Below are 72,089 nucleotides of genomic sequence, written 5' to 3' on the forward strand. Positions count from 1 at the left end.
AAAGCCAATTTCAAATCAAATTTAAAAAAAAATACAATAGGTTTAAAGGTCTTTACTCTGACCGCTGTGTGAAAGTAAAAGGATTGAACGATAGAATGATATCATTGTTATCTCATTTCACTCAGTTGCAAAACTACTGTGCTGAATTTGGAGTTGAAATGACCGTTTTCCATATATCAGGAGTTCAAAAAGAACTGACAAATAAAGGCAACAGTAGTATACCGCTGTTCAAAACTCATAAATCCATGGATTTTAATCCGACTGGAAATTATTACATATTGTGACATGTTTTAGATTTTCTTACATATTGTGAAAATGTTTTAGATTTTCTTTTTGGTCATAAAACTATAAATATAAAAGAGTGACGAAAGATACCAGAGGGACATTCAAACTCATAGATCGAAAACAAACAGACTGTTATACCACTGTCACAGGTTAGGAGGAGGGTTGGGATCCCGCTAACATGTTTAACCCCGCCACATTATTTATGTATGTGCCTGTCACAAGTCAAGTGCCTGTTATTCAGTGGTTGTCGTTTGTTATGTCATGTGTACTATTGTTTTTCTGTTTGTCTTTTTCATTTTTAGCCATGGCGTTGTCAGTTTGTTTTAGATTTATGAGTTTGACTGTCCCTTTGGTATCTTTCGTCCCTCTTTTATATGTTATTATAATCCTGGTACCTTTGATAACTATTTACATATTTTTGTTTTTCGTTCATTTTTTTATATAATTAAGGCCGTTAGTTTTCTCGTTTGAATTGTTTTACATTGTCATATCGGGGCCTTTTGTAGCTGACTGCGGAATGGGCTTTGCTCATTGTTGAAATCCGTACGGTGACCTATAGTTGTTAATGTCTGTGTCATTTTGGTCAAACTGGGGGTGATCTCAAGTGCTCCGGAAGGGCAAGCTGATCCTGCTCCACATGTGGCAACCGTCATTTTGCTCATGTTATAACAAACCCGGTTAATAGTCAATTCGGTAGGTCATATTCGTGAAAAGAAATCTAGATTATACATACGGAACATATTCGATATCATCTGTGGAACGGATATTCCGTAACGGTCAACCAACTCGTGATGGCTTCCGTAAAATCTACAAAGGGTTAATTTCAACTTCACCATTTGAAACCCTTGGTTTAATAGCTTCATTGTGAGCAGCAAGCCTGTATCAAGGAAACCATGACAGGAAATGTAAAGTTTGGTTTTCAACCGATCCCATCGTTAACTTCTAGATGCAAGTCAAGAGATGATGCAGACTTAACTGTATCTGTTGTATCCTTTATATCCAGTTCGATGGGATAGATGCGTTCAGTTCAACATAGTCACCAAAATGATTTAGTTATACCTTTGTTGATGTGCATTTAATCGGTGTTTTTCTATTTATTATTCAAGAAGTCGCACAGCAATAGAACTCTGTTTGTTCATAGCAACAACAAAAAAAATGTTATTTCATACATTCTTATAATAGTATAATTATTTCGTCCATTTAAAGAAAAACGAAATAAGCTAAATATATTTCTCATACAACGCCGTTATGGGTTGAAATGAATTCATTTTGGCTGTTTAGTATTCAATCTGTGTGTCTTTTTTAAAGTTGTATATGCTTTTTATAGAAATGAGGAGACATTGTGTGCCTCGTGACTTAAGTAAGATTTTTTTATTCTTTGCGTTTTTAATGAAAGTCAATACGATGTTCTCATAAACACTGTAAAATGCCAGTTGCTAACCAAAAATGCAAGGATTTGGTTTTAACATTTTCCTTTTCCTTGGTTTATTTACTTTGGTAGAAATGGGACTTTTGGTGACATTGCTTGAATTCTACAATGCCATTACCTCTTTGCTAGACCAAGAGAAACAGACTTCGAACAGCTCTTGCCTGTTGCATCTGTTAAAACCCACAGTTTTCTTTTAAACTTTAGACCCATACAGATTTGACTTCCATGAAACAGTGATATAGTTGTTACCTTTAAACTGTATTCGCTGGTAAACAATTTAGACAATAGTAGACTGAAGTACTAGGTGACCGGTACATGTAGACCTTTTTATGGCCTCTCAATAATTATAGTAAGTTTTTTCACTGGCTACTATTCTAAATCCTTTTTGCGAAATTGAAAATCCAGCGCACCTAAAAACATCTGTTTGTTGTTTAATACAATGTAATTAATGTTGCATGATACGCCCGACGTCTTGTGTGGAAGTTTTATGCAATAATCATAAATAGTTTCTGAGAAAGTTTTCAGCAATAACCATATATTGCTTTTGAGACACGGCGGGACATGTGAAACCCCCTACCCTGTTTTTTTTTCGAAAAACTAAATATCACTAAAATAAAATTTTGAATCAAAACCAAAAAGTATACAGATCTTTAGATTAATATAACAAAGAAGTGTGTAAAGTTTTAAGCAACAATCATAAATTATTTTTGAGATACGGCGCGACATGTAAAAAAAATCCTCCCCTGTTTAACAAAATACTCAATAACTCCAAAATAAAGTTTTGAATCATCAACAAAAAGTATACAGATCTTTAGATTAATATAAAAAAGAAGTGTGTAAAGTTTTAAGCAATAATCATAAATTGTTTTTGAGATACGGCACAACATGTAAAACCCTCCCCCTTTTTTTACAAAATACTCAATAATTCAAAATGAAATTTTGAATCATCACCAAAAAGTATACAGATCTTTAGATTAATTAAACAAAGACATGTGTAAAGTTTTAAGCAATAATCATAAATCGTTTATGAGATATGGTGCGACATGTAAAACAAACCCTCCCCCTTTTTTACAAAATACTCAATAGCTCAAAAATAAAATTTTGAATCATCACCAAAACGTATACAGATATTAAGATCAATATAACTAAGAGGTGTTTAAAGTTTTAAGCCATAATCAAGAATTGTTTTTGAGATACGGTGCGACATGTGAAAAAAACACACCCCTGTTTTAGTTACAAAGTGCCGTAACTCAAAAAGTTTTAATCTTATTTTCACCAAAAAGTATACAGATCATTTGATCATCATAAGAAACAACTATTTTAAGTTTCATGAAATTTGGATAAGTCGTTCTCAAGTTACGGTGCGACGCCGGACAGACAGACGGACAGATGGACAGACGGACGGACGGACAGACAGACGGACGGACGGACGGACACCGGACATTTGTATACCATAATACGTCCCGTCAAAATTTTGACGGGCGTATAAAAACTAATCATCCGTTACCAATTTACTTTAAAGTGAGAAAATGATTTATATATGGAATTCTTTTTGTGAAGAATCGTTCGAACATGTGTAATATTCATTACTACAGTTCATATTCTTTTGTACTGTCGCAGAGAACTAGAACAATAAGTCTATTTCAATATGGTATTCTATTTTCATTTGATTTATTCACTATAAAGGGAGTTAAAAGTGTGACGTCCGTTAGGTTGTGAGGAATGTCACAATATGTAATAATTTCCAGTCGGAATAAAGACGTTAAATCCGTAGCCTCGTGTAGCGAAACATGTACGCCACATTTTCAGCGCTTAAAAAAAAGCATCCTTGCAATAATTCTGATGTGGCCGTTGATGACATGTAGCTAGGTAGAATATCTAAGATGCATAACTACCCATATGCGACATATCCAATACATCTCCATTTCAAAGTTTATACACATGAAGTGTAGAAATTTTCAAACTCTATTCCGGTCTTGACAGTTTATAACTAATGTAAAGAGTGCTTTAACTGTATTTTTCATCATACCTTTCTATCATTTAATTTATATGTCGTTAATAGAATTAGAACACCGATAAATTATAAGTTTAAAGATGTAGAATTTCTGAAATCTCTCAACAGGCGTGATAGATTCCACTTACACAGTAAATACAGGCAACCGTAGTATTTACCGATGTTTCTATCTAAAAGATCGAAGTATCACACAAGTATAAAACAAAAAGACTGATTTGTGAACTTTTATATGATATACATACTTGAAATTCCAATATTATTATAGAGAATGCAAGTGGCAACTAAATTAATGATATGGACGGGGAGATAAATAGTATCATATTCTGATTTATATTATGAAAATGTGTACTTAAACTTACACTCATCTATCAAAAAAAAAAGTTAATTCACAAAAATACCGAACTCTGAGAAAAATTCGAAACAGACAGTCCCTTATCAAATGTCGAAATCAAATCAAAAGTTCAAACACATCAAACGAATGGATAGCAACTGTCATATTCCTGATTTGGTACAGGCTTTTCACGTGTAGACAATGGTGGATTAAACCTGGTTTTGTAGATAGTTAGACCTCTCACTTGTATGACAGTCGCATAAAATTACACTATTTTGACAAGGATGTTTGAACAAAACAAACAGACGTAATAGGTAATGTCCAAATAGGGATACAAAAGTCAGCATTGTGTTATAATAAACAGATATATCCATGTTAAGGAGGGGTATTTGCGAAAAATACCAGTCGAGAGAATGTTAAATTTTGCGAGCGGTAAGGCGAGGGAAATTCATTCTCAAGACTGGTATTTTTCGCAAATACTCCTCAAGAACATGCTATATCTGTTTAATAACACCGAATGTTACTGTTCAAAAACGCATTGATGATCGTGACGTTACAAGCGTCCAGTCGGATAGAGTATTTTTTGGCAAATACCACGGCAGAGAGGGTAAAAAAGGCATATCCTTTTTGCAAATACCCCGGCTGCTTTAAAAATGAACGATATTCATTTGAAAACAGTAAATTGGTGAAAAATACACTGGCTATCAACCAATCAAAACCCAGGATTCTTACATAAAGTGTAATTATTCACTATAAAAACAAACAAATATGTAACAAAGAAACAATATACAATAATATACAAAAGCACATAAGCAAACATGAAAGACTACATGTATAATACAAAAAATTACCATAGTACAATAACATAATGACGGGATGTACAAGTACAGAGAAACGTCACATGGATATCACAAAAATACACTAAACAGTAAAAATAATATTCAAAAAGACAAATAAAAGAATACTATAACATGTAATTAAGATGCCAAACAACGTCAGTACTCATAAACTATACTTCAATACCATCGTGGATTACTTTTGAAGTTGATACGGAATATTGATCAACAAGGTCTTGGTATACGTATCTTAATTCTACTTGATGGAATGCTTTACATTAAGTATTTGGTTAAAACAGCAAAGAGTGCAGTAAAGAATTTATAAATGTTAAAAAAACGAAGAAAATTGAACAAAGCTTTGTACTATATTAGCAGAATAATACATAACTAAGATATACATACCCTTATCCTGTAATTCGTTACATGAAAGGACTTTTGATAACAGATATGAACAGGTCGTTTGAAAAAATTGAAAATTTATATAAAAAAAAAGAAGTGTGTTAAAGTGGGTGTTTTATAACATAAATGTACTAATTTTGTAATAAAAATGAAACTCACCTTAGCTTCCTGTAATTCAGACCATTTTTAACTGATTGTTTGAATTTAAGGTTTTAAATGTATTGACTTTGATATACAGACTAATTTCAATGGAGATCATTGGGACTATTATACAGAAATGTAAATCTATACGATATATTACATATAAACTCATAAACTCCAGTTAACACCAGAAATTATATATCTTCATGCCTCATATCTTATGAATTTAAATTACAATTATAATAGATTTTCATCTCAAATTTTCTTCTCTCAAACCATTTAGAAAGTAAGCTTTAATGTGTTTAAAAAATGATAATATATTGGTTATTTGTTCAAAGAACAATTAGAAGGTCTTTACTTCGGGATCTCCAAAATATTTGATTACTAGTTACTTTTGTACATGAAGTTATAAAGTGATCTGTTGGGTTGAAAGTGTTACTGTGTGTGTTACATTTCTGTGTTGTGTCTCTGTTGTGTCGTAGTTCTCTTGTATTTGATACGTTTCCCTCAGTTTTAGTTTGTAACCCGGATTTGTTTTTTTTATATCGATTTCTGAATTTTGAACAGCGGTATACTACTGTTGTGTTTATTCATGCATTCTCTTCTGAACACAAATGGTTTTGGTTTTAAGATACTTTATGAATTGGCAGTAACCTGTTTTATTGAAAATGATATGATTTGAAAGACCATATGTTCCTCTGACAGTAAACATTTATGGGTTGTTAGGTACTTTAGTCAATTGTCTGTGTTTCGTTCTGTCGATGTAACAGACACGAATTGTACTTTGAACTAGTAACTTAACTTACATGTACTTAATTAGGACAAACCTATCATTATAGGCTTTGGTCCATTGAAGTAAGAACTATACTTCTACTTTAAACAATCATTGATTAAGATGTTTCATTTTTCTTAATCATGGTTCGGGCATCAACAACAATTATAATCATCTTCTTTTAAATGCTTCAAACTACGTTTAAGCATATCCATATGCTCAAGTCACAATCCAAAATTGGTGGAAATTGACTGAAATTTAGATTTTGAGTAAACCAATAGATACCATACGGACCGTTCACCCCTAGTATGAATTGAGTTTTTACCTAGCTATTATAGTTCTTGAGGTAATTGACACAAACTTGAAAATTTCTTCAAAATCTTATTAAAAGACTATAATAATTACTCAAAGTCATCGAATGGGTTTCAGTTAAATGAAATTTTTGGTAGATCGTGTATTGCTGATCATTGTTGCCTTAAACAGTTTATATATTTCTAATAGTTTTTGAGTTAATAGGCTCAATCATAAAAATGAGTCAAAAATCGTGATTTAATGGCAACAACTCTTTAAAGAGTCATCTGATAATTGTGATGCAAACCATTAGTAGTTAGTTACCATCATTCTTAAACAGTTTTGGCCAGCGAGATTTAATCTATCATAGTTTTCAAGATACGACATTCAATGAATTTAACCCTTATGTTATATTTCCATGGCTGTCATGTTTATTCACTGATTTATATAAAACAAAAACTCCATTGTAGATACACTGAAGATCATTTACACGACGGGTGCCACGTGTTGAGGAGGATCTTCTTACCCTTCCGGAGCACCTGAGATCATCCCCAGTTTTTGGGTGGGGTTCGTGTTGCTTATTCTTTAGTTTTCTATGTTGTGTCTTCTGTTCTATTTGTCTGTTCGTCTTTTTTTTTAGGCATGGCGTTGTGAGTTTATTTTCTATCTATGAGTTTGACTATCCCTCTGGTATTTTTCGTCTCTCTTTTGTCCCTAGTAAAGATGAAATTGACTGAGTAGTATCGGAGGGAAAAGTAAAATCACAAAAATACTGAACTCCAAGGAAAATTTAAAAAGAAAAGTCCCTGGCTAACCGAATGGCAAAATCAAAAGCTCAAACACATCAAACGAATGGATAACAACTGTCATATTCCTGGCCTTTTTTATGTAGAAAATGATGAATTGAACCTTGTTTTATAGCTAGCTTAAATTCTCACTTGTATGACAGTCGAATACAAATCCATTATATTGACAACGATGTATGAACCGACCGTACAAGTGCTGTATAGCCAGTCATGGTCGTTAAAAAATGTCATCGTCATTGTATGAACAAAACAAACAGACACAATAGGTAACAATGTCAAAAAGGGGTACACAAGTTAAAATTGTGTTATCATCTTGACGGGTTGCATAAATACAGTTTCACGTCAAATGGATATCACAAAAAAACAAAATTAAAAAAAGGTAAAAAGTCATCAAATTTTACAACCTCATTTTTCTTTTTTATTATCGAAAAGGCATAAGATGTATACGACGGAAATAAAAATTAGTTTTTTTTTAGTGATACGTTTACCTATATATTATAGTTTTGAAATGATTAGGCACTAAAATTATCATTTACGGATAATAAGTCCTTAATGGTTATTCAATGGTTTCGTCAAATATTCCTTTTTGTAGATCTTTTGTTTCTAATCATGCTTGACTTTCACAATTTCTACATATCCAATATAGGTTTTGAGTCAATAATCATGCTCACGCGCAAAGATGAGCAAGAAAACGTCATTAAAAGACATTGTGTTATCATCTTGACGGTATTCATAAATGCAGAGTCACGTCAAATGGATATAACAAACAAAATCCAGACTTAACAGTAAAAATAAAAAGGCATACATAAAATGCTAGGTGAGCTAATGATCAATTTTACAGAGATCGTGTAAAATTTATTCATTCTTGGAGTAATCATACAATGAGAAACATCAATGTCTCGCACCTTCTGTTGATGAGAATGGAAATATGTACTGACTAGTTTTTTTTTAAATATTTAATAGATATCAACATAGTAAACTCCTGCTAATACATGTATGTGCAAAAGAAACAAAATTATAATTCATCTCGCACACAGTATCTTCTTTTAATCAATATTGGAATATTGTATCCGGTTATTCTTAGCAGAACTAAATTAAACCAATATAGACACCATAATTGTTAAAGGGGCACTATAGCTACGAGATATATGAAAAACCTAAGATATTATTGTTTTGGGCTCAATCAGTAATGAAATACAAATAGTTAAATAATACTTCCCTTTTAGTAGCCAATAAGGTTCAATTTTGTCAAAATAAGCAAAAAAACATTGATTATGAATTATTCACTTGCAAGTGAATAATCCGACCTCATTGAATCCGTATTCATGTGAACTTTAATTTAACCCCTTAGCTTGAGATGGATAACACGTGAATTGTATGTGTAAAGCTATTTAAAGGAAGAGAATGTCCACATTAAAAGTGAAACAAAAGTAAATCATTTGATTGACTGATTCGATCCACAAATAAACATTCTATTACAGGTAAAAACGATGATAAACATTTATTTTTATCTGAAATATGAAATTAAATAGACCTAGAATAATTCAACAGCACGTGTTTGCTTAATCTATTTATATCTATATTTATGTTTACATCGCTTATATGGTCATCGTATGTTTATGCCTGTGCCTTGTTTATTGTTTTATTTAGACTTTTGAAAGTTTGGATAAATGTTTTACATTGTTATAAATCAAATATTAGAATTTGAATAGTATCGGTAAATGAATTTGACAGCTAGTGCCCCTTTAAAGCCGAACATTGGCCTATAATTGCTTACTGTGGTGGGTAATTGTCTCATTGACAATCATTAAATATCTCCTTAATTTTATATAATACATATGTATGAAATGTCTCTATAAATCTTTTTTTTATAGTGATCAGTAAGACAAACCACCGTATATATTGTTGTTTTTAATTTGTGCAGATAAATAAAAGCAACAATAGTATACCGCTGTTCGAAAGTCATAAATCGAATGAGAAGGTTTCAAACTAAAACCGAGGGAAACACATCAACTATTAGAGGGCGACAACAAAACAACAGAAACACTTAATTAGACCTACCGAATTAGACTATTTACCGGATTTGTAATCACATAAGCAACACGACGGGTGCCACATGTGGAGCAGGATCTGCTTACCCTTCCGGAGCACCTGAGATCACCCCTAGTTTTTGGTGGGGTTCGTGTTGTTTATTCTTTAGTTTTCTATGTTGTGTCATGTGTACTATTGTTTTTCTGTTTGTCTTTTTCAACTTTAGCCATGGCGTTGTCAGTTTGTTTTAGATTTATGAGTTTGACTGTCCCTTTGGTATCTTTCGTCCCTCTTTTAAGTGAACAAAAACAAACGACAACTCAACACACACAGAAACGAACTATCTTATAACAACTGCCATTTTCCTGACATTATAAGAAAAAATGGTGGGTTTAACCTGGCTAGCCAAACCTCGTACTTTTATGGCAATGTTAAATGTAACACTAAAATGACACCATTACATTACAGGAATACAGTACAAATAAATGCAAGAATTTTCAGGACAAAGAAAAACCCAAATAAACAATACAACAGTACATTTCAACATGATAACCAAAGAATGAAAACGAACACGTAAAACAAAATAGGACAGCACAACGGAACTGTCTATTACAAGACTGGGTCAACGCCACAAAAGTGACGGTACATGTAAATTAAAAGAAATTGATACTGTTCAAGATCAGGAGTCGGTTTCATAAAGAAACTTAGGACTAAGATCGGTCGTAAGTATACTGAATTGTTCATGACTTAAGATCAATCTTCGTCGTAAGTTTTTTTTGTGAAACCGACTCCAGGCATATAACTATGTCATTTGATGTTATTTATAACAATTACAAGAATATTAATATAGGATTGTGTTAGTAATTAGATAATTAATTGTATTATCTAGGTATGTCGGTATATTTTCGAAATCAAACTGTGAAACAAATAAATGTGTACATACAGTTGCTTTAAACTAGAATCCAATTCTTGAATATGCCGATGTCGTTTGTGACTCTCAAAATCAGAATTTGATTGCTAAACTTGAAAATATTCAGCTTGACGCAGTGCGTATCGTCACGGGGGGGGGGGGGGGGGGGGGGTACTAAACTTACCAGTATAAACCATTAATATGTTGAAACTCGATGGGAAAAATTATCTGAAAGACGACGCAATCATAGACTAATTCATTATCACAAAATTTTGAATAATAAAAACTCCAGAGTATTTCAGAGACTTATTGCCTGATTCAGTGGGAAGTAGGCATGATCATAATACAATACAAAGAAATAATATTACACAAGTCAACACACGGACCCGTTTATATTCTGAATATTTCATCCCTGCAAAACAACAAAACTATGGAACATTGTTAACTTAAACATACGAAAATGTGAATCTCTATCATTATTCAAAAAACAAATTAGTACCCAAAATAGTAAGGTCCCAGCGTATTATTATATAGGACATCGTTTTGGTCAAATTCTTCATGCTCGCTTAAGGATGGATTAAAGTTCATTGGATTCTCACCTTTTCGTTCGTAATTTAGTAGACTCTCCAAATTGTCGTTGTGGTGATGTAGAAACAAATTCTCACTTCCTGTTATCTTGTCCTATATACACTAATTTGAGACATGAACTATTAGATTCTGTTTCATTTCTTCCTGTCAAATATAACACAAAAATTTTGCTTTTTGGATCAACGGTACTCTCAGATGAGCAAAATAGTCTTTTATTTAGTTTTGTGCAGAAATATATTATTAAATTGATGTTAATGCTTCATCACTCAATAGGAACCCAAGCATTTCACACTGTATACATTACAATAATTCATGTTTATTTATTATTATTTTTATTTTATTTTTTCTGATTAAAATTTTTTTTCTTTCTTTCGCCTTTTTCATATTCATATATTTATTACAGAGCATACAAGTGTGGACACAGATGAGTGTGGATAGTATGTATGGATGTTTGACAGTGTCTTATGACAAAATGAGTTCTATGTTTTTTCTATATGGTGTTATTAACTATGTTGCATGATGACAACCAAATCTGAGCATTATGAGTGTTATTTATTAAATTTTTTATGCCCCCACCTACAATAGTAGATAGGCATTATGTTTTCTGGTCTGTGGGTCCGTTCGTTCGTTTGTCCCGCTTTAGGTTAAATTTTTTGGTCAAGGTAGTTTTTGATGAAGCTGAAGTCCAATCAACTCGAAACTTAGTACACATGTTCATTATGATATGATCTTTCTAATTTTAAAGCCAAATTAGACTTTTGACCCCAATTTCATGGTCCATTGAACATAGAAAATGGAAGTGGGAGTTTCAGGTTAAAGTTTTTGGTCAAAGTAGTTTTTGATGAAGCTGAATTCCAATCAACTTGAAACTTACTACACTTGTTGCATATGATATGATCTTTCTAATTTCAAAACTCATAACTGCTCCAAAAGTAATCTGATAGAATTTCAAGCATTTTAAGCCAATATTATCAACATCTACTAATGAGTCTTAATATGTCTACATATCTAAAAAGTCATAGTATTCAAAAGGTAATGCAAAATTATTCCTTTTCATTTTTTTTGTTATATGGATACACATTTGAGTGATACATGTACCAATACAATATTTGTTGTGGTATGAAAGTGCAGTAATTAGCATTTACTGTAACTATGTTAATTCACACAAATTGAAAAATAAACAAATGAATGGACCAGATGCTCCGCAGAGCCCAGCTTTATACGACTGCAGAGGTCGAAGCCTGAACAGTTGGGGCTAGTATTGACACAACATTCAAGCTGGAAACAGCTCTGAGTTTGAATTGTGATTAAATAGATGACACAGCTTAGGTTTCTGACACAGAATGAATGTGGTCTAATGAACTTAAATATTTGTTTTGCTTTTGTGTTAGGAGCAATTCACTATGCTGCTGAATATTAATCCTTTCAAACAAAAATATCTAAAGAAATTTTCTTTTTAATTTCTGAAATGAGAAACATTTAGAGGAGACAAACTTCAGTTAAGAGATCAGAAACTAAAAAAATGTATAATTTTTCCATTTGTAAAAGGGCATACCCTAGAAAGTGCTTGCAATCACTGAATGGTTATTAATGACTGCTTTAATTTATCAGTTGGTAATAAAAGTGAATATTGCATTGTATATTGTATAATTGATTTAAGTTGACTGAACAAAGAAAGATAACTCCAATTTTCAAAGAAGATTTCATAAAGCATTGGTATTAGGTAATTCAAGAACCATTCTGGACAAACTCCAATTAAGGGTCTTGAATTTACAAAAATGTTTGTTTTTGGTCCGTAATTATAAGACTGTTTGTCCCATAACCCACACAATATATCCGAACCTTCTACTTATGGTATTAAACATTGTGGTACAATTTCAGAACAATTGAAATACTTATACACAACTTTTTAAACCGACACTAGATTAAAGCTTGTTTTGGGCACCTTTGTACCCCTTATTCCTAAACCTTAGGGACCATAACCCCCAAAATCAATCCCAAGCTTCCTTTTGTGGTTATAATTTTGTTGTTTTCTGTTGACTTATAATAAAGTTATTATCCAGAAACCATCTTTCGGACAGGATACCAATTTACGACCCCAAATTTTTTGTGGTTGTATAAAAATGTTGAACATGTGCAATGAAGTATAGTTTTAGAAATCAATTAGGGAGCTACCATTTGATTTTTATGGGGGGGGGGGGGGGGGGGGGGGGGCTAGGATGAAAAATTTTGTCCTGCCTTTTTTTTTAGTTGTAATCTCTTTCTTGCCTTTTTATTTTTCAGTCTATTCGGTCCTGCCTCTTTTTTTCTTAGCTTATCCTGACTTTTTTACAACAATTGTCATCCTGCCTTTTTTTTTTTTGCCAAGTTACTCATCCTGCCTTTTTTTTTTACTCAAAATCCTGTCCTGCCTTTTTTTTCAAATTTCATCCTAGCTCCCCCCATAAAAATCAAATGGTAGCTCCCTTAGACTGGATAGGCCTTATAATTTTTTCCCCTCCTAATTGAAGGACCGTTTACACTCAGGGCCGAGTCATCAGCAGGCAATACAGATGTATTAAAACAACCTAGCATCATATTGCTAGTAGTGGGAGTAGCATTGTCCGGTAAATTTGTTCCCACTTTTTTTTATAAAATGTATGGTTCAAATCAAAATAGAATGCTTTTATCTCCTGAATACTTACATTGTACATAGAGATGATACTACTTTGACAAATCCTTGTCCATTAGAGTTGTCTGTCAAATCTTAATTTCACAAAGAATGAATTGCATAACAATGAACTGAGCTCAAAGCAAAGTACTTTAATAATACACTTAGACAAAGAGCTAAATCCAGTGATATACTTTGTACTACAGGTCCTTCATGACCATCCATCCACCCAAACCATATCTCAATAACATTCCATACTACATGATTGGATTCAGAAGTCCTGAAAAAGACATGACTTTTTTTATCTTGTTTTAAGTATATATGCACAGGTTAAACCTTTATTGTGGATATAATCATTCAGTATCTAGCAACTATCAATTTGCTTCATGCACATATTGATATAGGTTGATTGCTCCTCTGTTGGAAATTAGAACACACCTCCATCTAATTTTAGTCAACTGACGAAGAAAAATTCAAAACTATATAAAATGTTATCTAAGACTTGTCAGTGTCTATTTCCTTTGCCACTGAATAAGATTCCATATTTACAACCAATGAAAATCAAATATCCCTCTAATAGACTTAGCATTGAAATCGTTTTCTAAAATGGTAGTTATGTGGAACCTAGAACTAAAAAAATTGAAACAATATATCTTAAATATTTCAAATGCATGTACATTTAATAATTCTCCAATATTCACTTTATTTTTCCTTTTTTGGTTTTCTGTTGGAGACTGTATATTGACCTCTATGTAGCCTTTTCAACTTATAAAAGGGGGGATACATTTCCATAGAATTAAACTTTTCTGAAAGAATTGATTCCATTTATTTTCAATAAACAATAAATATTGAAGTCTATAACAGGCATCTAGGAACAGGCTCAACATTATTTCTAAACATGTATTAATATATACCAAAATGTGGACAAACCTACATTAAATATTCTACTTCAACGACTTTAATTAGTGGAGTAGATCAAATTAAAAAGTCGCAATGGTTAAAAACTCCAATGGCAGTCTTTCCTGCTAAAATCTTGATGTGTAGAATGTGATATACCATTTTTGGGTCTATATACTGTCCTTTAAATTTAGGTCATTTTGACACGGCAAAATATGAAAAAAAATGTAAACTATGGTCTGGAAAGCACACAGTTTGTGATATTTTAAGGTATCTTTACTAAGAAAACCTGCAAATCTCAGTGGCAGATCCAGAACTTTTCAAAAAGGTGTGGGGGCTCTGATGGACCAGAGGGTTGCCCACTCCCATCAAGCTTCAATGATTTCTTACATATATGTCATAAGCTAAATTTCCCCCACCCCCTTGGTCTGTCTATGCATCTGTTTATCGTTCTGCGAAATAGTACTAATACTTATTTTTCCCCTCCCTTACCTGGCCCTAGACAGTTGCTTACCTTTGTAAACATTTTATAATTATAGTCAGGTATATATTGATTGAGAGTAACTTACATAGTAGTTAATGGGACTCTTTTTCACACGGTTCTGTGAAATATAATACGGCAAATATATACCAGTACATACTATCCGCATAACACAGAAATCTGATAGATTTTCACTCCTCTGGGAAAAATCAACCTGTGAAATGAAATACCATGCCTGGAAAAAAATTACCGGGACAAATTATCCTCAGGATAAAATATCACAGAGGACGAAATAAACCGTTACATTACATGAGAAGCCGGTTTGGTTACAAATAATTATGTCACGTGAAGGCGCACTGACGTCACAATTTGCATTAATTTTGCAATACACTACAGTTCACTCATACAGAACCCATTATCATGCAAACATGCAACGTGAATGTGATTGGTTATCAAATAATACAGAATTTATGCACGTATAGTTAATATAGAAGAAATTAGTTCATCAAATGTGAGTTCGTGATCTTGTGGTTAAGACCGATGGCTACAGTGCTGAAAGTCCTGAGTTAGAATCTCACTTGGGGTGCTAAAAATATCAGTACATCAGAAGGGTAATTTTCACCCTCTCACACACATCTTTGTTAATGTTCCGGGATTGTTGAAAACTTGCATATTCATCAATATTTGATTTTGTGGTTTTAACAATCCAGACAGACAAATAGCAATAAGGTGTTTAGGAAAACATGACCTAAAACCTCCTTCATATATGACAAAAATACATGGGAACTCATATTGAATGGTCAAATGTGTTCAATATGAAAATTGAAATTAAGATGGTAAAATCAAAAATTAGCCGTTACTGTAAATGGACTTAAAGTATGACTTTTCAGCAAATTTAAAGGGAAATGACACGGAAGGGGCCAAATAGTGTTCAAGGGGAGCAAATGCTATTTAAATTAGTATGCAGGTTTTAAATATAGAGGGAAGTTGAGTCATCTTTTTGGGTGAAGTTAAATACTGACTAGTGTGTGGTTCTCATTGGGTCTAAGTGTGACCAATATTGACAATTTTTCGCAAGCGTGAAACGTGAAAGTCAAATTATTGTGTCATGAAAATGGGAAATGAGGTCTGTCGTGAAAACGGGAAATGGGGTTCTGCAGGACCCCGGAAATGACAAAAAAATGAAAATTGCTCATGTACATAGTGTAAGCGGGATATGGGAATCTGACAAAACAGTAAGTGGGATCTGGGATCAGAACACCACCCCCCCCCCCCCAATGAGACCCCCTTATGTAGATTTACCTTCTAATTCTATATAAAAAAAACACAACTAAGAACTACGTTTAATTCACTTTGACTACTGATATGCAAACCTAGAAATATTTCATAAAATAGTGATTGAAAGATTCATAACACTTTGAAAGGATAATTCAGACACGTGTTACGCGGGGAGCATGTTTTAAATTTGTTTACAAATAATAATGTCACGTGATCGCGCACTGGACCTCAAGTTGCATCGCCCTTACAATTCACTAATACATGACCATTTTCATGCAAACATGCAACGTGAATGTGATTGGTTATCATATAATACAGAAATAATGCATGCACAGTTTAAGAAGAAATTAGTTCAATAAATCGATGCGATTTTCACTTTTGACACGAATAGGTCGGGTTGACATTACTGTCATCGGAGATAATATTGAGATAAATGGGATAAAACGGACCGTCAAAAAGGTCTAGAGGAGCACATCAGTAGAACCTTAACATTAATAAGTAATACTTACCAAAATTTCTCTAATTAAAGAACTATATAACTGAAATTTCACAAAGATAACGGTAAACATTTTGTTGATGGTGATGATGCTATTATCGATCCGTTGAATTCAGGGTCAACGGAATTTTTTGCGTTGCGTTTAAATCATTGAGGCCATCTATTTTTATTGCGGGTTCCACATATATAAATCGGAATTAAAGAAAAAATGGAATGTTGTTAGCAGAATCAAAACAGAAATGATGAACATTGCAACATTTTCAGCAAAATATAAATAGGATGGAGGATCTGTGTATTCACATTATTTGTAAAACTCTCCTTATTCATGTGAAGCGTGTGCTTTACATCGAGGCTTTCTATGCTTATCATTGACGCCACAGTACTTCAACCAATCAGACAATGTTTATTTTGGGCATTTGACTTTTTTTAACTCAGATTTTGGAATATTTTAATCGAAATTATAGAAAAATGGAATGTTGTTAGTACATATAAAATAGAAAATGATGAATACTTTTAGCTAAAGATAATTTGGATGGGGGTTCTGTGTATTCACATTATTTGCACAACTCTCCTTACTGATGCCATATTTTGGAATTTCCGTGACCTAAATGGTTCGCGAAAATTAATATTTTTATATATAGTATAGTAACCAGTATTTATATTTATGTATTGTTCAATAAGTGTATTATTTTTGTAAAAGGGGACAGATTTGTAAAAGAAAATTACTTGTTTCTGAATCCTTAATATTATTTCATTTGTATAATATCGTTTAATGTTGATTTATCTGAATACATATTGTTTAAACTAAACTAAAATCTTAGAAATGAACTGGGTGGTATTCAAGATATTAACCAAAAACTGCAAAATTTCCTTAAAATAACCAATTCAGTGGCATTGTTAGGTTGTTAGATTCATCTGAAAATTTCAGAGCTGATTGAACCTGACCTTATACACACTTTTATACCTGGTCAGATTTGCTCTAAATGCTTTGGTCTTTTATATATAAGTCAAAAACTGCATTATAGCCCTATTTCATATTTTAGCCACGGCCGCCATGTTTTTCTGACAAAAAAGAAAATATAACACAAACTTTATGCTATATACCATTATGATCATTCAGTTTAAGTTTTGTTGCAATTGGTTCAGTAGTTTCCGAGGAGGAGATGTTCTAAATAGTTTACACCAGACGGTCTACAGACGACGATGAATGCCAAGCACAGTTCATTCGGAACGGTTAGCTAAAAAGGTAGAATTACAACTACAAACGATAAGACATTCAACAATATCCGATTAGAATTACAAATACATCATAACTAAATACATGAATGTTGGATAACAAATACCGTGACACGTCTTTTAGCAATGCCAATTCACACTCAGCATAACAGTCATGTTCGGTACTTAAAAGACCAAACGACGTAAATGGTAAATCACAATCTAAGACGTGGTAAAAATGTCCATAGTTAGTTTAGACACAGACATATCGTATGGATCAACCAATTCGTGATGGTGTCCATAATGTCATTTTTAATCTTTCCTCATCATAACTTTGTTGGAGCAGTTAAATGTTGTATGGGGTAATAATTAAAATATACAGCAGAGCTATGCTTGTGAGATGCACTCGTCACTTTATTTTATATTACGAAGTATCGTTACTTGCAAAGAGCAAATATAGGACAAACAAAAATATTCGTAGGATAACTTGAAAGAAAACACGCACAGGCCACTAGAATTATCTATTACACCTCTGATGTAGTTTTGCTTTTCAAAATGCAAGGCGAGTAAGCTATTATTTGTCTTTTCGATCCATCCTGAGGCTACTACATTGTATAACAGAGATTGGTCACTCGCGATTTCGTAATACAAGTGTCTACTGGTAAATTTAGTATTTGACCATAGAAGAAAACACATAAAATCACTGTTCTCGATTCCATGCTGATCAGTATCGGGTATTTTTGTGTTAAAGTAGCTATAGTCTCATATCATAAAATTGAGAAAGGAAATGGTGAATATGTCAAAGCGACAACCACCCGACCATAGAGCAAACAACAGCCGAAGGCAACCAATGGGTCTTCAATGTAGCGAGAATTCCCGCACCCGTAGGTGTCCTTCAGCTGGCCCCTAAAATATGCATAATAGTACAGTGATAATGGACGTCATACTAAACTCCGAATTATACACAAGAAACTAAAATTTTAATATATAAGCATGTAGAATGTGGGACCAGGAGCTATCAACTTATTCTAAAATTTGAATTCTTTTAAGCGTCGGGGTTGCCTTCATTTTGCAGTTTGGTCAAGGACGTATATTCGTATATACATGTATATGCTAATTATACGTCGTTGGTTTGGTAAATTTAAAAGAAAGCTTAAATTTGTATTTAGCACAAAATTGTAAATAAGAGTTTTGAGTTACCTTCCTTTGTTCAGTATTGTGCTTTTGTAGTTGACCCCATTTTTATTCTAGATTCATATGCCATGTAACTTTTAACAACCAGGTGATCCGCAGGGCGCAGCTTTATACATGTACGACCCTGAACAATTCGGGCAAGTAAGGACACACCATTCAAGCTTGATACAGCTCTGAATTTGGATTGTGATAAAAAAATTGATATTTATATGAGTTTCTGACAGAAAACAAATATCAAAATCTTAAAAACCTATTGCGTACTATTGTGCAATTAAAGATTTCTTCTCCATACTTTTCAAAGATTTGGAATTTGAGATATTTGGAAAAGAAAATTGAAAACTACTACCACACCCTTTTTGCAATTAGTCCAAAACCTGACATCCCTTTATACATAATTTACAAGAAGTGTAAGGGAGGTATATCTGAACATTTCCAACTTAGTATGTTAAATGTATTGAATTACCTTCCTTACACTGCTTTTAAATTGTCTTTAATTGTCCATTGACCAGAAAAACCTAAATTTTCCCTCTTTTTTGCCCCTAATTCCAAAACATTTTGAGCCCTAACCCCCAAAAGTCAATACTAACCATCCCTTCATGGTATGGAAACTTGTGGAATAATTTCAAAGAGATTCATACACTCAAACTCAAGTTATTGTTTGAAAACTGTCAAAATTCTCATTTTGGGCCCCTTTTTGGCCCCTAATTACTTAACTTTTGGGACCATAACCCCCAACCTTCCTTAGGCTGTATTGAACCTTCTGCTAAAAATTAAAAGAGATCCAATCACTAAAACTAAGATTAATGTCTGGAAACTAAATGCGTCTTCAGACGACCATGACGACGACATGATAGCATTATACGACGCAAAAAATTGTTTTGCGGTCGTATAAAAAGTATGGCATTTCAAATACATATCATACTGTAACTTGATTATCTAAGTGTAATATATCATTAAGAATAAACTTATCATAGATACCAGGATTGAAATTTTGTATTTGCGCTAGACGCATGTTTCTACTACAAAAGACTCAATAAAACAATAAGAAATTGCAAAGCATTGGATAGCATTGCTGGGATAGGATCTAATGGGTGGTCACTTCACTCAGAGACATATATACACATGTCTCTGCTTCACTGCACTGTTTTGTTAGAACTATCAAAAGTAGTAATAACCAGATGCTCCGCAGAGCGTAGCTTCATACGAACCCAGAGGTCAAACCCGGAATGGTTGGGGCAAGTATGGACACAACATTCAAGCTGGATACAGCTCTGAATTTGGATTGTGATTAAATAGTTGACACAGCATAGGTTTCTGACACAGAATGAATGTGGTCTAATGAACTTAATAAAAAAAAATTTGCTTTTGAGCAATTAACTATGCTGTTGAATATTAATCCTCTCAAAAAAAATGTCACCTCCCCCTTTCCCTTATTCCAAAAATGATCTTAATTCAAATTTTTAATGGAGTTTGCAACAATAACTACTCATTTAAATACAACATAAAATATTAAAATATAAAATGTCATACAGTCATGGTTAAAGTCATATGAATTTCAAATTAAAAAAAAATATGCATATGTTTTTTAAAACTAAATGGATAGTTTTCATTACACAACTCATGTACATATACTTTTTTCTGAGGAAAATTCTTTAATTTGTCCACATTTAGAAGAAGTTTACTTATTTTTAATTGCTTGCTGCCAGGAAGCAATTCTCCGACATATCTTCCGTATGCATAGTGACCTACTATATATAAATCGTGACCCTCCTCGTAAAAATCCGGTGGTCGCAATACGCATGACTCTGTCATTAAAATAAACAATTACCTGATTGTATATGTTAAACACGATATATTTGAGTAAAAAATGATAAAATCGTGCACAGAGGACTAAGTTTATGATATATACATGCATTGGTTCAAAAATTGGATGAACATTATTTTTCACCAGTCACTCGTTTCTTACGACTTTAAAATTAATATTGATTAATAGTTACTTCTAAAAAAATAAATAGGGAATGTGTCCAAAGGGACACAGATGATACCCCCGCTAGCATATAACATTATAAAGGGACATAACTCAAGAACTGTAAAAGTGAAGCTGCCAAAAATTGAACTTATATTAAGTTTAGAGGTAATAAGCATTTTCTGATTATATACACATTTCATTAAATTTAGTTGAGACAAACTTAAGTTAAGAGAACAGAAACTAAATAATTCTTCAATTTTTCCACTTGTAAAGAATGGTAATCAAAGTGCTTGTAATCACTGAATGGTAAAGATTGCTTTAATTTATTAGTTGGTAGTAAAGTGAATACTACTATTCTGGACAAAGAAAGATAACTTCAATTTTCAAAGAAAATGTCATAAAGCATTGGTTTTAGGTGATTCAACAACCATTCTGTAGAAAGAAAGATAACTCCAATTTATTGACTTGAAACTACAAAAATGCTTGTTTTTAGCCCCTTTTTGGCCCTTCATTCCTAGACTGTTTGCCCCATAACCCTTAAAATATATCCCAACCTTCTACTTATGGTATTAAACATTGTGATACTATGTCAGAACAATTGAAATACTTATACACAACTTATTGTCCTGACACTAGATAAATGCTTGTGTTGGGCCCCTTTGGACCCACAATTCCTAAACCTTAGGGACCATAACCCCCAAAACCAATCCCAAGCATCCCTTTGTGGTTATAAACATTGTGTTAAAATTTTATTGATTTCTTTATACTTATACTCAAGTTATTATCCAGAAACCATCCGTTTTCGGACGATGATGACGACAACGACAACGTGATACCAATTTTTGCGGTCGTATAAAAAACCTTGCAAGATAAAGGCATCACGTCAGTACCAAAAGGTGTTTTGCTCACTCATTGTATTTAATATAATGGAATTCTTCAAAACCAGATCAAATCCACCACTTTCTACATACAGAAATGCCTGTACCAAGTCAGGAATATGACAACTGTTTTAATTTGTTTGATGTGTTTGATCTTTTTATTTCTTGAATTTTCCTAGGAGTTCAATATTTTTTCAGGAACGATCACACCCAAATTTAAAAAAAAATAATATTTGCAAAATCATCTCTCAAGTCCTTATTCACTCCAATTCAATTGTCAAATATCAACACTTTTTTTAAATAGTTTTTGCATTTTAATTATCAATTTTGTTAAAAATAAAATTTCTCTTTTTGTATTCATATACAAAATTTCTTTATGTTCATATGTTCATAAGAATTATCGTTAAAGGAAAATAACAATAATTGATCATCGAAAATGTTCCTAGATTATTATTTGACCTGGACTTTCCACAGCATTTCCCCCTAAACAACTGTTGCTTTGTGTTGCGGCTTATACCTTCATTGGAGCATAAGAGTATCTAGACGATTTAGAAATTCATCAGCAATTACCATCACAGGTCAATTCATAGGAACTGCTCTGAACTAATAATTTTAACTGTCACTCCTGTATCAAGTTAGGAGTGTGACACTTGTTTTCCATTCGTTGGATGTGTTAAAGCATTTGATTTTGCCATTTTTTAATGACTTTCTGTCTTGAATTTCCCTTATAGTTCTGAATTTTGTTATTTTTCTTTCAGAGACTTAAATGTTCTTTTTTTTAATTCTGATTTGTAGAAATTGACATTGATTCGATATATTCTGCAAGAGGACATAAAAAAGAACTGGAATGCAAACAGTAATTTTGATCAATTGGTAACCATTCACTTATAGAAGATGCAGAATACCAGAAAACAACATATATATACTATATCTATATCACTTTTGTTTATCTATATACATACATTACATATGTAATTGTCTAGTAAAATGGTTTATTGCAGGATAGACGTAAGTAATGAAATATAATTTTACAATTACATATACATGAATATGCTGATAAATGGTAGCATAAAATACATTAATATACCCCCACCATAATGGCACCACAAAAAGTAAAATTACATATACCTCCACCAATACAGCACCAGAATGGGATAAGTATAAAATCATAATATTTTAGTATCTTTTAAAGATTTTTTTACAAAAAACAACAAAACAAATTTCAGAATAAACACAGAAAACAACAAAAACTCCCCTATTACATATGTAAAGATATATATATAAAATAATTTTGAGCTATTTTATGTAAATTTATTTGTAGTTTCGACAATGAATCTGGTGAAGAGAAGCAAATAGTTTTAATATATTATTGACACAGTGATATGTCTTGCATTTATGTTATTATGATATTAAAATGCAAGTGTTGAACTTAAAACAGCAATGCTAGTAAAGAATGCTAAAAATTCAAAGCCAATGAACCATGACTAAATGACAAGACCAAATATCCTCCAGGAAATGAGATATGCCAATGCTAATACAACTGCATACCAAATACCACTTAATACCATGTGTTTCATCTTGCACTTACATAACCAAAACTTTAACATGTAATCTAAGAAAGCCTATAGACCATTACTGAGAGGTTGGACGAAATAATCTCCCTGCAAAGGAGATGTGTCAATTCTTATACAAGCCTTAGTCTTGCTTCTTTGGTTTTGTCAAGGCAAGAAAAGTTAAATGATACTGGTACATAATCAAAGCCTAAGTGGACAGAAAAACTTTTAAACTTTTAAACAGACTGACAATCTACTGAAGCAATAATTCATATCCAAACAAATTGGTAAGAAAAAAATACTTTTTAGTAATAACATTAGCTTCTTTATTCTGTTTTTTTTTTTTTTAATTTGATAAAAACATTGAAATATACTTAAGCAATTGAAAACAAATATTTGGGCATTAAAATAGTTTAAAGTCGAAAGAAAATAGGTAAATACCCTTTTTAATATACTTAGTTTCAGTTTTTCAAAAATGAAGTAGGAGTTTGTCAAAACGGTTTCCGAAACCATCAAAAATATTCAGATAATTTTAAGATCCTAGGTGTAAGCTGAGCTTGAACAAAACATCAGAAAAAGTCCTTTGTCACCATAGATATCAATATATACCAAAGTGAATAGACTTTTTGTGTGTGTGGATCAGTTTTTGTATTCCTTTTAATATATTTTTGTACAAAAAGGCTATAACTATTTCATGTGTTTCTAATACAAATACAAAATATGCACAGTTCAAGCCTAAACTATTTATTAATTTAATGTTTTAATCACTTTGAAAATTTATATTCATTGATATATTCCCTTTCTTTTCAACACTCAAATAATATTTGCAACATGGTTGCACTTCTTTTTTTTTTTTAGAATAAGCTGAAAGCATTATGCCATATATGATTTCCTTATAAAATTCTCTCTAATTGAATTCATGAATATATAGAGCAGTCATGAAATACAAATAATTACTAGAAAACATTAGGTATCAAATATAAAAGGTAAAGTATAATATTTATTAGGATTTTGTTGTTAAATGCGGAAAGAAAGTATCCCTAATGTGATGATTTTCTGGATTTTCTAAAACACTTTGTAAAAAACTGCTGGAATCCTTTTTAAGATTGTCCATTTCAGTTTGTAATTGTTTATTCTTTTTCAGCAAGTCAGCAGTTTTCATTGTAATGTCCATTAAACCTGACATTTTGAGTGCCTCTGCTGTTTTGTTATATCTTTTTGCTTTCAACCCACCAGGTGGAGACTTTATGTCTATCCCAGAGTACTTGTCCATATTGTCCTCAGACATCTTGCGAATTTTTTCTGGAGTTGTAGTATCAAAATTGTCAATTTGTTGGAAGGAATGTTTTCTTGAAGCACTCTGGATGCTTATAATTGGATCATTAGTATAGTAGTTAGTATTGGTAACACTAGCAACACAAGAACTACTTATTGGTGATGAAACTCCTTGCTGGTCCATTGTAGGATAGAAGCCATTAGAACTTAAACTACTTCTCCAAGGTTTTGATATAAGCTGAGATTGAACAACACTATGATCTGCTGAGGATGATTTCTAAAATAAAATAAAATATATTCTAATTGACATTGTATTCTAATTAAAAATGGTCTTTTTCTTTTAAAGATTTAAGTCTTATAGCGAAAGAATCTTAGAAAAAAACATTACAATTACCGGTATACAAATTACACTATGTTATGAAATTTTAAATTGTTCATTATCCTATGATGTACGTATCATTCAAAGGTTAAAATAAGTTATATAACTTCTGTGCAGTTTATTCTGGAAGGTGTGCGTTCTTAATTAAGCAAGAAACCAATAACAAGCTGAAGGGATCAAAATATTATTTTGAAAATAAATACCAACAAGGAACAAGATATAAAATTGATAAGAAAACAAGGTTTACTGTATTTTGAATGCATTTTCAGTCTTGTGTGTCTCTGCAACATTACATTCAATATATCAAGAACCACAACTACAACCACAAATATGAAAATAATCAATATTAAACTTGACCACCATAATCTGTCATCAGTAACACCAATTTAATATTTAAAGAACATTGGTTGATTGGTTCATAAGAAATTGTATAGAATTAAGAAACGATATAAAGTGTCATTTTCCAATCTATTAACAGCAGGAATGAAAATCATCAATATCCAAATTGACCGACATTTTGCTATCAGTAAGAACATTTTCAAATGTTATAAGCATTGGTTTAACATGGTTATTGCATTTAGTGTCATTTTTTCAGTATAACAAGGACCATAAACTCCTGAACAGTACTAGTGAAATTATTTTATATAAATTTTGTCATCAGTAAGAACATATTAAAATTTGAAAAGCATTGATGGAAAGGTTCATAAGTCTTGTTTAGTTGATTATATAGGGAATCACTTGAATATGTCTGGAGTAGGCCCTCTCTAAAGGCAGGTAGTGGGCCCCCACCTATGAAAATTTCTGAATCTGCCACTGATGAAGTTATAGTAAGCATATAGGTTATGTTAGTTATTCAGTGTACACCACATTTTTGATGTTATTTCTTCATAGACAGAAAATATATTACAGTCATTCCTTATAATTCAATTAAAAAATCCAATTTAAACCAGAGTAAAATATGAAAAAACATTGATGTCGTGGAGCTGACAGACAAAACTCTTTCAGCCAATCAGAAGACGTGTTACATCCAAAATTAAATTATCATTATATATAATTAAAAGAGAGACTGGAGATACAACTGTGAAATATATTCTAATAAGTCAAAACAAATGAACAAGTTAAGGCTATGGGGAAAAAATGAAAAATAAAAGACCACAAGACAAACAACAGTCTATAAACAACAACATAGAAAACTTAAGGTTTTATAATCAGTAACAACAGTCTATAAACAACAACATAGAAAACTTAAGGTTGTAATCAGTAACAACAGTCTATAAACAACAACATAGAAAACTTAAGGTTGTAATCAGTAACAACAGTCTATAAACAACAACATAGAAAACTTAAGGTTGTATAATCAGTAACAACAGTCTATAAACAACAACATAGAAAACTTAAGGTTGTAATCAGTAACAACAGTTTATAAACAACAACATAGAAAACTTAAGGTTTTATAATCAGTAACAACAGTCTATAAACAACAACATAGAAAACTTAAGGTTGTAATCAGTAACAACAGTTTATAAACAACAACATAGAAAACTTAAGGTTGTAATCAGTAACAACAGTCTATAAACAACAACATAGAAAACTTAAGGTTGTAATCAGTAACAAGTCTATAAACAACAACATAGAAAACTTAAGGTTGTAATCAGTAACAACAGTCTATAAACAACAACATAGAAAACTTAAGGTTGTATAATCAAACAACAACATAGAAAACTTAAGGTTGTAATCAGTAACAACAGTCTATAAACAACAACATAGAAAACTTTAAGGTTGTACTCAGTAACAACAGTCTATAAACAACAACATAAAAAACTTAAGGTTTTATAATCAGTAACAACAGTCTATAAACAACAACATAGAAAACTTAAGGTTGTAATCAGTAACAACAGTTTAAACTAAAGTACCCCGCTCTGATAGAAGTTCTGCTATACAATAAACGGGTTATTGTGATGCATATTGTTTGTCTCTTGGATAATTTATGAAGTGTATTATTAGATAAATGGCACTAAATAAGCTCATGTCATAAATGCCTTTTAGCCTGAATTCTGGACAAATTTCCTGTTCTGCTTTTCAAATCAAGAACAGAAGTTTTACCTTACATAGATTTATAATAAACCTATGGGTTTGAGATGTTGAATTGAAGTATGTCATTTCATCATGTCCATAGCTAAATAATGATTCTAACTAAATAAAGGTCGTACTTTGAATTTTGCACAGATTTGGATTTTGCAGTTATAAACTTTATTCCACACTTATTTCAAATTTCTATGCAAATGTATTCAAAGCTGATTTAAAAATTATAGTAAACTATTACCTGAATATAAGTAACATTGGTATTGGTTTAAATACATGTTGTACATGCATTTAAAAAACAATTTAGCAGTCATGTATCAAATCAAAATATTCTTTTTAATAATAGTCAAGTCATCATATAAGGATCTAAATAAATTATCTGGAATTTGGACATATTAGAAACTGTTGACACAGAGATATCTCTATCATGAGGCATAAAAATTTAAAAAAAATCTGATGGACAGCAACATTCAATATTTGTTCAGTCTGTGGACCATGATCAGGGTTTGAAAATGGTCGACAAACTGAGATGTTTAAACAGTAATGTAACTTTACAGAAATTATTGTTAACAGCAAAAACAAAATGACATAGAAAATTGCTACTTAATTCATAGCCACTGCATGAATACTGATCTAGGGAGCATGGCCTAAAAACGGTCACCTTATTCAGTTACTGATTGTATTAATGCAACTCTATGCAAAATAGTATGATCCTATCAAACTGTCTTAAGCAGAAAGCTTTACATGTCCTAGGAGGAATACAAATGAACAACAAACTGAGATGTTCAAGGTGCTCAAACAGTAATGAACTAAAATAGAAAATAGTGTTGTTTATTGTAAGTAGATCCTATCAATATATAGTTTATTAAAGCAGAAAATTATAAAACATTAAAAATTGCTACTTTTAATATTCAAAGTAAATGAACCACTGCCTAGGGTTGTCTGTAAACTGAAATGTGCTGATAGTAATGCAACTTTTTACAAAATATCATTATTATTATCATACTGACTTAAGCAGAAACACATAACATTGAAAATTGCTAATTAATTCATAGTTACTAAACCACCTAGGGTACAGGGCCTCAAAATAGTCATCACAATGATATGAATTGATAGAAATGCAACTTTATACAAAATATCATTGGTCTACACAAGTAAATCCTACCAAACTAACTTAAGCAGAAAACTTTACATTGAAAATTGCTTAATTATTCTGCCACTTGACCATGTCCAAGGGGGGCAGGGCCTCGAAATATTTTGTTATATCAATTATGTAATTCACATCATATTTACTTTTAGTTGTATGTAGTAAGAAGAGAAATTCATGGTAAAAAAAAATGACAAGTTGATAGATATGTTCTCATGTGAATCTGCAAAAAAAAGTGTTCTGTTTTTATTTAGCAGTGGTATTTCTAATTTTTAATCTCCTAACCATGGAAACTGTAATCCATAAGAAGCGATATTTGTAGAGGTTATTGATTTCCCAGTTGATAATCTTGGATTTTCTTAGAAAAGACTGGAAATTTCATCAATATTTATAGAATTGGTTAAAGTGTTTTATTCATTTTAAAGATGTAAAACAATTTTTTTTAATCTATTTTTGTCTGAATTATAATTGTTCTTGTTTTTCATGTGAACTGCTCCAAATTTAAGATGGTACTGACAACAGCCATGCACGATAAGTAAAGCAAACTAAAACAGATTCTATATACAGTTTAACCTGCCTAAAACAGATTCTATATACAGTGTAACCTGCCTAAAACAGATTCTATATACAGTGTAACCTGCCTAAAACAGAGTCTATATACAGTGTAACCTGCCTTAAACAGATTCTATATACAATGTAACCTGCCTAAAACAGATTCTATATACAGTGTAACCTGCCTAAAACAGATTCTATATACAGTGTAACCTGCCTAAAACAGATTCTATATACAGTGTAACCTGCCTAAAACAGATTCTATATACAGTGTAACCTGCCTAAAACAGATTCTATATACAGTGTAACCTGCCTAAAACAGATTTTATAATACAGTGTAACCTGCCTAAAACAGATTCTATATACAGTGTAACCTGCCTAAAACAGATTCATCCTAGCCCCCCCCCCCCCCCCCCCCCCCCCCATAAAATCAAATGGTAGCTCCCTAAATTTATACATTTTGTAATCTCATCTTAAGATTGGAATTTATCAAGTTCTACTCTAGACACAAAAGGCCAAAATCAAGTACAGTGTCAAATATATGTATACATATAGATTTTTTATGAATCTTAATGTGTGAAAAAAAAAATAACTGTGAAAGCATGTTTAATTCAGCTTTAAAGTCAAGTGTTATTATAATTAGTGCCTTTAAAAGGCACTGACGTAAGATTAAGTGAAGCCATTATCTCAGTTTAAATAGCATAGCAAATTAAGCATGAATCTATGAGGGTTTGGATGGGGTTAAATGATTAAAGAATAATGCCCTTAAAAAATGAAGATTAGAGAATAAAGGGCAACAAAAATAAAGATTAGAGAAAAAAGGGGTTATTTTTTTTAAAGATTAGAGAAAAAAGGGGTGAAAATTAAATGTTTACAGAATAACAGACCCCCCCCCCCCCCCCCCCCCCCCCATCCAGACCCTCATCTATCATTTCAAGATTGCCAAATATGTACTATCAGTTTGCGTACCAGTGATTGGGTAATGATAATCTGTAATTATAATCTATTGCAATCCAAAACTTTTTTTCATGTTATCATATTTTTATGTAATCAACTAATCTTTAACCAACAAACTCAGCAAAAATTCAGATATACTTATTGGTTACTTTTAGATGTCACATCAATTACTTTAGAAATATAGTTTGATTAAATATAACACAGTTAAAATAAAAACAACAACATGTATTCATCAGTTTATAATACGGATGAAATTGAAAGTAGAAATATGACTTGAGACTTATATCAAATAATTATTCAAATCTGTTGTCTGACCAGCTAATTTATACATTAAAAATCTGAGTTTTCAATTAATTGATTACAAATTTTTTTTTCAAGTTATTCATTATTAATCAGTTACATTTGTCAGTTTTAAAGTACAAATATAAACTCTTCATGAACCATCTCCCTTTTAATTTAAATTTATATTTATTACAAATCAATTATGAAAAATATAGGTCACTATAATTAATTTTGAGAAATATTTGCAGTAGAATAAATTAAAATGTTTCTAAGATATTTTCCCAAAAAATATTATAATTTATAAAAATTTTAATGCAAATTTATTCATATAATAAAAATGAAATGTTAATATTCTTACTAATATTCTTTTATGATTATTTACCCAAAAAGTAGAGAGTTTTCATTGAGCTAAAATATTGTGTTCTATACTTTCTTGTTAAAGACTTATAAAACTTCAAATTTAAAAAAAAGTTGAATATGTTATATATATTTGAAAGACTTATTAGTTTTAGTACTTTTACTATGAAACTTGTCTACATGGACTTGCAGTTAAAAGAAAAATCCTTCATCCTCTCCAAATCTTAAAAAACATCAGCTATTGAATTAAATTTAACATGTACATGTACCCTTAATGACTTTAACCATGATCCCACAGTGCAAGTACTAGGGAAAAACAGTGATAAATGAAAAGGTAAACAAAGGTGGAAGCTAGGAATAAATTATTTGATCCTAAAAGAAACATTTTAATACACCAAACCAGGTAACAACATTTATGACAAAGTTTAATTTACAATGAGAATGCATGGGAAATATTAACAAATAAACAACGCTCTATTCATGCTATCATCTCACTTATTTTTCTAAAGTTCCATAAATCTGTTTTGATTGTTTATGAAGGTGGCCAGCAGTAACTTCGTCATCAGAACCTGAGGGTTAATTAACAGCTAAAATTTTCTTTTAACAATTAACAAATGAAATATTTTTTGAGATTATACATTATGGATTTGTAATAAATACATAGTTCAGTGTTTTATGCATGCGTTGGTTCACTTATAATTCACATGACAAAATGCAAGAATTTTGTTTCATATGACTTTAAAGTTTGCATTGCACTATAGACATGATAGAGAGGGTAATGGAATTAAAACAGTACAATATTTCTCGTTATCAGCTACTACTTTTATAACCTATAATACTCCCAGTTTTGTTTGAAGGTATTCATAATGAACAAAATAAACTACCCCAAATTACATTTGTATATAAACCTCCATGTATGCTTATTAATTGTGTCAACCCTACTTCCATGCATGTCTCTGATACAGAAAAAAAGATGCGAGTGGCTATTCAAAATGAGCTTCAAATAGCTAGTAGATTTATGTTTCAATATAAAATTAAGTAAAAATCCCTACTAATGAAAATAAATAATCAAGATACTACTACATGTACATAATAACACATTTATATGTTTGTGGCATAACATCGTGGCCACAAGTTACTTGTTTTCTGTTTAGTATTAAATTTATATTAAGATCCATTTTGTTACATCTTGTGATCAATTTTATTTGGCAATCGCCAATGGCAGTATGCATCAGGGTTAAAGAACATCAGTTGTTCGACCTGCTAGTCAAATGCGTTTTGTTTAAATATACTTTTTTGGTCTTTTGGAAAATGTTGTTTGTGCTGTATTTATTTAGACACTTATACAACGAAATTTGTTTTAATCCAACGCAATCATAGGTTTATATGTAGCTTTTTAATTTAGACTCGTTCATATATAAATATACAGGGGCGTAGCCGCCGGTACGGCAGGTACGGCAGCAGCTGTACCAATAATTTTTGTTGGTAGGGCATGCCGTACCAATAATTTGCATAAAAAGTTTTTTTAAAACCCAAGGTTTTTGCATGGAAATAAAGAAAACAAGGTATTAAAGGAAATAAAAAAGATAGAAAATCCATTTATGAGTCATAAGTAATTTACCATATACATTCATTAATACCGGTACAATAGAAATAAGAAGATGGAGTATATTGTATGTACTTCGAGATTCCGCCAGTTGAGACGCACAGTGACCTTGATTAACTGCAAGGGTACAGCAGATCCATGTCACTCCCTAAGGATTAATGGAAATGTGTCCTTTACAATATTATCCCATCACCAGAACAATCCCCAGCCAACACCGCCCAAGGGATTGTGTAGGACACCAGGAAGTCTATTATTATGGTGGAGGAAGCCGAAGTACTCGGAATGAACCACCGGACTTCTCGACAGGAACAAACAACCCGAAGAGATTTTAGAAGATTGATCTCCAGGTTAACCTGGGAACAACTTTGACCTACCGAGGCCCCAAAGAATCCAATCTAGTTTTAAACTCCGGTCTTGATACCAGAGATGTGTGTGGGAGGGTGAAAATCGTACTCAGGACCTTCAGTACTGTAGCCATCGGTCTTAACCACTAGACCCCGAACCCACATTTTTTAAGTTTCAGTTTGAGCGTCAATGAGACAACTCTCAATCCAAGTCACAATGTGTTAAAAAGAAAACAATTATAGGTAAAATTACGGTCTTCAATACGGAGCCTTAGCTCTGCCACATCGAACAGCAAGCAAAACAGAACCCCATTATAATTGACTAAAGTAAAACAATTCAAAAAGACAAACGACAAAAGAGAAAATGCCAGTTTCCAAATTGTGAACTTTCCATTTCTTTGTAGCAATATTACAGCATTGCCTGCGTACGGAGTATATATCTCCCAATCAATACGATATTCCCTGGGTTGTATTTCCTATAATGATTTCCTTGATAGAGGGTTGCTGCTTAAAAGGAAGCAATAAAACCAAGAGTTCCAAATGGTAAAGTTAAAATCATCCCTTCTTAAATTTTACGGATGCTATCACGAGTTGGTTGAACGTAACGGACTTTCCGTTTCACATATGAAATTGGATATGTTACTTATTTCTTAACTACAATCCAGTTCCCTTTTCACGATTGTGACCTACCGAATTAGGCTATTTACTGGGTTCGTAAAACCTGATCAACACAACGGGTGCCATATTGGGACTGAGCATGATCTGCTTACCCTTCCGGAGCACCTAAGTTTACATCCAGTTTTTTTGAGGGGTTGTGTTGTTTCGTCTTTAGTTTTATATGTGTCTTGTGTACTATTGGTTGTCTTTTTTTTCGGCCATGCCAGCGTTGTCATTTAATTTTCGATCTACAAGTTTGAATGTCCCTCTGGAAACTTTCGCCCCCTCTTTCTACAATTATCCTGGCGTAAACATTTCATAACAACACAACACTTGCATGACTTTTTTGTATGAATACTATGCCTCAGTGGCATGGAAGAACTAAAGTTATTAAGTACTCGGCTTCCCAACTTCACTGTTTAAAGAGTTTCTGCAGAGAAAGTTATCGAGCAAAACATACGAAAAACAAAAAGCAAGTTAAATTTCTCTTGTAATTTAACTCTTTCCTTGTAATATAACTCTTTTTTATTGAAAATATACGGATTTTACGTCATTAAACAAAAGGTGTGAAACTGAAGGCAGATTATTTTTTTTTAAATACCAAAGAGGCAAAAGTTCAGTGAAGCAAAAGATTGAATAATATTGCCGTAATCTCGGAGTTTCACCATCTACAAAATTACAATCTACTGTGTGATATTGAAAAAAAATGCTGAAAGTAAGCATTCCATGACGCTAAAACATGTAACCATGCGTTACGAGTATAATGACACCCTGGATATAAGTCCAGCAGTCACATTTACATGTAGTCGTCGATTTGATCCCTACGCCTTGTCCTTAGAATGGTACATTAAATGATAGACATCATTAACACATTTTTTTAATTTATTCTTTTTAGTCATGATCACTGTCACTGACAGAAAAAAATATACAAGAATGTGTTCATAGTACTCGGATGCCCAACTCGCACTATCATTTTCTATGTTCAGTTGATCATTGATTGGGATTAAAACTTTGATTTCAAAATATATAGATAAGAAAACTATTACCTTTGGGAGCATGTGAACAAAGTTTCAAGGTGGTTGGAATTCAACTTCATCAACTTCATCAAAAACTACCCTGACCAAATACTTAACCTGAAGCGGCCACTATCATTTTTTCATTCAGTGGACCGTAAAATTGGGATTAAATCTCTAATTCGGCATGATGATTAAAAATATCATATCAAAAGGAACATACGTGCAGTTTCAAGTTGATTTGATTTCAACTTCATTAAAAACTACCTTAATTGACAAAACCTTTAACCTGAAGCGGGACAGACGACCAGACGAACGGACACACAGACCAAAAACATAATGCCTCTAGGATTGGCATATAAATAAAGAAAAAAAAGAATGATCGCTGAAGCCGTGGTATTTCTTATGCCAGTTACAAACCAGTTTATTAACATTTAATAAAGGAACATGTTATTTCATTACTAGTATATTCTCAAAACACATCCAACTCTTTGCATTTCTTTCCCAAAACCAACTTTCCCCTCTGAAATCGGGTTTTATATCTAATAAAAAAAAAATGATAATGAAACATTAGCCTGCGATTTACAATATGTTTGTGCAGCTGAACTTTATGTGAATGTATTTTTTAACCCTATAATCACTGTCTTTAGAAACGATGATGAACAAAAATGTTCTACCGTCGTTTGTTCTATGTTTAGAGGAGGACATCACGAGACTCAATTCTATGTTATTTGTACATTTTTATAATTTCAAAGCAGCATGCCAAGACCCCTTCTGCCCTAGCCAGGAGTCCAACACAAATTGAAAGTATTAGTTTTAGCTAAGAAATTCCGTTTTTCCTATCTTGTTGGATTGTGAACTTTTTTGACACATATATCATGCACGGTTGAATTATTATTTTTTTTTTTTAATATTTTGAAGTTTATAACTTAAAAAATGGAATTTTCAGGAGCGAAATTTCAGTGTCAGAAAAGGGTCAGACTGCAGGATTTTGCACCAATTATCCAAAAAATTCTCTGGGCCTTGAGCGGCCCCAAACCCCTGCCGAGTAACTGCCTCTATGAGGCGGGATGACTCGCTTCGCGACTCATAAAATTTTCTGCCGTACCAATATAAATTTGGGTGCTACGCCTCTGTATATGTACATAATAATCACCTACATGTTAATAGATTTTCATGAGGAATTATATAAAACAACATGTGTCAACATATTTTCACACATTGTATGATTTATACTATAGTACACAACATACACATGTAAAATATGTTTCATGTCACTTTTAGTGTACGGTATACATGTAATAAAATAATCATAAAAATTATATTTTTTGAAGATAAAAATGAATTTAAAAATCAATTAATACTGTTAAAAGTCATACATAGAGGATGAAAAAAAACACAATAAAATACCTTTACTAACGGTCCATTATTAAATCCAATATTTACCTTTTTAGTTGTTAAGCTAGCACATGTCAAAACATCTGCCTGATCTACAAGATAAAACGTAGTAACCTCATTATAACTCTTCACAAGATGGATCAATCAATACACATACATTTTTTACTGTTTCAGCTCCACAACTATATGAGAAATGATTTTTATGAAGGCATTAGCTGTGAATATTATAATCTAAGTTTGACAATGTTAATTAATTAAAAATCACTACTTCAATATGACAAGTGTCAGGTAGAATCAGAACCAAGCAACAAACCAAATAGCATATTAAAATGATATTTACTCAGAAGTGTCATCAACAAGGGATTGAAATTATCTATATCAATACAATGACAGTCAAATGTTCAAAGATAAATGTGACAGGCTTAAATTGTGAGCAAAATATATACAATGTATTCTTCTTCTCTGATAAAATAAAAGATTGAACAGTAGTAAAAATTGATATACATTTATTTCAAACTCAATATTAAAATGTACAAAGTAAAAACAAAGAGGCTCAAAAAGCCTGTGTCACTCACCTGAAATATTTTGCTTTTAAATCTTTCATCAATGATTATTTATATTAATGAGTGGCTTAAAAATTCCATTTAAATGTTCTTTGTATCTGTCATATTTTCTTAAAAAGCTAAAAAATGTATTTTACCCCTATATTCCATTTTAGCCTTAGTGGCTATGTTTCTCCACGTACAAGGAAATAAAATACAAAAATTTATACAAGTTACTCTGAAACTCATTCAGCCCAAGTTCAGATGAAATTGATTCAGCAGTTTCATTAAGTAGAGGAGGTTTTAAAGTAAGCAAACTGGATGAACAAGTTGTGAAAAATTGTCTTTAAAGGGTAATAACTCCTTAAAAGAGGTCAATTGACAATTTGGGTCATGGAAAGTTTATATTTGTAGATCTTATTTCGCTGAACAATTTTGCTTTTTACAGCTTATCTCTATCATTTCAAATATTCAAGATATTAACCAACCAGATGCTTCCCCGGGGTGCAGCTTTATACGACCGCAGAGGTTGAACCCTCAACATTTGGGGCAAGTATGGACACAACATTCAAGCTTGATACAGCTCTGAATTTGGATTGTGATTTTAAAAATAGTTGATACAGCATAGGTTTCTGACACATAATGAATGTGGTCTAATGAACCTTAAAAAAATTAAATTTACCTATTATGGTGTGCCTGGTTGAAATGGAGGAATTTAACATAGAAAGTAATGGGACCATGAATTAGTGGTGTACTTCCTATTACAGAGAAGTTGTACCTATTCCAATGAAAATAAGTCAAATTTGATGTTAGTAATCATGTTCAGTCATCTTTATTTGGTTAACAATTTTGTTTAAAGGAAATTTCAACTCTTGAATTGGCATACTAAGGTAGTTTAGCCTTTTATGGTCATACAACATGCATGCAGTTAAGACTTGACTCCAAGTTCATATTTATGCATTATTTGTGATTGAAATCAATAAAACATGTATACTATGACTTGTGTATGGTACAAAAAGGCTCTTTGTCAAATAATCCGTAGATTTTTTTAAAGTTTTAATGTTTTTCTTATGGTAGCCTTTTACAATCTAGGCAAATGGTATATACTCATATAAGAATTCCAAAATCTTACTGTACATGCAATTTTGAACCAGTTTAGCAAGTTATCTGGCTGCGGGATATATAAATTGCTCTAAAAAATCTATGTTTAACCACAGAAGTATGGTTTATACAAAAAAAAATGCCCTTTTCCAATTTGAAGAAAAAAGGGGGGACAATATTCTCAATTATGTCTGAACTTTGGACTAATATATTTTTATTTAACGAAGAACCTCTGATAAAAATATGACTATTGGTAAGCACATAGCATTCCTAAAAGATATTAATATATTAAACAATGATATTGAGAATAAAAAAGTATATTGACCAAAATATAATATCCATATGCAGTTTTCTTTGAATAACCCATATATTACTACCAGTCCAATTTGAGCTTAAAATTAGTAAAATAGTATTTGGACTAAAGCTTTATATGTTTTTTATTGCTTGAAATAGGTCATAGAATGAAATCAAGTAATGCTCAAGTCAATATAGCAAGTTTGGTTCTGTTATAGGTGTAACACCACTAATTCGAGCCCGGCCAGAAAGCACATACCAGAAAGTAGTACATATTTAACGCAAAATAGTTCCTACGCATGAGTGTAACTTTCAAAATATGTAGGATATTTAGGTATTTTTGGCATCAAATGAAAGCTAAAGGACTGGTGATCATTGTAGAACACTTTTGGACTTTTCATTTTAAATATTAACAAGAATTTGTCCTCAGTACACAAATGCCCCACTCGCACTATCATTTTCCATGTTCAGTGGACCGTGAAATTGGGGTAAAAACTCTAATTTGGCATTAAAATAAGAAAGATCATATCATAGGGAACATGTGTACAAAGTTTGAAGTCGATTGGACTTCAACTTCATCAAAAACTACCTTGACCAAAAACTTTAACTTGGAGCGGAACAGACGGACAGACGGACGGACGGACGAACGAACGAACGGACGAACGAACGAACGGACGCACAGACCAGAAAACATAATGCCCCTCTACTATCGTAGGTGGGGCATAAAAAAACTGCACCAAACTTTAAAAAGAGGGTACATTTAGTCTGTTTGTCAGATCTGAAGTACCTCTTTTGGTACATCCAAAGTTCCTGGAACCAGTTCTTTCTTATATGCCATGTAAGGTATGTTGATTTTTTCAGTAGAAGACACCATAAAGTGTTGCTTTGAAATGCAATGATTGCCACTTTATTTGAACTTAAAATGAAAGAGGTGTGCCTGGTTGAAATGGAGGAATTTAACATAGAAAGTAATGGGACCATGAATTAGTGGTGTACTTCCTTATGGTCCAATATCCAAAATCTTAATAAATATATAGCCATGGATTGATTTAGCTAAATATCAAAGATTCAAAAAATTCAATTTTTGATGAAATCAAACAAAGTTAAATTTTGGACCCCAATTTTGACCAACTTAAAACAAGAGTGCACACGCTGAAATGTCTCGCCTTCTATACTAATCATTGATATTATGTTGAGAGTCCTCACCGTAACAATGTAAGTATAAAGCTAAGCTTTGATACAACTGTCACATAAACTTAACATTAACCAAGATAACTAAACAAAGACCAATGAACCTTGAAAATGAGGTCAAGGTCAGATGAACCATGCCAGGCAGACATGAACAGCTAACAATGCTTCTATACAACATATATAGTTGAAATATTACTTATAGTTTAAGAAGAATAGACCAAAACACAAAAACTTAACACTGCAATGAACCGTGAAAATGAGGTCACGGTCAAATAAAACCTGCGCGACTGACATAAAGATCATAAAATATTTCCATACACCAAATATAGATGACCTATGGCATATAGTATTAGATAAAAAGACCAAAACTCAAAAACTTAACTTTGACCACTGAACCATGAAAATGAGGTCAAGGTCACATGACATCTGCCCGCTAGATAGGTACACCTAACAGTCCTTCCATACACCGAATATACTAGCCCTATTGCTTGTAGTATCTGAGATATGGACTTGACCACCAAAACTTAACCTTGTTCACTGATCCATGAAATGAGGTCAAGGTCAAGTGAAAACTGTCTGACAGACATGAGGACCTTTCAAGGTACGCACATATCAAATATAGTTATCCTATTACTTATAATAAGAGAGAATTCAACATTACAAAAAATCTGAACTTTTTTTTCAAGTGGTCACTGAACCATGAAAATGAGGTCAAGGACATTGGACATGTGACTGACGGAAACTTCGTAACATGAGGCATCTATATACAAAGTATGAAGCATCCAGGTCTTCCACCTTCTAAAATATAAAGCTTTTAAGAAGTTAGCTAACACCACCGCCGCCACTGGAACACTATCCCTATGTCGAGCTTTCTGCAACAAAAGTTGCAGGCTCGACAAAAAATGGCGGATACCTAATCAAAAATCTAAATACACGTTTAGATTTAGCATATCAATGAACCCCATGTTTTCAATTTTTGTTAAAATTAAACAAAATTTAATTTTTGACCCTTTCGACCTTAATGTAGACCAATTTGAAAACGGGACCAAAAACTAACAAGAGTGCACACGCTGAAATGTCTCGCCTTCTATACTAATCATTGATATTATGTTGATAGTCCTAAGTATAAAGCTAAGCTTTATTACAACTGTCACATAAACTTAACATTAACCAAGATAACTAAACAAAGACCAATGAACCTTGAAAAAGAGGTCCAGGTCAGATGAACCATGCCAGGCAGACAGGTACAGCTAACAATGCTTCTATACAACATATATAGTTGACACATTACTTATAGTTTAAGAAAAATAGACCAAAACACAAAAACTTAACACTGTGCAATGAACCGTGAAAATGAGGTCATGGTTAAATAAAACCTGCTCGACTGACATAAAGATCATAAAATATTTCCATACACCAAATATAGTTGACCTATGGAATATAGCATTAGATAAAAAGACCAAAACTCAAAAACTTAACTTTGACCACTGAACCATGAAAATGAGGTCAAGGTCACATGACATCTGCCCGCTAGACATGTACACTTAACAATCATTCCATACAACAAATATAGTAGACCTATTGCATATGGTATGAGAAAAACAGCCCAATACACAAAAATTTAACTATAACCACTGAACCATGAAAATGAGGTCAAGGTCAGATGACACCTGCCAGTTGGACATGTACACCTTACAGTCCTTCCATACACCGAATATACTAGCCCTATTGCTTGTAGTATCTGAGATATGGACTTGACCACCAAAACTTAACCTTGTTCACTGATCCATGAAATGAGGTCAAGGTCAAGTGAAAACTGTCTGACAGACATGAGGACCTTTCAAGGTACGCACATATCAAATATAGTTATCCTATTACTTATAATAAGAGAGAATTCAACATTACAAAAAATCTGAACTTTTTTTTCAAGTGGTCACTGAACCATGAAAATGAGGTCAAGGACATTGGACATGTGACTGCTGGAAACTTCGTAACATGAAGCATCTATATACAAAGTATGAAGCATCCAGGTCTTCCACCTTCTAAAATATAAAGCTTTTAAGAAGTGAGCTAACGCCGCCGCCGTAGCCGCCGGATCACTATCCCTATGTCGAGCTTTCTGCAACAAAAGTTGCAGGCTCGACAAAAATCTAAAAACACAGTAAGATTCAGCATAACAAACAACCCCAATAATTCAATTCTTGATGAATCAAACAAAGTTTTATTTTGAACCCTTTTGACCTCAATTAGATGTAGACAAATTTGATAACAGGGCCCCAAAAACCAAAAATCTAAATACATGTTTGGATTTATCATATTAAAGAACCTCAATAATTCAATTTTTGATGAAACCAACCAAAGTTTAAATTTGGACCCTTTGGATCTCATGTGCACCAATTTAAAAACGGGGACCAAATTCCAAAAACTTAATACACAGTTAGATTCAGCATATTTCAGAACCCCAAGAATTCAAGAATTTAAATTGGTCAAGAAATAAGCAATTTATACAAAGTATTAGAAAAGTATTGATTTTGGTCCCCTTTTGGCCCCTAATTCCTAAACAAATTAGCCCATACCCCCAAAATCAATCCCAACCTTCCTTTTTTGGAATGGAACCTTGTGGTTCAATTTCCGAAAGATCCATACACTTACACACAAGTTATTGTCTGGAAACTAGAAAAATACTTATTTTGACCCCTTTTGGGTCCCTTGTTCCTAAACTGATGGAACCATAACCCCCAAAATCAATCCAAACATACCTTTTGTGGTTTCAAACCTTGTGTTTAAATTTCATAGAGATCCATTTACTTTTAAACTAAAGTTATTGTCCAGAAACTAAGTGTCTTCGGACGACGCTGACAACGACGACATGATACCAATATATGAACTCAAAATATTTTAGAGGTCGTGTAAAAACTGCAAAATTTCCTTAAAATTATCGATTTAGTGGCAGCAACTCAACAATGGGTTGTTAAGATTTATTTGAAAATTTCATGGCTGATAGAACTTGACCTAACGAACATTTTTACTCCAGTCAGATTTGCTCTAAATGCTTTAGTGTTTGAGATATAAGCCAAAAACTGCATCATACCCCTATGTTCTATTTTTAGCAATCATTGGCTGTCAGGTTTTTTGACGAAACAGAAAATAAAACACAAACTTTATTTTAGATACCCTAAGGATCTTTCAGCTTAAGTTTGGTTTGCATTGGTTGAGTAGAGTCAGAGGAGAAGATTTTTTTTAAGTTAGAAAACATGATAAACAAATTGAGTAAAATTGTCCTTAAGGGCAATATCTCCTTGAGGGGTCAATTGGCATTGGTCATATAAACTTATTTAAAGATATTTCTTTGCTGAACAATTTTGATGTTTATGTTTTATCTTTATCATTTAAAATATTCAAGATAATTACCAAATAGAGACTGTCAATGTGACACCAGAATACCCTGAAGAGGTCAAACACTGCACAGTTGAGCAAGAATGGACACAACATTTATGCTAATAACAGCTCTGAATTTGGATTGTGATTAAAAATTTGACCCAGCATAGGTTTGTGACACAAAATGAATGTGGTAAAAGAACTGAAATATTTGAAATTAGACATTTACCTAGCTATATTATGGTCCAATACTCAAAATCTAAGTATATTGTAAGAATTACCATATCAAGAATTAAATTTTTCATAAAATACTCATTTCTGTTTAAAGGGAAATAACTCAAAATTTATATAATAACCCAAATTCATGAATCAATAATCATAATAAATAACATGTGATGACTAAATACTCTTAAATTTTTGATGAAATTAAACAAAAGTTTAATTTAGGACCTTTTGGACCGCAATGTGATATTATCTAATTAATAATGAAAATAAATACAGTTTTAGATTCAGCATTTCAAAGAACCCTATATATTTAATTTATGTTGAAATCAAACACAGTTTAATTTTTGACCCCATTTTGACCAATTTGAAAACTGGGCCCAAAATCAGAAATCTAAAAGACAATATACATATATAAGTTTTTAAAGGAGTTCATTTCATCAAATTTTTTTTATAGAAAGCATTCACAAAAATTAGTTTTTACATAATAACTACAGACACTTGTCTCAGATTTTTTTATATTAAGGTATTTATAAAAAAAAATCTAGGGTTATACTCATTTACAAATGGAGAATGTTGTTTTTCGTTTCTGTTCTCTAACTTAAGTATGTCTTAACTAAATGTTATGACATGTATATATAATGCTTATAACCACAAAACTCAGTTTTAGTTCAAATTTTGGTAGCTCACTTTTACTGTTTTTTGAGTTATGTCCCTTTATAATTTTATATGTTAGTGGGGCCATCACTTGTGTCCCTATGGACATTTATTTTTCTTTTTTTTGGTAAATTGCTTGAAGAATTTTGTGGTAGGTTTGTGAGAATAAATAACAATCCTACCACAAAATTCTTCTAGCAATTTACAAAAGAAAAAAATCTATATATACAACATTCAGAAGTTGGTTTTTACATAATAACAAACAAACCTACCACAAAATTCTTCAAGCAATTTACCAAAGAAAAGAAAAATAAATGTCCATAGGGACACAGGTGATGGCCCCACTAACATATAAAATTATAAAGGGACATAACTCAAAAAACAGTAAAAGTGAGCTACCAAAATTTGAACTAAAACTGAGTTTTGTGGTTATAAGCATTATATATACATGTCATAACATTTAGTTAAGACATACTTAAGTTAGAGAACAGAAACGAAAAAAAAACATTCTCCATTTGTAAATGGGTATAACCCTAGAACAGTTAAAAAGATGCCACCAAAATTGATACCTGATATGTGTTTTGCGGTAATAAGCATTGTGTATTAGTTTTATAACATTTAGAGGAAGCAAACTAAATTTATGTGCAAACAGACAACAGACAAAAGTAAAACTTAATGCATCCACTGCTACGGGGTTAGAAAAAGTATAAAATTGACAAAATAACCTTCTGAAAATTGGTTGAATAATTGGTTGGTGTTTAAATGTCACTGTTGTCTTTTTTCGTTGTGGTATTATTTTTGGTGGAGTAAGCTGGAGTGCATTGAGAGAACTGTCAACAGTCAGTAGGAAAAACTGACAATCTTTGTCAATTAAGATTGGAGTCGAGTGCACCTGTTCCATGAGGGAGTTAACAGGCTAGCAATATAGATATTTGACTACTAAGACCACTCAGATACAGAGCCCACACCTACTGAAGAATTCAGTTTTTCAATTGATTCGTAGATCTTATCTTGCTGAACCTTTTTGCATTAAAAGGTTCTCCTATCATGCATATCTATAGCAGTTTTTCAGATAATAGGTAAAATTGAAAAACTAATTGGTAAAATTAGTCATATAAGGGCAATTATTCCTAGAAGTCATAAATATAATGGTTTTGAAGTAAATGGACGGTTAGTAGATCTCAACATTTTTGCCCTATTGGATTTCTCTATATAGGTTTTAGAGATAAACTCTACCCTGTATGTTCTATATTTAGCCATGTCAGAAATGATGGTTGGAAGGCAAGATCATGATCATATGACAAAATTTTTAAACAAGATAACCAAATGATGATTGGGGAAAAGTTTGGTTGCAATTGGCCCAGCAGTTTCAGAGAAGATTATTGTTAAAGTTAACATATGATGGTGGAAACCAAGTGATAAGAATACACAGCTTACTTGACCTTTAAATTCAGGTGAGATAAAAACAGAATATTTAGAAGGTTTTAATCAGAAGTCAGAAAATTGAACATTTTAATGAAAAATAACAAAGTTCCCAAGTCAGGAAATATTATTTCTCTGACAGATTATAGACTTCGTTTATTCTACAGGTTTAAGAGAAGACTTAACAACCAAATGATGACAGCAGCTCTTCCTGTCTGAGGACAAGTTCAGCCAAATGATTGGACTGACAGAAATGATATAAGGTCATTTAAAGATCAATTACCTGTCTGGATGTTTGCCTTGTCTGCCCTTTGTTCCTTCTTTGTTGAAAAATCAGATGGACCACTGGAACTGTTCTTTAACAACTTTACCAACGTTGATGTTTCTGTTACTGGAAAAAGAAGATGTACATTTATAATATCAAAAAACAAGTGCACCTATGCATTGATAAAAATCACAAATGTTTGAAAGTTGAAACTTTTATCTGTAAAAAACCTACGTTTGAAAGTCTTTAGGTTTTATGAAAAAAAAAGACAATAATTCACCTTTCTCAAAAGTACTTTTGAATAGAAAAAATGCTTATATTCATTATCTATATATATTTATAACTTTTTTTTGTGTCATTTTTAATGTTAAACATGTTAAATGTGAGCCTAAATCTAATCCTGATACTCCCTTCTGCTAGACTGTATTTTTTGTCTTTCCATTATTATGATTATAGTTTTCAAGATATTAAGCAAAAATAAATAAACAGCTGGGCCATGAGAGCACATAATACACCCTTCGCTTTTTCAATGAATAAAGTTCTCAATAACTTCTCAATGTAATATATGAAATTCATGAAAAACTAAAGGGAGGTTATCTTGATATATATAAATTAGTCACCAAAGTTTTATGATAATTGCTCAAAGCGTTGTACGAAAACTGGAAAATCCCCCCTTTTTTTATGAATAAAATCACATAACTATAAAACATAAAATGTAAAATTTATAAAAATCCATTGAGAGCTTAATTCAAAGTTTCTTGTAAATTGGTGAAAGTGTTTTTAAGTTATTGTACGAAAACTGGTAAATCTCTTTTTCTAATGAATAAAACCCTATAACTCGGAAAAAAAATTAAAATCAAAATTGAGCTCATCACAATTGATATAAACAATTCACCAACATTTCTTGTAAATTGGTGAAAGTATTATTAAGTGTCGAAAACTGGAAAATCCACCTTTTTTTAATAAATAATTCGGAAACGTAAAATTTCAAATTTATTAAAAACAAAAGGGAGCTTACGTCAATAGATATAAACAAGTCACCAAAGTTTCAATAAACTTTCATGCAAATTGTTAAAAGCGTTTTTTCAGTTATTGTCCAACATGTTGACGACAGACAAAACGGATGGACAGACAGACAATGGTACACCAAAATACAATACAATACAAATACAATATTTTTATTGTCAATCAAAGATGCCCTAAGAGAGCAGTATAATTACAAACAATTTATTACAATGATTATTATCAATTCTTAATGATATATAATGACAAAATATAGAATAGAGAAAATAAACACAAAAGAAAAATTAAAACCCAATGTCCTGTAAAAACAGGCTTATAAGAATAGATACTGTAAATTCAGAAATTATTGCAAGTTTATATTAATGAGAATAATGGAACTTGGTGAAAATTGTAATAATTAGAACTCCCGTTATGATAACTGAAATATAGACCTGTATGCACAATTTTAGAAATCGCAATAATAAAACTCTGCAATTATATATGCACGCAATCACACAATTCTATAAATATCATCCTCTACACTTTCATTAGACATTAGTCTGAAAGTTATCAGAATTTGTATCTTACAAATGGGCACTTTACTGTACAACATAAACACTGACAAAATAGTCTTATCTTGGTATCTTTTTGTTAATATTTAGATAAAAACAACAGCCTGTAACCCAATGAAATATTTTGCTGTCATGATTTGCATGATATTTTGTAATCCTATTCATCTAACATATATATATGTTCTGGACCATATGAGTATTTGGACCATACGCGTATGGTCATGACCGTATGGGTTTTTATCTTACCTCCTATACATTTCTAGGAATATGATTGATTAAAAGCATCGCGTGCAAACCATGTATATTTGATATTAGGTTAGTAGGGAGGCGGGGCTTATTTCATACACGGTAAGTAGTGGTGTTAAGTCCCTTTATAAAATTAAAACGGTACTGGAAATAAATCTTAAACGTTTCAACAGACGAAGAAATTGATGATTAAGATGGAAATAAATTCATAAAACACATTTAAACCTTACAAGTTGTTCTTATTGTCATCTGTTTTTGTAGGATCAATGGAATTAGTTTCTTAATGCTAACAGTATTGAAGACTTGCTCATTTTGATAGGTCACTAGTCTAAATTTCACCCATTAAGATAGTCGGTAAGATAAATTCGTTACATAGTGTGCTAGTGACATAATACGGTATATATGGGGTCAGTAAATTTCATATGAGGATTCAAGCTTCGCTCTCACCCCATATGGAATTTACTGACCCCATATATACAGTATTAGGTCTCTAGCACACTATGTAACTAATAATACTCATATGGTCCGACCATATGCATATGGTCCGACCGTACGCGTATGGTCGGGGTAATTAATAAGTTTATACAGTTCATACCAACTCTTCATAAGGTTTGACTCTTCTAGTTGTCACTTCATCAAAAAGACGAAATCAAAGGTCATTTTATTATATTATATATTGATAAACTAAATAAAAATAAGCAGTTTCGCAAATTTTATTTTACTCTGTTTATACCTAATTGTCAATTTTTATTACGCTTGAATGGCAACATGTCGACTTGGAAATAATATTTTCCAAAACTTCTAAAAAAGAACCATTTTGGAATTATCAAGACCTCGTTTGTCACTGAACAAAGCTGCTGAGAAGGTTAATTTTTCACTCTAAAGCAAAAAGTGTAACTGCGAAGGATCATACACAACCAAGACGAGCTAATGCAGAAAAGTTATGGTATGGCGACTAGTACCGTGTGGAAATAAATTTCACCCTGCTTATCAATACAAGAATACAAGTAGCGATGAAAACTAACTATGGCATCAATATTTCATGTTTATGTAGCCTTTGAGTTATAAAGTTTATTGAATTGTTGAAACGGTTCTAATACATATTTGAAACCAGATCCACGCAGGGCGCAGCTTTATACGACCGCAGAGATTGAACCCTGAACGGTTGGGGCAAGTATGGACACAACATTCAAGCTGGATTCAGCTCTAAATTTGGATTGTGATTAAATACTAAGTAGTTGACACAGCATAGGTTTCTGACACAGAATGAATGTGGTCTAATGAACTTGAAAAAAATGTTTGCCTTTGAGCAATTCACTATGCTGTTGAATATTAATCCTCTCAAAAAAATGTTTGAAGAAATTTTCTTTTTATTTATGAAATCTGAAATGAAAAAAATTGACCCTCAAATTTTTTTTTCGCATCCCCCTTTCCCTTATTTCAAAACTGATCTCAATTCAAATTTCTAATGAAGTTTGCAACAATAACTACTCATTTAAATACATCATAAAATATTAAAATGTAAAAAAAGTGCTTGTTATCACTGAATGGTAAAGATTGTTTTAATCTATCAGTTGGTAGTAAAAGTGAATATACATTGTATATTGTATAAAACAATGATTTAAGTTGATTCAACTACTATTCTGGACAAAGAAAGATACCTCCAATTGAAATCCAATTGGAATTTCTTGCTATTGCACAATATTGTGCAATTAGATATTTCTTGCTATTGTGGAATACTGTGCAATTGAAAATATTTGCTATTGCACAATACTGTGCAATTGAAGATTTCTTGCTATTGCACAATACTGTGCAATTGAAGATTTCTTGCTATTGCTGAATACTGTGTAATTGAAAATTTCTTGCTATTGCACAATACTTAATATAATAATTTTGGATCCTGATTTGGACCAACTTGAAAACTGGGCCCGTAATCAAAAATCTAAGTACATGTTTAGATTCAGCATATCACAGAAGCCCAATAATTCAATTTTTGTTAAAATCAAACTTAGTTTAATTTTGGACCCTTTGGACGTTAATGTAAACCAATTTTAAAACGGGACCAAAAATTAAGAATCTACATACACAGCTAGATTTGGCATATCAAAGAACCCCAATTATTCAATTTTTGATGAAATCAAACAAAGTTTAATTTTGGACCCCGATTTGGACCAACTTGAAAACTGGGCCAATAATAAAAAATCTAAGTACATTTTTAGATTCAGCATATCAAAGAACCCCAAGGATTCAATTTTTGTTAAAATCAAACTAAGTTTAATTTTGGACCCTTTGGACCTTAATGTAGACCAATTTGAAAACGGGACCAAAAATTAAAAATCTACATACACAGTTAGATTCGGCATATCAAAGAACCCCAATTATTCAATTTTTGATAAAATCAAACAAAGTTTAAATCTGGACCCTTTGGGCCCTTTATTCCTAAACTGTTGGGACCAAAACTCCCAAAATCTTTACCAACCTTCCTTTTATGGTCATAAACCTTGTGTTTAAATTTCATAGATTTCTATTTACTTATACTAAAGTTATGGTGCGAAAACCAAAAAAAAATGCTTATTTGGGTCCCTTTTTGGCCCCTAATTCCTAAACTGTTGGGACCTAAACTCCCAAAATCAATACCAACCTTCCTTTTGTGGTCATAAACATTGTGTTTAAATTTCATTGATTTCTATTTACTTAAACTAAAGTTATTGTGCGAAAACCAAGAATAATGCTTATTTGGGCCCTTTTTTGGCCCTTAATTCCTAAACTGTTGGAACCAAAACTCCCAAAATCAATCCCAACCTTTCTTTTGTGGTCATAAACCTTATGTCAAAATTTCATAGATTTCTATTTACTTAAACTAAAGTTATAGTGCGAAAACCAAGAAAATGCTTATTTGGGCCCTTTTTGGCCCCTAATTCCTAAAATGTTGGGACTAAAACTCCCAAAATCAATCCCAACCTTCCTTTTGTGGTCATAAACCTTGTGTTAAAATTTCATAGATTTCTATTCACTTTTACTAAAGTTAGAGTGCGAAAACTAAAAGTATTCGGACGACGACGCAGACGACGCCAACGTGATAGCAATATACGACGAAAATTTTTTCAAAATTTGCGGTCGTATAAAAAACCTATATGGTCCAAATACTCAAATGGTCCGGCCCGTTAATAACCAAACAAGTTTATATACTCATATGGTCCGACCATACACGTACAGTCGGACCATATGAGTATATGCATATGGTCATGACCATACGTGTATGGTCCAAATACTCATATGGTCCAGAACATATACATATATCTATAAGTAATTCAATATAACCATTTATCTAGCTACTGGTATAACAAGTAAACTGAGAATTTGATACCAAACAAATCCAATGACTTAAAAAAATTGCTTAAGACACATGGAATAAACATGTATACAGGTATCATCTGCTAATGGCATGCCTAAAAAAACTTTGTTCCTAATTTAATCTATTTTTTACATACCAGGTAGCTTTTTAACACCTCTTTAACCTTGGCTATTTTCACTTTTCTCACCTGGTCCGAGACCACAATTATTTCGTAGTGCATTTCTTTTAGAACATAAATGAAAATAAAAAAAATCCCACCTGCGCTTTCTCAAAGAAACTTTTAGTGTGTTGTACTACTTTTTGGACAAATTATATCAAAATTTTAGAAAACTTCATCGTCTCTAACTCAAAATATGGACAATTTTATGTTTAGGGTGTCTTGAAATCTTTTGACAGCTTCCGAAGTGCTAATTTTAAACCTTTTTCAGCTGGACCACTACTTTCATTTAAAATTCTAGACCCAAATTCTTTTACAGTGTAATTTCACCCCCCTACTTGCAATTTGAGGCATTAAACATGGAGAAATAAATTTGGAAGGGGTATAAAAATTAATGGCATGTAACCCACTGTCAACACTAGGGACTATATTTGTGAACAACGAAAATCAAGGGACGACAATGGTGGTCTCGGACCACCTGATTAGACAATGAATGGCAATAAATTTATTACCTGTCTGATTCTGTATCTCGTCAGCCTTTTGACCTTTGCTATTAGGAACACTTGTTGGATTCCTCAACAATGTTAATAATGTCGAGGTTTTAGTTTCTAAAACATGTAAAAGACAAAATAAGTGTTATCTGGTTATACACTTTATGTTATATGTCTATTTAACTTTATATACATGCATTACATTTGTGGCCCTTCCAAGTCAGACTACCATGTGTTGTTTGTTTTGAAGGAGTCGTTGATCATGTTGGTAGGTGGTTTTTGTGGTTTGCTTTGTACTGTCAAATATTTTTTGGTAATTCCTGTTATATTTGTTTATGTATTATGCATGTGCAATGGTGGTAAATAACTGTCATGACTGTATCACATTTTTAAAATAGTATAAATGATATAAGGGACACATGGTCTCATTTTCTGACAGGAGAATGACCTATTACATCATGTACATTAAATATTGTTGCTACTATGTCATGTATGTTTAGTTGAAAATAAGAAAATTATCTATGAACTACACAAATTATTCACTCATCATAAAAAAATTGTAAGAATGAAAACACTACATGTATTGTTACACTATATAATGTTTTTTTCAAAACTGTAATTTTAGAAATTATTGCATTCATTTATTATTGCAATTTTTTGAAGAACATTAATGAAGAATGAACAAAAATGTGAGATTAACCATTGTGATTTCTAGAACTTGTAGAAACCCTGTATACAGATTTATATATGTATTAGATATCAGAATGATGATTCTTATTGTTTCAATATTATTTGCATAAATAAAAACCTTGCAATAATTTCTGAATTCACAGTAGTTTAGTATTTTTTTAATGTTAAGTTCATTGTTACAATATTACCTTCTTTAGAGCAAGAACTGGAGGAATCTTTTTCCATAATCTAACATTTTTCTATTTTGGTGTAAATCTGATCCAACTGAAAATATATATATATGCAAATGCAAATTATTAGACAATTAAGTTATTTTAAATGATCAATAAAGTTTATAAATCAAAAATTTCTAATTCTCCATTCTCCTGATAGTATGAATGAGGATATGAATGCCCTCTTCTGTCAAGTGTCAAACAGTTATTTTCGTCTACCGTTAGCGTAAAATTGGTTAAAATTTTTAATGTGTTTCGTCAAAATATCCTTAACTTGATTCTTCAGAGGTCTCAAATAATAAGCATTAACACAAGTTATTGCCTGAAAACTACAAAAATGCGTATTTGGGCCCCTTTATTGCCCCTAAACAGTTGGGATGATAACCCCCAAAATTACTCCCCACCTTCCTTTTGTGGATAAATAAACTTTGTATTTAAATTGTATTGATTTCTATTTACTTATACTTAAGTTATTATCTGAGAATCATCTGTCTTCGGACGAAACTGATGATGATGACGACAATGTGATACCTTAGATACAACCAAAACTTTTATAATTTTAGCAGTCGTATAAAAATTAAGTGGACCAGCTGCATATGTACAAGACCAAAGTACAAGAAATGACATAAAACTGACTCTGAATTTGTACATGAAATTGATATAGAAACCCACAAACAGAAGATGTTCAGGAATACATTTATACTACTGAGCAGTTTTTCCCCTCAAATTTTAAATAGCATCCCAGAAAATAGCAAAATCTTTTGATTCTCAATTTTCAATCCTCTTTATGGTTCCTTAGGCTCAGATGAAAATCAAAAACCTGATCAAGAGTTTAGACAATATAATACATGTACCCGGTACTAAACAAGCTCACCGCTCACTACATTGTATGAATTCAACTTTTCTTTTAACAATCAGTATGATCCTCTTGCTGATCACATATATATATATATATATGAATGTATGAGATGCAGGAAACTTGAAATGAATTCATGTCGTTACGTAACCTGGTCGTTTCGTAACTGCATGACCTGGTCGATTTGTAACTACGTTGATTTGTAACTGAGACGTTTCGTACCTGGTGTAATTATATATGGTTATAATGTGTTAGTTTAATTTAATTAGTTTAAATGAAACAGTTAAAGTTATTATTTATAATTTAATGATCAAATTGTTCATCTAATAATAACAATATTGTAATGTTTTCAATTTAAAACTTTCTTAATTTGAGGTTTTTAGTAGGGGGTTCAATATCATGAATATACCACAGGGGGTTCAAAATACCATGGCTATGTAAAATTTTCAAAACATCTTTTCTATCATGTTAAATACATACATGTACAAACTACTTGTTAGAGTATTATTTCTATGTTAGGGAGTTAGAAAAGATAGAATTTTTGAAATTCAAGGTCTATAGTAGGGGGTTCAATATACATACCACAGGGGGGTCAAAATACCATGGCAAAGTAAAATTTTCAAAATATTTTTTCCATCATGTTAAATACATACAAACTACTTGTTAAAGGGAAAATTCACGATTTTTTACTTATGGTTTAAATATGTTCATTATGACATAATATATATATTCACAAAGTTTTATCGCTATATGTGCAGTAATAAAGGAGAAATTCAATAATTAATGAAAAAATATCAACTACTTCCTGTAGGTCGTGACGTTTTCTCCTGATTTTTGCATGCCGGGATTTAAAATACAATCATTAAAAGTCTTGGTTTTTAATCATATTTTAACGTAATCGTAAGCGCGCCGATGACTTATGCTTTATCTAATAACCATCCGATAATAAGAAGATAAAACGCATAGACGTTCAATTGTACTCATTCGTGAGATAAATTATCTATGTTAAACGTATATATTCGAATTATTTTTGTAGACAACACAAAAAGTTATAAATTTATTTTTAATAAATGCATTTTCGGACTGATAAGGTGAACAAATTAAAGTACAATAATCTGTAAAGACAATATGTTGGTGTACTATTATTGACCTTTTACTATCTCTGCTATGACTAGGGTTATACGATGTGTGTATTCACGGTTCTGTGGCAATACTCGTAGATGGCTTGTTGAAAGGTAAATTGTTATTTGCACTTCGGTATTTAACCACGCCTCTAGGGCACACCTTGCCAGGTGTGACTGTCTATTCGGATCAGTGGGAGCATTTAATATACACACATTAAAAATACATATTCAAGTTGGTGACAAATAAAAATTGGTCGCCGTGGAATTATTTAATTATATTTGGTGCTATTATTTATTTGAATTCAAATAAGTTAATTTACTAAGAAATACACAATTTTCGGTTAAAGACGGGAAACTTAATGCATATGTCAGAATGAAATGATATACAAGTCTTGTCCTTGATTTATGTCTCATAAAAAAGGGGGACTTAGAAATTAGAAATAGCTTTACTAAATCATTTTTATTTGTCTTTATTAGGCGAAAAAATGTACGAGAACACTTACATGAAGGTAAATCCAGAAAAGCGCTTCGGACGCAATAAATTATTAAACGTGTTGTTTTATATTTTTACATCACTGGGTCGATACCTCTGCTGGTGGACTATCAGTCCCCGAGGGTATCATCAGCTCAGTAGTCAGTGCTTCGGTACTGACATGATTAAACAAACTTTACTAAAATTGTCCGTTTATAAATTTTGAAATTATTATGAAGCTAAGGTTTCAACTCCCTCAGGCAAAGTTGGCTTTAGATGAATTTGGCTATTTATTTTAGGTATTTTTAACATATAGCTCTTCAACGATTTTCGGTACTTATACATCTTCGGATTTCAAATGTTTGGCTTTGAGCGTTCCTGATGAAGGTAAATTCAGAAAAGCGCTTCGGACGCAATAAATTATTAAACGTGTTGTTTTATATTTTTACATTTAGACTTTTGAAAGCCATGTATTAATTAATATATGAAACTATCTGAAGATAACTTTACCGAAGCGGAATATAATATGTACGAATAAAGAAAAAATACTTTTGTATTGGAATGGAATCGAAAAATTACGAATAGATATGCTTTTCAAGTGTGAAAAACGTCAACCAAATTTATTCATAATCGGGAACGTCCTTATTAAAATCTGAGACTACCATAATAATCGTCGTCTCCCAACGTATATATATACTTAAATAACTATTTGACCAACGATGTTTAAAATTAAAAGACAACGAATTTAATGTTATCTTTCCCTATTTTTGAATGTTATAATAAGTCTGTTCAACTTGCAAGAATACCCCTAAAGCGGACAAATATCCGACAAGCAGTTTATTCTTTAAATTGCTGTCATTGAATATCAAGAAAGAAAATAAATCCCGAAATTGATACTCAATAGTTTTCCTAGAAAATATTCACATCCCTTGGGGATTATTAGTGTACGTCCAGTTGCATATATTTTACATGAATGTTGGAACAATTGTGATGAAGACGAATTTCGTCCTTTATTCGAGAACAATCTAATTGATATATAAATCTGTGAGTTTACTATGTTCTTAACTTCGATGAACCAAAGCAAGTTATAAATTGACCTGTATTTAAATCAAATTGTTTCTTTTTTTTCTTCTTTTTCTTTTGGTATACAATAGTCTATCGAATTCGTTGATTACATACTGTTGGCATACGTGGACTAGTCTATTTACAAAACTTTTACCACAATTTACACAAAATGTATGTTTCTTTCTTATGTTCAATGTATACATGTATACATATTTTAAATTGTGCTACTGACTATAGTTCCGTAACTTTCTACCCAGGCGTATGTATACACGAATCGTCGACAAGTGCGCACATTTTTTTTAAATCAATAATTCTGGTATGTTCCAATCTGTCCTAAACTATTGACAACGAGTATATATTACATTTTCCCAAATTAACCCTTGGAAAAATATGTAAATAGATTTGTATTTCTTCAATTTTTTTTTTTGTATTATTTTTTTTTTATAAATAATATTCTTTACACCAGAAATGTTATTTATAAACAAGCGTATGAGTTCAGTAATGACTAGTATATTATATCACTTTCGGACACGCAAGACAAATATGTATATTATACATGCACCTGATAGTTCAAAATCGGAAAGTTATAAGTAACGGTCGTGTACACTGATCAATACCTACAGAAGTGAAACGATGCATGAACTTGCAAGCCCGCCGGACAGGAAATCGATTGAATACCTGGACGTGTCACCTTACACCCCTTCCAATACCTTTGGGAGTAATACCTTTAGCCATGCTGGTGATCAGATGAGGGAAGATCCGAATTTATTTAAATAAAGTTTATTACTTGAAAGAATTATGAACGAATTAGATTTTCGAAAACAATTTCCACGGAACACTTATTTATGATTTGAACTTTGACTTTTTAACTAATTACAATATTATCAGTTTAAAAATAACAGACTATATGGTTATTTAAAAATATAAGACCATTTTCCGTATCAAGTTAGTCAGTCAGATAAAACAACCGTACAATTGACAAGATATCGACACGCAATTACGACTACATCGTTTACTGTAGTTTTGTTCCTTTGCGGTTTATAGACATATCGGGATTTTTCATCGGAGAAGGTGACAAGATGGCGGAGAGCAAAGAACTGATACACAAAATTTAAAATTGATGGTGATCTCTTATTTAGCGGAATAAAACTTTAATATCTATAAATTTGATCATTTTTATACAGAATGGATATAATATCAATTTTTGATTTTTTTGCGAAGTTTCCCTTTAAGAGTATTATTACTATGTTAGGGAGTTAGAAAAGATAGAATTTTTGAAATTCAAGGTCTATAGTAGGGGGTTCAATATACCACAGGGGGGTCAAAATACACCTTATCGCTATTTGTCCGCCATTGCTGGAAATCACACAGGTTCCCGTAAAATTTTGACGTCATAAAAAAAAACATCTGACGCAACAATGGAAAAGTGATTGTTGTTGACGTCAAAAGTTCAAGCGGACGGGTCAGCCGGGATTAGCGATAAGGTGTATACCTTGGCAAAGTAAAATTTTCAAAATATTTTTTCCATCATGTTAAATACATACAAACTACTTATTTCAGTTTTTTTAGGGGTTCGTATGGATAGTAAACCCGGCAATTGTAACAAGCCCCTGTGGTCTTGGAATGTAAAAAAACACCAGTTAGGAGTATCTTTATATACTTTATGATGAACTTTAAAGGGGAGCATATACATCAGCAATGTTTGCAAAGAAAGACATCAAAGCATAAAACAATCCCGTATTAGAACAGTGGAAAGAAGAATAACGTCACAGAAAATCTGACAGATTGAAGATTATGAAGATATGGTACAGTTGCGATCTGTAATAATGAAACTGACACTGTGGCGACCACAATTTCACAGTCACATAATAAGTGTATGTGGTTAATGTCTTTGTTTCTTTGGACGTGTAAAGAGGACAACCTGTAATCTATAATAGCTGCTGTTTTAGTGTCAACACAATACCTGCAGTGCGTTTCAGATTTACAAAACGCTTATTCGTATCTCTCTAGTTTTGTCTGTCATTTATTGGAAAAAGCAAGCGATGTTGCTCTGGCTACTTTCGGCGCGATTCTTTTTCGCCCCAGGCAGTTTCGCCCTGAATCACGTTTCGCACACTTAGGTTTATGCTGGTATTTAACAATGTATATGTTCCTGGTCTATGTGACAATAGTAAAAAGTAAAAATAAAATAAATATCAGAAATATTTTTGTTTACTTTAGGTATGACGTTCTTTCCAACAACGTGGAGATGTGAATAAATAGTAAAAAAACCGGTATCCATCAGATGAACATATAAAATATTACTGTGTAATATATGTCACCCAAACTTATCATGGAAAAATAAGTAAAGTGTAGTCTTAATATCAATTCATGTGCCCTTAATTCATAATTACTGGACGTTTTAACTTTCATTATTTAAGATATACATATATGATATTTCAATAAAATATACATATATATTTCAATAAAATATACATAATTTATATTTCAATAAAATCTACATATATATTTCAATAAAATATGCATACATATTTTAATAAAATATACATAATTATTTCAATAAAATATACATATATATTTCAATAAAATATACATAAAATTGAGAAAGGAAATGGTGAATATGTCAAAGCGACAACCACCCGACCATAGAGCAAACAACAGCCGAAGGCAACCAATGGGTCTTCAATGTAGCGAGAATTCCCGCACCCGTAGGTGTCCTTCAGCTGGCCCCTAAAATATGCATAATAGTACAGTGATAATGGACGTCATACTAAACTCCGAATTATACACAAGAAACTAAAATTTAAAATCATACAAGACTAACAAAGGCCAGAGGCTCCTGACTTGGGACAGACGCAAAATTGCGGCGGGGTTAAACATGTTTATGAGATCTCAACCCTCCCCCTATACCTCTAGCCAATGTAGAAAAGTAAAAGAATAACAATACGCACATTAAAATTCAGTTCAAGAGAAGTCCGAGTCTGATGTCAAAAGATGTAACAAAAGAAAATAAATAAAATGACAATAATACATAAATAACAACAAACTACTAGCAGTTAACTGACATGCCAGCTCCAGACCTCAATTAAACTGATTGAAAGATTATGTCTTCATCATATGAATATCAGGTACAATCCCTCCCGTTAGGGGTTTAGTATCATACTATCATAAAATATATGAGAAGAACATAACCCGTGTCATGCCAACAACTGTTTTTTTAGAAATAAATGTGTTTAGTTCCGATGCAAAGACCCTATCAGTGAATCAATGTTAAAGCCAAAATATGCAATCTTTAATGACCTGACAACAGTATCGTAACTATATCCCCTTTTAATAAGTCTATTTAAAGGTTTTGTTAGTTTCTGAGGAGAATACTGACATTTTTGTGCTTTATAAAGAATATTTCCATAAAATTTTGGATGTAAAATACCTGAACGTATAAGATGTCTGCATGTTGAGTTATATTTACGAATTATTTCCTTATACCGGTGATAAAATTTAGTAAATGTTTTGACCAGTTTGTGATATCGAAAACCCTGGTGTAATAATTTTTCAGTAATACATAAATTTCTCTCGCTAAAATCTAATACATTGTTACATACACGAGCGAATCGTACAAGTTGAGATATATAAACACCATAAGATGGTGACAAGGGAACGTCACCATCTAAAAATGGATAATTAACAATAGGAAATGAAAAATCATCTCTTTTATCATAAATTTTTGTATTAAGCTTCCCGTTTATGATATAGATATCAAGATCGAGGAAAGGGCAGTGGTCATTGTTATCATTAGCTTTATTTAAAGTAAGTTCTACAGGATAAATTTCTTTAGTATACATACTGAAGTCGTCATTATTTAGAGCCAATATATCATCCAAATATCTAAAAGTATTGTTAAATTTTTGTATCAAATGTTGTTTTGATGGGTCTTTGCTAATTTTAGTCATAAATTGTAACTCATAACAATACAAAAACAGGTCCGCAATAAGTGGTGCACAGTTAGTCCCCATTGGAATTCCAATAACTTGACGATATACGGAATCTCCAAAACGAACAAAAATGTTATCAAGTAAAAATTCAAGTGCATAAATAGTATCAAAGCATGTCCAATTGACATAGTTCTTTTGTTTATTGCTACTAAAAAATGATCTAAAAGAGTTTGAACATATGTACTCGCATTCCGACTTTTTAAATGCCCAGTTAATTAGGGATGTGAATTTTTTCTTAATAAGAATATGAGGCAAAGTGGTATATAGGGTAGAAAAATCAAAACTTTGAACAGATTCAAAATCACCAATATATGCATGCAATTTATCAAGTACTTCCAACGAGTTTTTGACACTCCAAAGGTAATTAATTCCACTATTTTCAAAGGCCTTATTTGAACAATTTATTATCAGGTTTTTAATTGTACCAAGTGTACTAGTAAGTAAAACAGACAATTTAGTAGTTGAACAATGGCTGGAAGATGAAATAAATCTATATTTGTAAGGTTTTTTGTGCAGCTTCGGAAGCCAGTACATAGTTGGGACTTTCATTGTGTTTGGTTCTGCTTGTATTTCAATAAAATATACATATATATTTCAATAAAATATACATATATATTTCAATAAAATATACATATATATTCCAATAAAAATTCAAAACGGAAAGTATTCTTTCACATAGTGATAAAACTTTAAATGACTTGTTTCTCTATTTTGTACACTCTTTAGATACAAATGAAAATAAATGCAAATATGTGTTTACTGTGTAACATATATGTCACCCAAACGTATCATGGAAAAATAAGTATTTAAAGTGTTGCTTGACTACATGGGCGGTTGGTCCGTTAATCGTATCGTTTATACGTCTGTTGAGAGTAAAACGCACAATTTAATGTTAAACTCTATTAAATATACCGATTTTTGGCATATTGTAAGAATCAAATAAAAATAAAAAAATGTCTGCCAAAATAATATCTATCATAGAACATTTTTCACCTGAAAACACATTTCATAGTCTGCGCAGTATTCAGTAAAACTAACAGCCTAACAGGCATCATGCAAGTATGTGGTATTAATCATGCGTATATGCATAGCATTTTTTTGGATAAAAGGCGGAAAAAAAACATTTTTAGATATCATTTAAAGGACACAAAATAGCATTTTGGTTCTAAAAATAAATTGGCATTAGTAAATATATCATAATTGTAATATCTATCTTATGAACATAAACAAGCTTCTGTCTAAGTTTGGTGCAAATCCAGGATAGTTTAAGAAAGTTATTAAAATTTTAAAAACTTTAACCACAGAGTGAATGTAATGTTTCCTGGCAGAACAGGGGCGGATCCAGGAATTTGTCAGGGGGTGGTCACCTTTTGTAATCTTAAATTAAAACTCTTTTTTTTATTGATTTCATGAAAATAGTAACAACTGTAGAATAAACAAGTTACACATGATTTATAAAATTGATTCTAATTTTAATTTCTTGGATACCTGCGTGCAATCATGTCAACGACCACATCAAGTTCTAAATCTAAATTGGCACTTGCATCAGTGCAAGTACACTTAGTCGATCCTAGACTATTGTTGCACGAACAAATGTTTATTAGTAACCCGAGCTCGCTGTTTGAAGCAGAACGCTCACATTCCGAAGTTGTTTCCCTTATTTTCAAACAATTTTAAGAATAACATATATGTTCGGATAATAAAGTGTGTTGCATTTCATAATGGTTTCTGCAGATGACTTTGGCAATGTATCTTTGGTATGTTTCCATAGTAATATCAATATGTGAAAAAAAATCTACACGAAAATCTGATTTTTGGTGACATAAATTAATTTTTATTAAAAACCAGTAGCACTTTTCACAAAAAATCTTGAGAGTAAAATTAATCTTACGATACAAATATTTAGTTGAATTGTTAAGGAATATTTTAGACTTACGATAAATTTTACACTTAAGATTTTTTCAGTGAAAAGGGCTACTGGTCTGTTAATGGGTCGGACGAGAGTTATGAATGGCAATAAAAGTATAATACATTGCTATATGGGGTGTTATCGGAACAAATTGGTAGGCTCAAGACGAGTGGCTTAATTATAACAGAAACAAGTTTCAACATATGAACAATGAAATATAAATTTAGAGAATGGAAATTGAAAATTGATAAATGGTTTCAAAAAGTGTAATATTAAAGTAATATTAATTTTATACAAGAATGGTCACATATACATTATCATGTCGATTCTGTTTCATTGTAATGAATGACACCAATATTTCATATATACATTGGTAACCAGTATATAAATCAGAGATAAACTTCGTATACATGTTACTAAACACCAGTAAGTAAAATGTTGTTTTTTTTTTTTTAATTTTAGCATGAAGCGAAAAAATAAAAATCATAGGAACAGAAAATATAGATGGAAGACTTTGAATCAAAAGCCAACTCGTCTGATGTTCTAGCTGATGACACCATTCTTAAACTTATTGAAGATGATGAACATGAAGAAGATGATAACGATGATAAAGATCATACTGACGCTGATGACTACGGCGACAATGTTTTCAATGGGAAAACATGAAGGTAGCAAAACTATTGTCGTGGCTAAATAACGCTTCACTGACACAATTTAAATTGTCCAACCCATTAACAGACTTTATTCCCCTAATATTCACTAAAATGTGGTATAACTCAAGTTATTATATCCGGAGGTAAATTTTGTAAAAAAAAAATCCATTTTTTCCGTAGAAGGAAATTTTGTTATAACTTTGTACCTGTTTATCCGTATTTTACCTATTTAAAACGGACTTAGTTTTTCTCCCCAGTTAACATTACGTACAGTCTGCAGTTAAAGTACTAGTTTTTAAAACATTCACTAGATTCATAAACTAATCTGGATTTTTACCAAACTTGGACAGAATTAAGCTTCTTACAATCAAAAGATGGTATCGAGGGGAATATTTTTATTATTTTTTTCCTCATTTTTGTTGAGCCTGCGATTAACTGCTAAAATATGCGAGACACTGGGTTCCGCGGAACCCTTACACATTTTATAGATCGTTTGTCGAAGCTAGATAGCCACATACACAGGTAGATTAACCGACCAATATCTCAGTTTGCCGAGTGACGACCGTGACACTGGTCATTGTGTGGCCTCCTAATTTTGCAGCGCGGCCCAAGGCTTTACGTTGAAGGCAGTACGTTTATCAATTGCATATATATCAATGACATTTGGTAATATATATATTAGTAATGTTCAAAATGTTAATGCTGTTCTGAACAACAACAAAAAACTTTCACATATATTCATAGTTTAGGCTAGAGCCCCCAATTAAACGTTGACAATAAAATTGTTACAAGGCATCTTTTTTTCGTGGTTGCGATATAAATTCCACATTCACATATAAAACAAGAATCAGTTATGTGACATGTACACATAGGCTATTTATAGTAATGGTATAATACTACATTAAATTTGTCGTCATTTATGAAAACATGTATAGTATTAACTGGTTTTGACTTTTCAAAATAACATGAAGCACTAAATCCATTGGATGTTGGATGTGTAAGGATGGATTGTTTAGTCTTAGATGCATGATTTTTTTATTAGTTGTTAGTGGCTTTGAACTAGCTGTCAGATAACTGCGAGTACTCTCAGATCTGTCATTGTGTCTTTTTGTGTCGGGATGTATAAAAACCCGGCCACGTCCACTTACATTTTTGTCCATCTGATGAGTTAAGCCATTTTCAACTGATTTGTATAGTTCGTTCTTATGTTGTACTGTTATACCACTGTCCCAGGTTAGGGGGAGGGTTGGGATCCCGCTAACATGTTTAACCCCGCCACATTATTTATGTATGTGCCTGTCCCAAGTCAGGAGCATGTAATTCAGTGGTTGTCGTTTGTTTATGTGTTACATATTTGTTTTTCGTTCATTTTTTTTTTACATAAATGAGGCCGTTAGTTTTCTCGTTTGAATTGTTTTACATTGTCTTATCGGGCCTATTATAACTGACTATGCGGTATGGGCGTTGCTCATTGTTGAAGGCCATACGGTGACCTATAGTTGTTAATGTCTGTGTCATTTGGTCTTTTGTGGATAGTTGTCTCATTTGCAATCATACCACATCTTCTTTTTTATAGGTTAAGATTGTATATGGTGGTTTTCATTTTAGCTAAGCCTGAACATATATATTAAATATGATTGGTAAAATAAGGAAAGTCTCGTTTCTTTTCGACTTTTTGAAGTTTTCGCCTAATAAACAAGCAGTACTCTTATTAACATTTTATTCTTATTTGCCATTACTAGTAAACTTATGTACAGTTTCGTTGGGAAAAGTAAAATCACAAAAATATCAAACGCAGGGGAAAATTCAAATCGGAAATTCCCTAATGAAATGGCAAAATCAAAAGCTCAAACACATCAAGCGAAATTCAATGGATAACAACTGTCATATTCCTGACTTGGCACAGGCATTTTCTTATGTAGAAAATGGTGGATTAAACTTGGGTTTATAGCTAGCCAAACCTCTCACCTGTATGACAGTCGAATACAATTCCATTATATTGACAAGAATGTGGGAGCAAAACAAACATAATAGGCAAAAATGTCAACATTGTTTGTGATAGACCATTCCACTGTGAGAGAATACAACAGAACGCAGCATTCTGAGTTTGTGAGTCAAAATGTAACTGTGATAAACAATAGAGAGGCTTACGAGAAAGGAAAAGAGGACATAGCTTTATGATTTGGTGTGTCTGAATGTAACTGTGATAAACAATAGAGAGGCTTAGGAGAAAGGAAAAGAGGACATAGCTTTATGATGTGGTGCATCTGAAGGTAACTGTGATAGACAATAACGAGGCTTATGAGAAAGGAAAAGAGGACATAGCTTTATGATTTGGTGTGTCTGAAGGTAACTGTGATAGACAATAGAGAGGCTTATGAGAAAGGAAAAGACGACATAGCTTTATGATGTGGTGTGTCTGAAGGTAACTGTGATAGACAATAGAGAGGCTTATGAGAAAGGAAAAGAGGACATAGCTTTATGATGTGGTGTGTCTGAAGGTAACTGTGATAGACAATAGAGAGGCTTATGAGAAAGGAAAAGAGGACATAGCTTTATGATGTGGTGTGTCTGAAGGTAACTGTGATAGACAATAGAGAGGCTTATGAGAAAGGAAAAGAGGACATAGCTTTATGATTTGGTGTGTCTGAAGGTAACTGTGATAGACAATAGAGAGGCTTATGAGAAAGGAAAAGAGGACATAGCTTTATGATTTGATGTGTCTGAAGGTAACTGTGATAGACAATAGAGAAGCTTATGAGAAAGGAAAAGAGGACATGGCTTTATGATTTGGTGTGTCTGAAGGTAACTGTGATAGACAATAGAGAGGCTTATGAGAAAGGAAAAAAGGACATAGCTTTATGATTTGGTGTGTCTGAAGGTAACTGTGATAGACAATAGAGAGGCTTATGAGAAAGGAAAAGAGGACATAGCTTTATGATTTGGTGTGTCTGACAGTAACTGTGATAGACAATAGAGAGGCTTATGAGAAAGGAAAAGAGGACATAGCTTTATGATTTGGTGTGTCTGAAGGTAACTGTGATAGACAATAGAGAGGCTTATGAGAAAGGAAAAGAGGACATAGCTTTATGATTTGGTGTGTCTGAAGGTAACTGTGATAAACAATAGAGAGGCTTATGAGAAAGGAAAAGAGGACATAGCTTTATGATTTGGTGTGTCTGAAGGTAACTGTGATAAACAATAGAGAGGCTTATGAGAAAGGAAAAGAGGACATAGCTTTATGATTTGGTGTGTCTGAAGGTAACTGTGATAGACAATAGAGAGGCTTATGAGAAAGGAAAAGAGGACATAGCTTTATGATTTGGTGTGTCTGAAGGTAACTGTGATAGACAATAGAGAGGCTTATGAGAAAGGAAAAGAGGACATAGCTTTATGATTTGGTGTGTCTGAAGGTAACTGTGATAGACAATAGAGAGGCTTATGAGAAAGGAAAAGAGGACATAGCTTTATGATTTGGTGTGTCTGAAGGTAACTGTGATAGACAATAGAGAGGCTTATGAGAAAGGAAAAGGGGACATAGCTTTATGATTTGATGTGTCTGAAGGTAACTGTGATAGACAATAGAGAGGCTTAGGAGAAAGGAAAAGAGGACATAGCTTTATGATTTGGTGTGTCTGAAGGTAACTGTGATAGACAATAGAGAGGCTTATGAGAAAGGAAAAGAGGACATAGCTTTATGATTTGATGTGTCTGAAGGTAACTGTGATAGACAATAGAGAGGCTTATGAGAAAGGAAAAGAGGACATAGCTTTATGATGTGGTGTGTCTGAAGGTAACTGTGATAAACAAAAGAGAGGCTTATGAGAAAGGAAAAGAGGACATAGCTTTATGATGTGGTGTATCTGAAGGTAACTGTGATAAACAACAGAGAGGCTTATGAGAAAGGAAAAGAGGACATAGCTGTATGATTTGGTGTGTCTGAAGGTAATTGCAATAGACCATTGAGCTTTGAGGGAACACAGCAGAAACAAATTTTCTGATTTGGTCTGTCGAAGGGTACTTGTAATATTCAATTGACTTATTAGAAAATAAATCCTTATTTAGATTTCTGGTTTAGAGTATATGAAGGTGCATGTGATAGACAATGACTTATGAGAGAATAAACGTAGTTTTCTAAGTTGGTGTTTCTGAAGGTACAACACTATACAAAACACAACATAGAAACCCCATTAAAGATTGAGCAACATAAACCCTCGTCATAACTGTCAACACATAGACAAGGTTTAACAATAATACTGATTATTGGTGATTATGTATACATAGGGATCATGCTTGGTATAAAGTAGCATCTTTGGGATTCTGTGTCGATAACTAAACGAGTTTGTGGTATAAGGCTGATTTAATGTCATATATTTTTGTTCAAAATCAAACATGTTGAATTTAATTAAACCAAAGGAAGAAGTAGTTTCTGTTTGTAGCTCTCGGTTTGAAATAATTAACGTTACTGTAATTTGAAATTCGTATATTCATCCTGAAAGTAACAGGTAAAATGTACGTCAATGGATTTTTCGGCGATTTTTAATAGAAATTGTATACACGTAGAACTTTTAAAAAGATAATGAAAAATCGAAAAATTTAAGTTGGTAATCGATCTAATTTCCAAGTTCCAAACATTTGACAGAAAACAACATAAAGTACATAGATATAATGTCGTGCAATATCAGAGCTCTGCGAGTCACAATACAAACTTTTTGGTCGAGTGAGCGCTAAAGTATTGTTTAGCGCGATGTATAAATATTGTTTTATAAAGCTGATGAAAGTAAAGTTTCTTTTTTGTTAAGTTCAAGCTAATCATATTTTTGTTAATAAAAAAAAACTACGAGTAGACCGAATATGTTATGTCAATCATACCTATTTTAGAAAGTTCATGGCGCCCCTTTGACATTGAAAATGACATAAAATGACATAAAACACTTAACTTACCATGTATATATAACCTTATACTTATTATCCACTTATCAAGAAATTAACCATTAACAAGTAGATTTTGGAATTGAACTCTAGAGGTTTAACTAATATTTTTTTTCAAAATAGGGCGGAATTAATCAGTCATATTAAACACCATAACACTACGGCTTCCGTTTAACGCCGCCATTAGGCTGAATACAGTTTAAAAAAGTGTATATATCCAATAAAACTATTAGCACACGTGAAAAAGATATAAATACATGTAGTGTAAAGATTTTGATAAAATAAAAAAAGAAAAAAAACATGCAAAAAACACTGTTTCCTAAAGAGTGTAAGTATTTTCCAATATATGTGAATATATCTATACAGCAGGTGCAAACAGTTTGTAATTAAATAAAAGTAGTTTAATATTATAGTAGTAGCTGACATATTATAACGACCTTTTTAATTTATGTAAACCCTAGGAACACAATGTTTCAAAGTACCGTAATCTCTTAATCCGTTTTTCTACATTAATGCTTTTTAAATATTTTACTAAAAGGAGGTTAAGTCAGATTATTTAATTTTAAACTTTAAACAAAATTGTTTTTTCAAATGGATCATACATCAATTATTCTTTTACAACTATCAGTGTCCGTTAATTATATTCTTTGAAATTTGGAATTCCCTGCTTAGTCGAAAATATGGGTGAGTAATCTATAGCAATGTGATATAGTTTTTCATAGAATACGTTAATAGTGGTTACTGGTATGATAATAACATAATTATGCAATACACAAAAAATGTGCATGGATGTTATCGAAATTGTTGATATGAAGATTTTGTTTATTATAATTGATAATCATATTCATGGACATTATAAAAGGTTTGTCTAACGTGAGTGCTGTCAAATTTAAACTTTTCAATTGACTTTATATCAGTAGTTTTGGAATATTATGTATTGTTTCTAAGCATCAGCGAAAAATAACTTATTTATTTAATTCAATTAAACAAATATCACTTGATAAATTTTATGCCTCCGATGCGCTCTTCTGGATTATAATTAATGATGAACGCAAGTTTTAAAGTCAAGAATGTATAAGAACATTGGCATTTCAAAATAAGATAAGATAAGGCAGGATTTATGAAAAGACATTATACGATACATTTAAACTAGCAAATTGTAATTGTATTTGTTCTTATTGTTTTTTAGTGATTTTGAAACGTATGTAGGTAGTAAAACAATCCGTTTCAGTTAACTTATTTTAGTTGAAAGATCAATGTACAAAATATTTTTCCAGAAATGCTGGTAAATTTTAGATTAAAAAAAAAATCTAAACTATAATTGATTGAAATAAACAATTTACATGTAACAGAGTTAAACTCTTTATTTTCAAAATTACTTTTACATCACTGATTACAAAGAGTATGAAACCGATGTACGTTTCTAAGATAATATCATCTTTAAACATATATATGTTATTGTTAAAAGTATCCACCGAAAAATCGAAACAGATCAAATGTTAGTAAAAGATCGTATATTTCCATTTTCCATATGTATACATGACACGTACTTTTCTAAAAATCCTGTGCATCAGGTTTGCTCGAGATCATTGGTCTGAAAACTTTCGAGATCAGAAAAATCCAATCAACCTGAAAAGAACAGAGAAAACGAATAACAGTCAATTTTGCTTAACAGAGATGAAAACTTAATTTTGTACATAACATAGTGGTTGAACTGGAATTTACAGAAAACAAATGTTTCGTTTAACATATGCGGAAAGCATACTCGAAGCAACTGTAAGTGGTCAACGGGTACAAATGTATCGTTATCGATCGAGTTGAAGAATTAAAAAAAACATGTAGTGTCTTTCCTTTAATCTGATATTGTAAAGAACAATGGATGAATTCGGCTCTTTAAATTAAACAAGTTAAAGGGTATATATAGCAGGACTAAATTTGAGAAAAGCAAAATAAAAGAAGCAGTTTGCTTTTATAGAAAGATCAACTATTATCTTGCAATCTTTCAAAGGGAGCGCACCATTTATAAATATGATATCATTTTTTTTGTTTTGTCTTTGTATTTCGTTATCTAATGTGGCCATTAATCGTATTTTTCAGCGACTGCTGTGGAAGAGAAACCAAATCTAGCTAGAGATCATGGATTCGATATCAGCATGCAAGATAACACCATGGCTGTATCGACAAGTGCTTTAAAAGAATATCAGAAGAAAGTTTCAGTACTCTATAATGAATTTATCAAAGACATGAATGAACATCTGAGAGAAGAAAAGAAAGTTAGAAAAGTATTTACACAACTACGTAAAGAGAAACTGTTGAACAGTCAGTACTCATTGTACAGGTCTGATGGTGCCGATCTTTTCTCAAAGGCAACCGCAGATAGGTCTAAATTAATGGAGAATTTTGTAAGAATGTCACCCGTTATACTTGATGACTATCGTAATTTCACTCCTTGGGGTCTTGACATGATAATAGACGAGGATTTAATAGGTCCGTCGTCAGTATCTGGAGTGGAAATACGCCCTCTAACAGCTCCAGTTGTCGCAGTGCCAGGTGAGGAGGATACCAAAGAACCAGTTGTAGAGGACGAAGTGCGTCCAAATACCGTAGTTCCTAATACAGCAAATGTATTTGGAAGTGCTATTGGTAATGCTATGAAAAGTATGAACATCCTTCAACTTACTAACACTCTGCTTGGGAAAGCCGAACCTGAACCACAACCACAAAAGCAGTCAAATAATGCAGCTTGGGATCAATTGAAAAATGTCGTAAATGAGCGCAATGAGGATGACATGCCAATTGAAGACCTTGAACCAGGTATTGATGGTCACGTTGATATGAAATTAGATCAAACAAAGGCGAGAAAAATTATGATTAGAGCTAAGGCATTCGAACATCTTTCACATGGAAAAGCATGTGTTAAACTCAAAGAAAAGAACGGGAAATTCATCATGAAGCCGGCACCGGCTATACATAAACCTAATGCAATTCAAGCATATTTTATGGCAAAAGATCCTAACAAGGAACAGATGGCATTAGTCAGACAACGAACATCAATTGTAACACCTACTGTGTCGTCTGATATGAAAGTTAACAACAAAATACCTATAATGAAATCTCTTTTGGGGCATAAAGTTAAAAAGACAACAGTGTCAGAAATTATGTCGGATGCAAGGAATCGAAAAACAAAGCATTATAAAGTTGTTTTGAGAAACTATCGACAAGAAACTAATGAACAGGATGGAAAATCGCACGCTAAAGATGGTACTTCAGAACATAATGAAACAAGTCCTCAATGTTCGCCACGAACATCATCACGGAATAAAGTAAATAATGTTGATGGTGATCCCATTCTGAGCGAAAAGAATTTAAAAAGACAACTTCATCAAGATTTAGAGCGACATAATATGGAGAGTATTCAAAATAGAATAAAAGTCGTCATGGAGGCTTGGGGTAAAAATGAAACTCCTCGACCCCTCGGCGGCGTGTTATCAAAGAAGGCTCAGGGTCAAACGACATCTTCTAATGATTCAGTGTTTATCATTCGACCACCCTCTCAAAATGACCATCACATGGATAAACATTCATCCTCCCAACACAGAGTTAAATTCATTGACGATAACTCACCTTCACCATTAAACAGATCTGCATCCTCAATGTCTTTTCGGGAATATAAGGAAAACATGCATACCAATAGATCACCGACAGATCCAATGAGACTTATTGTAGAAAACAAAAGACCAGATAGTAGATCTGAGAGTAGCTTGAGTTTCGCAACAGGCTATGGATCTTTAAGTAAATTGCCAAAAAGATCTAGAACCCCAAACCGCCGTTTCCCCTCTAGATCTACTCCAGTTTCTAATAGCGATACTTTTTCGGAAATAAGTATTGATGCTCCAGCCAAATTTCTAAGCTCTAGAGATGCACATAAAATGGTTAAAGAACAAATGAGAAGAGACCAGGAAAAGGAAAGTGCTTTATTTTCATTAAGGCGTAGAATGGCTACAGCCAGTGGAAGAAAACCCTGATACATAAATTAGAAAGATTTCATATTTTTATACGAAAAAAAAATTAAAAAAATTCAAACAGCTACATACAATTTAAATATATAGAAATAAACATTTTGGGCCTTTGGAAATGTTGTAAGAAATGTTCCTAATTTCCTTGTTTCTTTTAACGTCCATCAATATTATGCCAGTGTTATATTCACACTCAAAGGACTGTTGAGCGAAGAAGACCTGTTTACAATTCAAAAGTATAATCCTAATCAAAGGATATTTGAGAACAAATCGACCTACTCGTGTTTAAACTCGTTTTTCATTTTGTCATGATTTTTGTAATATCTCCGAAGAAAATAGGACGTTCGATGAGGACCCAACATCATCCCTATTACTGACGTCCGATGAGGACCCAACATCTTCCCTATTAATTTCTTAATTTTCATATTAGGATGTTATGTGGTCGTTATCAAATTTTATCTTCCTTTAACAATGACTAGACAGGAAAACTATTCTGTTTTAAATATATGCATCAGAGTTCTTTTTAGTACGTCATTATAATGATTAATCGGATTTTCCACCAATTCAAGGAAACGTCTCAGCTTACAAATTTCATTTTTTACTCCAATGTGTCCATTTAATGAAAACTAGGACACTAAAAGATAACATATTTGCACAATTAGAATGAAGTTAAGCTTAAGTTAAGATATCTAAATCATGAGAAATGAAAATTTGAATACATTTCCATTATTGAAAGGTCTGATTCCTCGCCCGGCTTTTGCTTTACTTCTTTCCATTTTCGATTTGTGGAACTAGTAATGCGTTTAAACAAAATAGTTTTTAACTTTATGTTTGTTATAGTAAATTAACTATCTGATTAATTGAAAGGTTGGTGGTACAAACCGTTTATGCACCCACAAAACATACGGCGGCTATATCTTATACCTTTCGGAAGCATATCGTCTCTACTATTAATTTTTGCTCAGTCGTCAAATATACAGTATCCGTCAAATCACGATAAAAGGTTTAGGACAAACAGTTACTTATTTTACCAAATATCTGCATTTTGAGTATTCTATATCTCCTGTATAAAACAAATTGAATGGAACTATAAATTTCTTCAGAACAGACTGATATTAAACGTCACTTTTAAATACCTATGACGATTTTGTGATATTTTTTTTTTTAGAAATTAATATAAAGGGATAATATGAGTGAAAAAAAGGTGTGTCTGTGATTGAACCATAAACCCAATTACACAATATCGTCAAGAATTGAATGCTTCTTTTTGTAACTTCATTGGGGTGTAAAAGCGTTGACCGAGGAAGCGCTTCATTCTAAAAATGTGCGCACGGTCAACGCCTTTACAACCCTATGAAGTTATAAAAAAAGAAGCATTCAATACTTATAGTTACATTTTTTTAGCTAGGATAATGAAAACACGATTTTTATCAAGTTTTTATTTAATTTATCTTTGCACTTTATTGTGGACCTCGTGTCAGCATAAATGATAAATTTCATTGTACATAATGAAGTTGATTGAGGAATAACGCGAGATTGCAGTTAGCCAATCAGAATAACATATTATAATGAAAATACATCTATTGTAATTATTTTAATAATAAGACTGTTTTTGAAATCAACAAATTTCTGCAATCACGCTATTGGCTGATATCAATACAACAACTCATAACTACGTTTACTGTTCCCAAAATACAAGCATCTGCGGAAACGGATTTAAAGCTGTTCTACGTTATAAAAATGTATAGTAAATTTAAATATTGAAATTTGAATTTCAAAT

The 72,089-nt window shown here is 32.1% G+C and overlaps 2 protein-coding genes across 4 annotated transcripts; one reads left to right on the plus strand and one right to left on the minus strand.

The window, feature by feature from the left end:
• Positions 1-22,866: 22,866 nt before the first annotated feature.
• LOC139517382 (uncharacterized) lies at positions 22,867-56,859 on the minus strand. 3 transcript variants are annotated; one of them, XM_071308365.1, is made up of 6 exons: positions 56,771-56,859; positions 51,267-51,342; positions 50,410-50,505; positions 44,584-44,691; positions 35,542-35,585; positions 22,867-24,996 (listed from the first exon to the last, which is right to left on the minus strand). In XM_071308365.1, exons 2-6 carry the CDS (start codon positions 51,301-51,303, stop codon positions 24,448-24,450), a joined length of 834 nt encoding a protein of 277 aa, XP_071164466.1. In that variant the 5' UTR covers positions 51,304-51,342; positions 56,771-56,859; the 3' UTR covers positions 22,867-24,447. The 3 variants fall into 3 exon arrangements, with proteins under 3 accessions (XP_071164466.1, XP_071164467.1, XP_071164468.1); XM_071308366.1 differs by having other exon boundaries at positions 56,729-56,824; XM_071308367.1 differs by having other exon boundaries at positions 56,645-56,801.
• An 11,545-nt stretch (positions 56,860-68,404) lies between these two features.
• LOC139517367 (uncharacterized) lies at positions 68,405-70,410 on the plus strand. The gene has a single exon (XM_071308335.1). The coding sequence runs from the start codon at positions 68,447-68,449 to the stop codon at positions 70,316-70,318; it is 1,872 nt and encodes a 623-aa protein (XP_071164436.1). The 5' UTR covers positions 68,405-68,446; the 3' UTR covers positions 70,319-70,410.
• The last annotated feature ends 1,679 nt before the right edge of the window (positions 70,411-72,089 follow it).

This window comes from Mytilus edulis, chromosome 3 (genome assembly GCF_963676685.1).
Source record: "Mytilus edulis chromosome 3, xbMytEdul2.2, whole genome shotgun sequence".
Taxonomy (NCBI): domain Eukaryota; kingdom Metazoa; phylum Mollusca; class Bivalvia; order Mytilida; family Mytilidae; genus Mytilus; species Mytilus edulis.

Bases quoted from the DNA above. Each gene is read 5' to 3' on its own strand.
- LOC139517382 (XM_071308365.1), bottom strand. From the start codon at position 51,303: ATGGAAAAAGATTCCTCCAGTTCTTGCTCTAAAGAAG. The intron at 50,506-51,266 runs GTAATATTGTAA...TACATGTTTTAG, and splicing joins CAGTTCTTGCTCTAAAGAAG to AAACTAAAACCTCGACATTA. The intron at 44,692-50,409 runs GTAATAAATTTA...TTCTTTTTCCAG, and splicing joins CGAGATACAGAATCAGACAG to TAACAGAAACATCAACGTTG.
- LOC139517367 (XM_071308335.1), top strand. From the start codon at position 68,447: ATGCAAGATAACACCATGGCTGTATCGACAAGTGCTTTAAAAGAATAT.